This window comes from Protopterus annectens, chromosome 13.part0 (assembly GCF_019279795.1).
Source record: "Protopterus annectens isolate FY-2018-M chromosome 13.part0, PAN1.0, whole genome shotgun sequence".
Lineage (NCBI taxonomy): Eukaryota > Metazoa > Chordata > Ceratodontiformes > Protopteridae > Protopterus > Protopterus annectens.
This window is the reverse complement of record NC_056747.1, coordinates 605,264,279-605,336,367: the sequence shown is the minus strand read 5'-3', so window position 1 is coordinate 605,336,367 and position 72,089 is coordinate 605,264,279.

The following is a 72,089-nucleotide window of genomic DNA, read 5'->3' as shown; positions in this document are numbered from 1 at the left end:
CTGGAGTGGCTTGTCTAGCTTCCTTTATCAAAAGGTGATATATTTTGTAAGTAACTTTGAGTTATTTGAGTAGTTTATGTGGCTTAATTTCAACATGTGATAGATATGCAAGGCATTGATTAAGAGTTAGACCAAGGAAACTTTGCTGAGTCACAACTGGTAGCGGCTGCAGATCAGGATCCAGGATTTTTAATGCTAGTATTGATGCTATTTCTAAATAACATCACATTCCTTTTTGCACTTAGAGTTAATTTATTGATATGCATCCAGTTCCATAGTGATTTAAATTCACTTTCCATGGACTCATCAGTTTCATATTGTGATGATGGCGCTCTGGTGACAAAAGTGTCTGACAATGACATGCATCATTAAGTCTAGTGTTTTTTGCAGCGAAAACAGAAATTATGAGAAAATGGAAACATATATTAAATTAAATAAAAAAGATGTATTTAATATTGAAAAAAATAAGAGTTGGAGATGGGATCTTTAAAACTGTAAAGAAATAAATTGCAGAAAAATAAATGGTATCTGAGGGATCAATACATACATAATATTGTTCAAAATGATGAGTGATGTAATAAAACTGTCAGGAACTCAACAATTTGAAGATACAATTAAAGGAAAAAAAATGAAGTATGAGGAAGATGCATATTACATGAAGATGATAGTGGAAATGTCTCTGAAATTTTTATTATTTATTAATGCATTGAACTTGTGCTGCAATTCATATTGTGCTGAATAAATAAAGTTGTTTTAAAAATTAATCAAAACTTATCCCTAGCTAGATGGGGATGATAAAATGAGGTATCTAGATGAAAAAAGAAGTAATAATGGCTGTTAAAGAAACTTGGGAAGAAATTAAACAGAAGATAATTAAAAAGTTAAAGATGTGGAAAACAATGACAATGGATTTTGATAGGAAAGCGAAAGCAGTTGAAATGTTTCTGATTCCCCTAATATTGTTTAGAGGTTGGGCCCATTTCTATCAGCCAGAGAATATATAGATAATAATAAGCAATCAAATGAATTGATAAGGGAGGCGGAAAAGCAAAGGGTGTTAGAAATGCCAGGTTTAAAGGGATAATTCAAAACCACAAACTTGAGACTAGTGTATATTACCCAGGCTTATGGCTGCAGAACTAAATGGAAAAATACAGTATTTATGGGGGCGCAATTAGAAATACAGGAGACTGACATTCTGGACCCAGGCACTAAGGGAGTATGCTAATATATATATATATATATATATATATATATATATATATGTTCATAGGTTCATAACTAGGCTATCTGCCCTAGGGCATTTATAAGCCTAGCCAGAGTGTGTTTGGCTTTCGCCACCCATTTTAAATTAATTTTGCTATGCCCTTTTTTGAGGTTAGTATACTGTGCCTCTGTCTAACAATGACACAGAAGTGATACCCGGAGTAAACCTATGATCTCCCATCCACTCATCAAGATTCCTCTTGAAGAGAGTCAATGAGGGACTCTGCCTAACCTGGACTGGGATTTTATTCCAGAGTGAGGGGAGCCTCTGGGTTATGAATCTGTCCCTCCAGCATGTCCTATTTATTTCAGTGCTGAGGTTCAAGTCTCTCAAGCGCGTAGCTCAATGGGATTTGGATTTTCTGAGGTGCAGCATGTCTATTAATTCTGGGTTGGACATGGCTTTATACATCAGGCACAGATCGCCTCTGAGCAGGCAGTATGCCACTGAGTAGAGCTGGAGTTTCTTTAACCGGGCAGCATATGGCATCTGTTTGAGCCCTTTGATCCTCTCGGTGAGGTACGTTTGGGGTCTTTCCAGTTGCTGCAGGTATCTGGTAAGGTACATCCCAAAAGGGGCATTGTACTCAATTATGGGCCTGATGAGGGATGAGTAAAGAAGCACGGTGACCTCCCCTGATCTAGATGTGAATCCCTTCATGATTAGGTGGGCTATATAAAATGTTTTTCTAACCAGTTTGGCCACGTGGTTTTCAAATGAGAGATTGCTATCAACTTGGGTCCCCAGGTCCCTAATTACTTCTTCGTACTTAATGGATTACCACCTGTGTGGTAATTTGTGGGCACTTTGTTTTTGCCAAAGGGGATGACTATACACTTTTTGGCGTTTAGCTTGAGGCCATGCCTCTGGCACCAGTTGTCTGTTTCTATGAGGCCCTTTTGTAGGATGCTTGTGTCGGCTGGAGAGTCGATTATGGCGCCTAGTTTGCAGTCATCTGCGAACTTGGTCAGCCACAGTCCTTCTGTGTTGGCCTGTACCTCCGAGAAATATATACCGAACAAGAGTGGTCCTAGGACTGAGCCTTGTGGGACGCCACTTGTAACTGGTTTGGAGTCTGACATGGCTCCAGCAATTCTAACCATGTGGGTTCTGTCCTTGGGACAGTTTGCAACCCATCTAGTGACATAGGGGTTTATATTTAAGCTGGTGAGCTTATCTATAATGCCCGAGTGGGGTATTGTATCGAAGGCTTTTGCGAGGTCCAGGTAGGCTGTGTGGACCACCTTCCCCTCGTCAATGGCCTTGGTGACTGTTTCAAAGAAATTGACCAGGTTTAAGAGGCAGGATCTGCCCTTAACAAAGCCAAACTGGGTAGGATCCAGTGTCTGTAGGTCCCCAATATCTTTATTTATGAGGTCCATGCTGATCTTTTTCATAGCTTTGCAGACCAAGCTAGTCAGGCTTATGGGGCGATAGTTTCCAGGATCCGTTGAGGCACCACCTTTGTGGAGAGGGACTACTGTTGCTGTACGCTACTCTTTGGGTACATATCCTGCAGTAAGGCTGAGATTGAACAGTAGTTTTATGTTTGGGTTTAGCTCTTCTTGGAGTTCATGTAGGACGCAGCCCGGGACACCGTCTAGTCCCATTGACGCTGTGTTTTTTGCTTTGGAGAGGGCGGCTCTTACCTGAGCATCTGAGATGTCAGGGGGGCAGCACTCTGCTGGGATAGATATTTGCCCTTTGGTGGGGGGGGGAGTTTGCGCTGAACCTGTCAGCTAGGATGTTGGCAATGTCTGTGGGTTTGGTGTATTTTTTGTCATTTTGGACTAATTCTGAGCATGTCTGGGAATTCCCACCCAGGTTCCTAACATAACTAAAGATTATTTATTTATATTTATATATATATGTATATATATATATATATATATATATATATATATATATATATATATATATATATATATATATATATATATATATATATATATATGTATGTGTGTGTGTGTGTGTGTGTCTACTTTCATTCATCAAATTTACGGTTCACTGAACCACAAATATATATATGGGTCTACTTTCATTCATCAAATTTACGGTTCACTGAACTACAGATAACCGACATCACTCAGCTGAAACTTTATTACTATGAAAGTGCACTATACCGAAGTCCATTTTTAATCAATGTAGTTACTGTGTTGTTGGCAGTGCGAGAAATACAAGTATACAGCCTTTATGTAACTTCTTATACACCGTATCAGTTCCAAGGCATGACGGATGTGACAGTAGTGTCAGCAATCTTCAGTATATGGTATGTTATTTTTACAATGCATGCAGCTTTCAAATGGAGATTGCACTCCAGTAAGGATAGGGAAATCTACCCTTACTGTCACTGTAGTGCAATCTCGGAGTTGGTGTATATAATTACAATTTGCAAGGGGTGTGGAGGGTGCAGTCCCACACATGAGGGGTGCAGGGGGGCTTGCCCCCCAGCAGAGATATCCGAGAATGTGTGTGAATATATTTTTTTCTTATTTTAAATGATTGTTGTTTCAGGAATATGTAATTCAGCATAGTGCACTTTCGTAATAATGAGGTTTTGGCTGAGTGGTGTCAGTTATTTGAGGTTCGGTGAACTGTAAATTCAATGAATGAAAGTAGACCCATATATATATATATATATATATATATATATATATATATATACATATATATATATATATATATATATATATATATATATACATAATTACACACATGCACACACACACACACACACACACACACACACACACACACACACACACACACACTGACTGTTACTTATGTAAAGTGGGAGATGATACCCTGAAAACAAAGCAAGTAAGTGAGTGGAGAAAAGAGATCCTGACAATAGGTATGCTTGTAGTTATGGATAGAGTAGACAGGCAAGTAGTTATTATTGATAATTGTAGAAGGATGGCTAAAAATCCAAGATACTCAGAGCAGATTAGTTGGTAGGAAGACTTCCTATACTCTGGAACAAGCTACCCATCTATGTCAAGCAAAGTTCTTCATTAGCACTCTTCAAGAAAAATCTTGATGAGTGGATGGGAAATAGGAAATACACCTCGGGGATCACCTCTGTGTCTCTGCTGGACAGTGGCACAGGAAAATAACTTTCTTGAGTGGCGTAAACTATGGTACCTTGCTGGCTAGGCTTACGTAGGCCCTTGGGCTGATAGCCGAGTAACCTATACCTATGAACCTATGAAAGGTAGCGGAATGGGAAAGAGCTAAAACATTATTTGATTTAAACTGACAAGCATATACCCACATCATGTCATTAATGTTTGGAAGTACACTAAAAGGAAAGAAAAAAGTAACTGTAAGCAAAACTATTTTTGTTCTTAACAGTATTTGTATAAAACATTTCATGATAAAAATTGCATGTTTTATAGTAAACCATTTTCAGTTATTGTTGTATGTGAAAAAGATACTAAAGTAAATAAGTACCTTTTTTCTTCTTTTTTAGTTTCAAGAAATGTAGGCATTAAGATGTAAAAAGAGAAGAAAAAGCTGGACAAAAGCATTTTTAAGTTAATATGCTGTAATCTTGGGTTGTTGAGGTGGGGATTGGGTATAAAAGTGTACAGACTATATTATATTTATTATACATTTGTTAACCGGGGGTGTCTGACTGAGCCAAAAAGGCCCTTTTTCAGCAGAGGCCCAGGGAGAAAATCTCCACATAGAAAAATTACTGATACATTTAGATATTTAGACATAATCAGTATACAAGCAAATTACAACAGACATTTTTTTACAGTGGTATGCATCACATTAACAGTTACAGTGGAGAGAACAAACAAGAAAATATTAATTTAAAAATAAAGGTAATTAATAGATTTGTTGTGTACAGCTGAAATTTGGAACATAGGTAGAATACATACATAGTACACAGGTACAGTACATACACTGTACATTAGCCAGTGTTTGTGAGTAAGAGTGAAAACTAATATCAAGTACTCTACGTTTAGTATGTGTACCTTGCCCGCTTTCACAAGCCTGGGGAGCAGTCATGGCACTGCCAAGTTTGCTTGAGATGTTGCCTAATGAGGTTTTTAAAGGAGGCTTTGGATGATGTGTTTTGTATGCTAGTGGGGAGAGAGTTCCATTTTTTAGCCACTGAACTACTATATAGTGTGTCTCCAAAGCTATTGTAGCTGTTGGTGACTTCTAGTAGTAGTTTGCTTGATGATCTAAGAGGCGTTTTGGCTGAATGATGTTGTACTAGGTTTTTGAGGGCAGGACACTTATTGGGGAGGTAATAGATAGAATGACAGAGGCAGAGCTGATTGTAGGTTAGGAGGTTGGGCAGTTCAAGCCAGCGGAGCTATCTCAGAACAGTACAGTGATGAGTTCTATATGAGCAATTTGCAGCAAAGTGGGCAATTCTATTATAGCAGGCTCCCATTTTGCTTAGTTCAATTTTGTTGAGATTAGTCAGAATGGGAGATGCATAGAGTAGGGTGGATAGAAGATGAGAGCGAGCAATGGCTGATCTTATGTTGTTGGTAAGAAATGGTTTGATACGGTAGAGTGATCGCAGTTTGGCATGCACTTTTTTAATAGTTAAGTTGAGATGACTATCACATTTTAGGTGGGAGTCTATGGTTACTCCCAATAGCTTAGCCTGTGCCTAAGCGACTGGAGTAGCATTTGTGGAGTAGATAGTGAACTGACTGTTATCAGTGTTTTTGTTAGAACTGGTTATAATCATAAGCTGAGTTTTCTTTGGATTGAAGATAAGTTGGGCTTTGGTAAGGTAGTTTTCAACGTCAGAGAATTAGAAGTTATGTACCTACCATAGCGTTCCATGTTAATTGTCTTCTCTCGCCTTCTTTCTTGCTGGATGGGTTCGGAGCCGATCCTCGGCTCCGACTCGGCACTTGCTAAGCTTGAGAGCTAATTTTACCAGCTCGAAGCAACCCTATATCCCATGATGCAAGGCGGAGATTACTCAGATCTCGTTTGGTAGCTAAAGAAATAGCAGTATTTTCTTCCAACTTAGGAGGAAGAAAATAAGAAATACTAAATAACATCATAACCCTTTAGAAAGGATCCACATAATCTAGTGACACTAGGAGTTGAACAGCTAGAAAAAGGTAATAACCTCTTAATAGAAGATGTATAATCTTCTCGGTCTGACCAGGCTAGGGGGAAGGAGGGACGCAAGAAAGAAGGCGAGAGAAGACAACTAACATGGAACGTTATGGTAGGTACATAACTTCTAAATGTTAAGTTGTCAATCTCGCCTTCATTCTTGCTGGATGGGACCACGTCCCTAGCACCTCTATCCTGGGTGGCTCAATGGAACAGACTCTTGAGAACGGTGGAACCAAAATTTGCTCTGTCTCTGGAGACCAAATCTAATTTGTAATGTGAAACAAAGGTATGAGGAGAGGCCCATGTGGCTGCTGCACAAATAGTGTCTATTGGAAGTCTAGCTTGAAAAGCTGTAGATGTAGCTAGAGCTCTGGTAGAATGGGCTTTTGGGTTAGAAACCAACTCTTTGCCTCTGAGCTGATAAATGTAAGTGATCACGGAAGACAGCCACCTAGATAAAATTACCTTAGAAACTGGAAGGCCTTTCCTGTTCTCTGCATAGGATAGAAAAAGTTGATCAGATTTTCTAAAAATTTTTGTCTTATCCAGATAATATCTGAGCTGACGGTGAACATCGAGATAATGTAACTTTTGTTCAGCTCTATCAGAATAATTCGGGAAAAATACTGGAAGATCAATGGACTGATTTAGGTTAGTCTGAGATGCCACCTTTGGTAAAAAAGATGGATTAGTTCTTAGGGATACCCTATCTTTGTGGAATATTAGATAGGGAGGGTGAACACAGAGAGCATGAAGCTCAGATACTCTCTTGGCAGATGTAATGGCAACTAGAAAAAGTGTCTTCCAAGAAAGCAATTTCAAAGAACAGGCAGCTGCAGGTTCGAACGGGGGAAGAATCAAGGATGTTAAAATTAAATTTAGATCCCACTGTGGTGGGGGGTCTCTAATTGGAGGTTTCAATAAAAAGATACCTCGAAGGAATGCCTTGCAAAGTTTATGTGACATAATGTTGTGGTCCAAAAAGCCTATATGAAAATTTGAAATGGCTGCCAGTTGAACTTTCACTGTGGAAGAAGAGGATCCTGAATTAAAAATGTCAGCTAGGAAGTCTAATACCGAATGAATTGGAGCAGTATAGGGGTCTATGTTCCTAGCTTTTGCCCAGAAAGAGAAACGTTGCCATTTACTAGTGTATATCTTTCTGGTAGAAGATTTTAGGGAAGCTACTATGATATCTCGTACAGGATTAGAAATCATAGGAAGCCTGGCTAAGGATGGAAGTGGAGCAACCAAGCAGTGAGGTTGAGAGAAGGTATGGATTGGTGCAGTTGACCCGACTGGTGGGTCAGAAGATATGGAACCAGGTCCAGATGCCATGGCTGTACCAAGAAGTAATGATGTAGGAACAGAAACCATATCTGTCGAGGCCAATAAGGGGCAATGAAAATCAACTTGGCTCTCAAGGCGGTTGCTTTCTGAATTAGCTGAGGTATCAGCGGAAAAAGAGGAAAAGCATAAAGAAGTCCCCAGGGCCAATCTTGGGTTAGAGTGTCTCTGGGGGGATGGCCTGGAAGGGGGAAGAGAGAGAAGAAGTCTGGGCATTTGCTGTTTTGAGGTGTAGCGAAAAGGTCGCAGCAAGGAAGGCCCCACTTCTGAAAAATCTCTTCCGTCACTGACTGTTTGAGAGACCACTCGTGAGGCATGAGAATAGCTCTGCTCAATCTGTCCGCTATGATGTTGGATTTCCCGGGGATGTGCATTGCTATCAGAAACCGGTGAGAGGAGATTGCCCATTGCCAAAGTCTGATAGCCTCTCGACACAGTGGATAGGACTTGGTTCCACCCTGTTTGTTTATGTACCACACTACGGACATATTGTCCGTTTGGACTGCAATAGTTCCCAGGGGAAGAGAGTCGTTGAGGGCTTGCAACGTTAAAAGCACTGCTCTCATCTCCAGAACATTTATGTGCAGATGGTACTCGAAAGGTTGCCAAGTGCCATGGACCATTCTGCCCTGATAATGCCCCCCCACCCGATCAGGGAGGCGTCCGATGTAACCGTGGCAACCGGGGCAAGAGGAACAAATGGTCTGCCTTGATGGATTTGAGGGGACGATATCCACCAAGTCAGATGTCTTTTGCAAGTTGGAGTTACTATGATCTCGTGACGCATGGGAAGTTGTTGAAAGGACCATTGGGTGAATAGCATCCATTGTAGAAGCCGCATGTAAAAGCGGGCGAGGGGAAGAAGTGTTATGGCGGCTGCCATAAGACCTAGTACTTTCAGTGCAAATCTGGCCTGAATTTTGTTGCTGAATAGAATCACTTGGACGTGTCTTTGAATGTCCAAGATCCTTTGGTCTGTCAACCTTGCTAAAAGTTTTACGGTGTCCAATTTTGCACCTATAAAAGTAATATATTGACAAGGCGACAAGGCAGATTTTTCGAAATTTATAGAAATTCCTAGCCCTCTGCAAGTGTGAATGGTGTAATTTCTGGCTTGGAGAAGCTGATGCCTGGTAGTGGCAGTGAGGAGCCAGTCGTCTAGATATGGAAACACCTGGAATCCTTGATGTCTCAGGTGAGCCGTAACCACTGCCATGCATTTGGTGAACACTCTGGGGGCTGTAGTGAGTCCAAAGGGCAGGGCTCTGAATTGGAAGTGACTGGTCCCCAGCCGAAAGCGAAGAAATCTTCTGGAGCATCTGTGAATTTTTATGTGATAGTACGCATCCTGAAGATCTATCGAGCACATCCAATTGTCCTTGCCCAGAAAGGGCAGAATGGACTGAAGCGTGACCATCCGGAATCTTGATTTCTTTACAAACTTGTTGAGTTTGCTCAGATCTAATATTGGTCTCCAGTCCCCTGTCTTTTTTGGAACTAAAAAGAACCTTGAGTAGATTCCGGATCCTATTTGGTTCGCTGGGACTGGCTGGATGGCTCTTTTTACTAGCAGTTTTGATATTTCTAGTATTGCTAGTTCCCTTAGACCGGGTGGAATGTCTGGAAGGGTTCCCTTTTGTTGAATTGGGGTTTGAATAAAGGGAATTTTGTAACCCTCGGATATAATTGACTGTACACATTTGTCTTGAGAAAGGGAAAGCCAGGCTATTGGGTACAGCGATAATTTTCCCCCGACTGCCTCCGAAGGCAGACAATCGGGCAACATCTCAGGGATGCTGGAAGGGTTTGTCAGAAAGAGGCTCTCTGCTACCCTGATTCTGCGGACCACCTCTGCCCCTAGGGCGGCGTCTATTTTTGTTACCCCCTCTGCCTCTGGGGGTAAACTGACTTCGTGCATCAGGTGTGACTCCTTGAGATTTGCGGAACCACATTTTCCCTCCCTTCTGTCCTTTGGGGTAAGGTCTAGAAGGGGTGAAGAAACGGACTCCTATGGCAGAAAGAGTCTTGCCATCTTGTTCGCATCTAGTCAAAGTGTCTTTCACTTGAGGACCGAACAAGGTCGAGCCATCAAAAGGGGAGTTTGTGAAAGACGCCTTGAAGGGGTCTTCAAAATTACATAGCCGCATCCAGGACTGATGCCTTAAAGCCACTCCTGTGCCTGCGGCCCTACTCGCTCCATCGGCTGCATAAGAAATGAGCCGTATGGAGGAGTTAGCAATGGAGTTAAGGATTCCTAGCTGTGAGCTAATCTTATCCTGAGACCCAGCAGCTGATGGATCCTGTAAAACTTCTCCCAACTCTTTAAGAACATCTCTTTGAAGGTGGGTGAAGTGGCATAAGTAGTTCAGCGATCTCATGGCAAAAGTCGCTGAAGAAAAAATCCACTTACCGTACCTGTCCATAGTCCTAGAATCCTTATTAGGAGGATGGACAGGTACTGAAGGATTAGCTAATTCCTTCTTGGTGGCAGCAGCCACCACCATGGCATCAACTGGGACACCCTTTGTTAAATATTGTCTATCTTGTGGGGCAGTAATAAATTTTGAAGGTCTCCTGGGGATAGGTTCCACCGAATCTGGAGCCATCCATGCCTTCCGAGCCACTACCTCCATGAGAGGGTCGAAAGGCGGAGACACCCAGGAGGTGGAGGGTCGAGATCCGAACGCCTCCAGGTATACTGACTCGTCCTCGGAGGGATTAAGGGAGGGCCAGTTCTCCCTCTGTTTAAGGATTTCAAGGATGTCTAAAAATGAGACATCTTCAGAGGAGTACCTTGGGGATCCCTCCGACTCATCCAAGTCAGTATCTGATGTAGTAGACTCAGGGGAGTCTAAATGTTTCCTCTTACATGTCCACTTACGGGGGGGGGGTTCTCCTGACGGATCAGGAGAAGCCTCGGAAGAGGAAGATATTCCCAATGGGGAAACCTGAGGCGTTGGATCTCTGGGTCCGGGAGCAAGAGAGTGGGAAGAGACGTCAGCAGGCACTGTAGTGGGAGGAGCTGATGGAACTGTCCATTGACTAAGCCCAGGGGCTAGTACACTCCTCATCACCTCAAAGGCTCCCCCGTCAGAGAGACCAGAAAGTTCCCGCTCCGAAGAGATAGGAACCCCAGGCCTCACTGAGAGTGAAGGCTCCGAGGCAGATGTCGGGGCCGAGCTCACCAACGCCGAAGCTCCAAGAGGGAGAACAGATGCCACTCACCCCCTTGGAGCTGACGAGAGAGACTAGACGCCCGGATCCCTCCAATGAAGGTCTCAAAGAGGAAATTGGAGCCGAGGACGATGGAGCAGAAAGGGGTGGTATCGGCTCCGAAGTCACAACGGTACCGGTTCCGAGGAGCTCCGGCTCCGAGTTCTGTAAGAGAGTCGAAGGAGGAATGTTCGGTGGATGTGATATAGCTACCGTCTGTTGAGATGGGCTATGGAGTATTTGGGCCAATGCTTGAGACTTTAATAGTCTACTCACCACTCTCTCAAGGTCGATCAGATAGCCTGGATGACCGAGAAGATCGGCTCTGATGGCTCCGCTCTGAGAGCAAGGGTGATCTCAGAGCTGAATGAATAGATTCCACAGAAGGGGATCGAGATCTCTTTTTTGAGATCAATGGAGCCATCGGAGCCGAAGGTACATCGGCTCCAGCCGGAGCCGACACTGAGTGTCTGGACTTGACAGTATCGGCGCCGGATGGAGCCGATACTGAGACTGGCATGGAAAGATCGGCTCCGGCCAGAGCCGATCTCGAGCCTGGTGAGGAAGAACCTGAAGCCGATGGCTTGGAAGCCTGAGCCGAAGGCTTAACAGGTTTCGAGGGCTTCCCCGGCGCCGACTTAGTTGGGGAGCTCTCGGGCTTTAATAAGCCCCTTAATATGAACTTATTTTTTCGTTCCTGCAGGACTCTTGGGCTGAAAGCATGACAGATAGCACAAGAGTCCTGCAGGTGCAAAGGTCCCAGGCAATAAACACAACAAAATGACCATCTGTCAGAGACATCTTCTGACAGCACGAGTCACACTTCTTGAAGCCTGAGACCTTAGTGTCCTTCGACATAACTGTGTCGATGAAACACCAGTAACACACTCACACACAAAAACACTCAGTCCAACAAATTAAATTAAATTAAACAGGGATAACAGACAGTCACACACAAAAAATCCCTGACAGGAAAAATTTAGGGAGGGGAAGGCCTAAGGCCTAACTAGGGGTAAGGGAATATTTACTAAAAAAGAAGGGAACACTGACAGGAATAGGGTTAAAGTGAGTCGGTAATTAACAAAATATAATATTTATATATAAAAAGTTAAAGGGGGTAGACAAAAAGTCTCTAAAAAGTTCACTTACCTAGAGCTGGTAAAAGAAGGCACCTTGTTAGCAAAGCGGCAAACGAGATCTGAGTAATCTCTGCCTTGCATCATGGGATATAGGGTTGCCTCGAGCTGGTAAAATTAGCTCTCAAGCTTAGCAAGTGCCGAGTCGGAGCCGAGGATCGGCTCCAAACCCATCCAGCAAGAACGAAGGCAAGATTGACAACTTAACATTGCTAGTTTTGTTGTTTACAGGAAGGTGGGAATGTTTTGTGCAGCACAGATTAAGGTAGTATCATCTGTGTACTGAATGATAGATGCATGCTGTATGGAGGTATGGATGTCGTTTGTGAAGATTATGAATAGTAGTGGTCCTAAGAAAGGACCCTGTGGGACTACTATAGTTATGGGCAGCTGAGGAGAGAGAGAATTTTCCATTTCACAGCTTGGTACCTGTCAGTTAAGTAGCTTTGGAACCAGGTAAGAGTGGAATATGATAGGTGATATTGGTTTAGTTTGATTAGCAGGATTTGGTGTGAGAGTGTGTCAAATGCTTTGGACATATCCAAAAAAAGAGTTGACACCTGTAGGCCTTCATTTTGAGATGGTTTACTGTGTCTGTGAAGCAGAGGAGGGCTGTAGTGGTACTATGGGCAGGTCTGAAACCATGTTGAGTAGGTGACAGGATGTTGCTGTCTAGGAGATATCTTAGCACCTGGGTATGGATGCATTTTTCTAGGATTTTGGCCAGGGGGGAGAGTAAAGCAATGGGTCTGCAGTTATTAAGTTCAGTGGAGGTCCTGCCTTTATGTATGGGTGTAACACAAGACATTTTCCAGAGTTTGGGCACATAGTTTTCAACAATTGATCTGTTTATGAGAGTGGAGATTGGGATGGCAATAGCATCTGCTGTGAGTTTCAAGAAATAGCCTGGGAGTAGGTCGGCTGCTGTTGATGAGGTTTTTTGTTTGGAGAGCATGCTTTTGATAGAAGTGGTAGAAACTGTTTTGAGGGTAAAGCTTGTATTAGTGTTATTTGTGTTAGCAGGGATAGTGAGGTAGGAACTGTCCTGTGATATTAAGGATAGAATTGACTTCAAAAAGTGGGAGTTGGATTGTGTTTCGATGGGAACTTTAGTGTCAGGGGTGGTTGGTTTGGGGGTAGCCTTTTGGGTGGATTTTAGTAGCTGGTTTACATTTTTCCAAAATTTAGGGGTTGTGTTGGTACTTAGTTTGTAATGTCGTGTAGTAGGATTTTTTGTCCAGCCTAATGTATTTTTTTGCACGGTTGCACAGTTCATGGTACTTAGTTAGGCTTTGTGTTTCTTTGTTTTTTTGATAGTAAAGCCAGGCAGTATCTCTGGACTTGAGTCTTTGTTTGTTTTTCTTTACTGAGCCAAGCGTTTGTAGAGGTTTTAACCTTGATTTTGCGCAATGGAGCAACAGTGTCTAGGTGTTGTAGAAATGTTTTGTTGAAATATGCTACAGCATGGTCAAGTGGGAGGGTTTTTAGGGGGGTCCAGTCACAGATACAGAGTAAAGTATTGAGGACCTCAGGAGAGAAATTTTTTGTGTTTCTAGTGGATTTGTAGTTAGTGGTTTTGCATGTACTTGTTTTGCTATGTATACGGTATATTATGTTGTGGTCACTTAAGGTGTCTGGGAGACTGCCTGTGTGGGGGTATAATGTGGGGTTGTTAGTTAGGACCCAGTCAAGGATGGATTCCCTTTTAGATTTTTTATTGAATCTAGTTGGAATTTGGACTAGCTGCTGGTAGCCAAGGAGATTTATTAGAGTCATTGGTGGTTCTGATATACAGGTGAGCCAATCTAGGTTGAAATCCCCCAGAATAAGGGTTTCTTGTGAGTATGAGGAAGAACACCAGGATACGAAGTCTTCAAGGCTAGCAGGTATATTACCAGATGGAATTTAGATCACAATTGTGGTGATGACCTTTTTAGGGTGAAGATGAAGTTGTGAGATAAGTATGTCCCAATTATTGGGGGAGGGGTAGGAGTTTGGTAATTGATGTACAATTAAGTTGGACTTATGCAGTAAGGCAGTTCCACCCCCTTAATGAAGTGGTCTGTCTTGTCTAATGATATTGTAGCCAGTAGGGAGAGCTTCTGAGTTAACTATGTTTTTATTTAGCCAGGATTCTATTAAAGCAACTATGTCTGAGGAGTAGTGTGCTATTGTGGCCTGGAGTTCAGGTATTTTATTTTTGATACTTCTAATATTAATATTTAGCATTAAAATATGGTTGGTTGTGCTGCTGTTGTTGATTTGCCCAAGGATGAAGATAGTGGTGGTGTTATGTTCTGACATTTGTGTTGGAGCAGTTTGTGTTGGACAGGATGGATTTGGGCCTGGGTTGAGGTGGATGTCCCCACTTATGGTGAGCCCGGTGTTAAAATGGTGATACAGATGTTGGAGTTTGGTGATGAGTGTGAGAAAGTATTGTGTTTTTTTTTGGAGTAGGAATGAGAGCATATGTGTTTAGCTCTGAATTGGTCTTTTATGTAGTTCTTGAACAATTGTGGGCAGATATTATTATAATGTGCGGTATCTGTATATGACAGTGCATAATATGGTGTTGTGCTACTAAGTTTAGAGATATTGCTAGAGTGATAACTTGTGGAGTTATAAAGAATTATGAGAAGACAGACTAGACTTAGTTGTGTGATAGTCATGGTTATAAAGTTTAAGTTGGTTCTAGGTGGAGGTGTGGATAGGAATTATAGGGTTGCACTATATGTGGATGGGTAAGTAGTGTGGGGTGACGTAATAATGCTTAGCAGGAATGAGAGTGGTTGGGATTATTTTGTGGTGGAGCAAGTGGGTGTGGTGTAATGTGATCTGACTTGAGGAGTTATGATTGGTGGAGGTGATGTGAGGTTCAGCTGTGGGTGTGGTTGCGATTACTATAAATGTAGAGGTAGTGGGGGTGGGAGGGAATTGGCGGCAGGGGAGTGGAGCAGATAGAGCCGAGCGTTAGTGAGGGTGAATGGACTGGGGCAGATCCCACCGAGACAAGAGTAATGGGCAGCAAAAAGTAAGTGTGACTTTACAAATCTGAACACTTTAAACAAATTCCTGAGGTCTAATGGCTTACCAGCAAGCATAATTCAATTGCTTAAGAGCACTTGTGTCCTGGTGGGAGACTAGTAATTTAAAGATGGCTCCATGCTCAGCAGGATTCTAATATAGACTTAGTATTGGGGGAGGGGGATAGCACAAGGGTTGTAAACCAGGTGGAATGCAAAGAAGCCAGTGAAACCAGAGAGGGAATCAGTGGAAATCTATCAGTGAAGGCCTCAGAGGGGGTGAGTAATAATTCAAACTCTACCTGTAAAGCGAAGGAGAGAGGAGACAGCAAAGTTTATTATGGTTGGGAGTGTGTCTTCACATTGACTTGCTTATTAGTAGCCACTTTGTGCACAGAGTAGAGTAGGGAGATACATTAGCAATGAAGGGGAATGTATAGAGATGCAAATAAACAGATGGGGCTCAAGTGATACAAACTAAGGCAGAACGCACTGAGAGGGCTGCTTGATTGTTAATTTAATCACAGAGATCAGAAATAAATGTATACTGTCTATTGGACAGTTAGGATTACTGCACTAGCTGGGGGGGGGGCACAAGGCTACAACAGTCAGTTTTATTAGCATGCTGAGAACTACTAAGAAACACTGCTAATGGTATAGCTTCACTCTCATAACACATACAAGTAGAATGCCTGGGTGGACTGACCCTGCTCTTGAGGCTCAAAATGTGTATCCTTGTTTAGTTCTGTAGTACTGATTCCTTCTTAGACTGTATGGGTGGGATGGTAGCCACAGACTGTAGATTTGCTTGAGTGTGCTCAGCAAGCAGAATTCAATTGCTGAAGAGCACTTGTGTCCTGTAATTTATGTGGATTTGATAGGATTTATCTTATTTTTCAGAGGTTAATGCCTGGATTAAGGTCCTTGGCTTAATCTAATAACATTTTTATATAAGAAAGTAAGTAACAGAACACTGAATGTAATGAAAAGTTTTCCTTTAGCAAATAAATGTTCAGTGTGAGTTGAAAAGTCTGCAACGCAGCTGTACATTTTCATCTTATATTTCCATGGAGACAAGCTGACTACAGGGGTAGGCAATAAAAGTCAGAGCACTTTTTTATTCTGGGTTTTCTGAAAACATACAAGTTGTTTTTCACATTTGGAAGGGGAATAAAGACAAGACAAGAATAGGCAGCAATTAGTGTAGGAGCACAGGGTGTAAAATGAGCTTTAGCATGAATAACCCTAATTTTAGTTTAGGTAATTTCTCTGGGTACAGCTGTTGATTTGGGACAATTGTTCTTATCAGGAACGTTAAACTTCATTATCTGAAGATGTACATATTTTGTGTGTTTAGTTTGAGTTAATAGCTTCTGTGGGTGTTTTTTTTTTTTTTTGTTTAAGAGCTTTTCATCAAAATAAAGTCTTCTAAAATATGAGATAGGCTCATAGGGAGGTGACAAGAAGCAACTGAATGAAAGATGAGCCTGCCTAACATTAGTATGTGCGTGCAAGACAAAATCTGGAGATAGACATTTAAAAAACCTGATATATATATATATATATATATATATATATATATATATATATATATATATATAATAGGTGGGAATAATAACTTCTTATCATAATGGCTACACTATATGTATTGTTTTGGAATATGAATGGCCTTATAGGTAAAGATATAAAGGTAAGAGTATTGAATTATAATAAATACAGAACGCAAACAGCAGTACTACAGGAGACATGTGGAAAATTGTGAACATGTAAATTTGATAAAGAATGATATCAGGGTGGATATTCAGCAGAGTGTCACAGACAAAGGAAAGGGGATTACTTATACTAATTGCTGGAGGAGCTTCAGTAGTGATAGAAAAGAAAAAATGTACTAGTGGTAGATCTGTGGTAGTAAGGGGCTACTGGCAAGGAAGGATTACACTGGCATATATTTGTAAGGCAGGCTTATGGAGTGTAAGAAAATCTGGGTAGAAATAATCCACTTTCAACAGGGTGTATTACTTCTAGGCAGTGACTGGAACTTGATTTGCAGCAGCGAGGATGTATCTGGGAGACATAGAAGGGAAAATAGAGGGTAGATTTCTGAAGAAATTTTTGAAAATATTTGGTATGGAAGAAGTGAATTCAGTAATAGGAACTCTGAGAGAATTTGCATATTATTCTCCAAGGTATAATAACTGGGCTAGAGTTATTATATTTCACAGAAGCATGTATATTTAATTGAAAACATCAACACACATTCCATAACTATTTCAGATCATGTGCCAATAACAACCAAGATAAAAATGCATGGTAATGAAGTGCAAATGAGACACTGGAGCTTCCCCTCCCACCTGTTAAAAAGATAGAAATTTAATGAATGGATAGTAGAAATTATTTGAGAATTATTAGGGAAGATAGAAATTTCTTAAGAAGTTACAGCTAGTGAGTGGGATAAACTGAAAGAGTTTAAAAACAGGGGTAGAAATAAAAGAAAAAGAGATATGTTTAAGTCGTAACATGAATTATTCAGAGGGGCTGAGAAAGTTTAAAGTATTGCAGAATAAGAATCTCACACAACAAGAAGAGGCACAACTGCAGAATGCTAAAGAGAAAATAATGGAGTACCTGGATAATATGCATGAGTTTAGAAAGATTGCTATTAATAAACTGTTTTTTGATAATATCTCCAGAGCACATAATGTTTTAGCACAACAACTTAGGCAACAGACATTAGAAATGCTTGCTGCCAAACTTAGGGAACCTATAACAAGAAAAATAAACAGAGATCCTGTAGATGTATTAGAGATATTTCAGAAATTTTATGAAAATTTGAATAAAGCAGAGAAATGTAGAAATAAAGAAAGAGTTCAAATAGAAATATTTATAAAATATTTATAGAAGACTTAAGTATGCCAAGGTTAGAGGTAGATGAGACTCAACAATTAACTGTTAAGACTGGAGGAGGTGAGATAAAAATGGTGGCGTACAATCAATCTGCAGGAAAGTCTTCAGGAATAGATGATATTCCTGTGGAAGTTTGGAAACTAGGAGGGAAGAAAATGATAAACATGGGGAAAGTTTTGTTTAACAATATTTTAAATGTAGAAGAAGCACCAACATCCTGAAAGAAAGCTGTGATTGCTGTAATACCTGAAGATGGTAAGGACCCATCAGATACAGCTTCATATAGGCACATTTAAATTCTAAACCATGATTATAAAGTGTTTATGTCTGCAATGGGTAAAGGAATGATGAAGGTGTTGTCAAAACTGATAATTATAGATCAATGTAGTTTTGTGGAGGGGAAGCAAACATATGACAACATTAATAGAACAGTAATGATCCAGAGGGAAGCAGAGTCTAAGACAATATGGCTGCTGTTGGTGGGTCTTGATGCAGAGAAAGCTAGGATTTTATGAGTAGAACAATGGAAATATTTGAATTCCATATTACAGTAATAAAGTTAATTAGAAGGATATGTGAGTGATTGGAGGCAAAAATTAAAGTAGGAGGGTTCCTCTCTGACAAGTTGTGTCTGAGCAGATAAGCCAGGCAGGGGTCTCCTCTTTCCCCTTTGTTATTTGCATTATATTTAGAGCAATTGGCAAGCAAATAAGGGACTGAAAAATTCAATGATATAATTGATATGGTAATCAAGAAAAGTTGGCTTTATATGCAGACAGTATTATTTTGTACCTTATCCAACAAGGAAAGTTCATCTTACTGTTGTGGAACATTCTGAGACAATTACATGTTTTTTCAGGATATAAAATGAATGCAAACAAAACAAAGGTTATAGCTGCATGTACCTATAAATGAATTGGTTCAGCAATACACATATTTATGGGCACACAATAAAATAAAGCTGGGAAGCCTTCTGTGCAGAGTCTACATGTCCTTCCAGTGTTTGTTGGGTTTCCTCTGGGTGCTCTGATTTCCTCCCACATGCAGTAGATGAATTGGACACTCTAAATTGGCTGTAGGTATGAGTGTGCATAGGAGTGTGTGGTATGGGAGAACAACCGCAACAGGGTTAGCCACCTTGCGGTGTGAACCTTGGCACTAGGTGATTGTTACTGTTGAAGTGACACCTCAACCCCATATGAAAAAAATGGGAAAAGGGGTTATGGATGGATGGATTTAAGAGTATGAGTTAAAAAGGATTCTATAATGGCAGCTAAGGATGTGTGGAAGAGACAGACTAAACAAAAGACAATACAAAGACTAATGAACTAGAAGCTATTGTTTATAGATATTAATAGCAAGATACAAGCAATGAAAATGTTTTTAGTCCCTTTAGTTTTTATGTACAGATCAGGCATATTTTTATCAATCCAAGTAGAAGTTGTGGACAGTAATTAATAAAGAGTTTTAGGATTTTATCTGGGAGGTTTGCATATGTTTTAAGTGATAATCCAATAAAGGTGTTAAATCCCAGAGACTTTTTATCATATTAAGGACTAAAAACAAAATGGAAAGGAGGTACTCCATAACTTGCCAAACTTAGTAAAATTCCTCATAAAGCCAAGAGCAGAGGAGGCATAGGGATAACATTTTAAGGAAAAACGTGTAATTTGAAGCTGGAAAGAACATGGTAATTTAGTGAGACTGAAAATAAGAAATGCATGCATCTGTTGACTATACTCATAAATTCAAGACTGACTGTGAAATAATAATGGCTGTTAAATGATGTCAAGATACACAAACTGTATGTTGGACTTTAATAAAAGTTATAATAAAGTTTCATTTTAAAGCACTGGCTATAACACTGGCAGTTTGGCTTTGATTAATGTCTTGCACTTCTGTTGGTGTTATTGTTGAGAGGATGAGCACCCCTACCTTGGGAAGACATGTGGAGCAAGGGGTTGGTTGTCACTATCCGTTGAAGGAAGAGTGCTGGTTGAAAATGTATCCTGAGGACATTTACTGTCTTCACCAAGCCACTACTTGGTAGCCTTCTATGCTGTGCACAGAAGTTTGTATTTGTTTGGACAAAGTGTAGTGGCCCCTACAGTGACGCAGAACACAGGCCTCCACTGCCCATGGATTAGTGCAGTGCCATCACAAAAACTCCATGGCTGCTTGTAGACTCCTCTTGCAGACAGCGCTGACCCTGATTTATTTTATTTATTATTTGTTTACCAAATTACAGCATTAATCTCAGTGGACCATTTTCTGGCTCAACCTGGGATTTACAACCAGGAGTACAATCCTAAGAAAAATATTCAGAGATGTATGCACATTATATGGATATTACAGTGGGTCAATAATTTAGAGTAGGGCGTAGCTTATACGTTTTTAAGAACTCTTTTATCCATGAATGTGGGATACTGTCAAAATCCTTTTTTTATAGTCTAGCCATGCCATACTTAGATTCTTTGCCTTTTTTAGAGTTTCCCATTATGACTTTGTTTAACAGCAACTGATCATTTGTTCCATATGACTTTCTTTTGTTACCCTTTTGTTCTACTGCTATGATTGAGTTTTCTTCTCAGTGACTATAAACTCTGTCTGCATCAGTTCCAGTGTATAGTTTATACATTGTCATAAGGCAGGTTATTGGTCTGTAGTGTTTAGGATAGGTTGCAGGCATACCTCTCAACCTGGAAACATCAAAAATCTGGACAAGGCCCATGAAAAATAGGTACAAATCTGTACGCTGATTAACATCTAATTTGCATACATAGTTGCATAACCCCACCCACTCCAATGGAATTGTGGGATACCAACTCAAACGCAAAATGAAGAACAGAAAACCAAAATATAGCACCAGTGTTCCCCTGCAGCCATTCCAATGTTCCATTACCTGGCTATTTCATGCCATTTACCATAAACACTAATGTGTGCATACTGCTTTACTTCTACAATGATTATATGGATTTTATTTTTACATTTTATAGCACAATGCAAACACTAATAAACATCTGGTTGCTAAACAAAGCAATACTGTCTCACAATGAAAATAGACTTGGCATTAAAACTTCTGTGCCCTTGAAACTCACATTCATTGAAACAGCATTATAACCCACACCACAACCAAAGTCACCTACCATAACGTACATCAAGTACAGGGAGTGGTACTTGCTAGGCCAACTTATGTTCTCCTTGCAAACACCTGAACTTCTCAATAGACTACTCCTTTCGCAACTCAGTACAAATCTGTATTTTTCTGAGACAGAACCCATGCTCCCCATGCCTGCAACATGTTCATCTGTATGCAGTAACCTGTATTAAGGCCTATTTACCAACACTGAACATCTACTCAAAAACTTTAGTTTAATATACATGGCACTCTTCCCAAAAATGGATTATCTTTAAATAGCCCAGAGAATGTTGATATCCTTGCAATATGTGCCAAATTGTAATTTATTCCCAAAAATAAATCTCTGTAATAAAACTTCCTTCGTTTACATGCTTTCCCATTTGGTCCAACAAACACAGAATTAATTTGCCATTACATTTTGAGGTTAATATACATATGTAACCCAAAAATAACTCTTACTAGATCATTGTCAAATGCTTTAAAGGTCAGGCAGAGCTTGTTTCTAAAACAGCTAAAGTTTAAACTACGAAATTTCAAATACTGTAGCTTGGAAGAGTAATCCTCCATTTCCCTTTAAGATTGTGTCGCCCAAACACCAAGATAGACAGACACACACATTTTAAATTATTTTTCAAATCAGAAAAGTTTTCTACATCTTACCGAATGTAGCCTTAAGTCAGAAAGCCTGCTTTCACTAATCCCACTTTGTTAAAGTAATCTCCCTTTGACAAGGAGACAGAGTACAGATAAAATACACATTCATATTAGGCTCCAACCCATTCAACAGTAATGCTATAACAATATTTTTTTTCCCAAGGTGACTCCAAATCATGGTATCAGAGCTGTTTGCCCACACCTATAAGTACACTTTGGCACATGCTGTCTCTATTCCATTTCTGCCCCTACAGTTGTCATACAGCATACCCCATAGCATTCCCTTCAACTATATAAAATAAAACTATGTTACCCTTGAGTTCACAGGTCTGCAAGTTTTGGGGACAGATGGATAGTAGGGTATGGAAAATGTCATTGTTATTGATAAGCTCTTGCTACAAGAACTAAGGACATATGGGTGGCATCTGTTGTGTAGAAGGGGTCCTTTGTGGTAAATTGTTCTCATCTGCCTCTATATGTGTTTCTTACATTCTATTACCTCTTGTGAGAGGCCACATTTCTTACTCTCCATTTCATGTGCACCTCATCCAGGTCACAGTCACTTAATATCCCTTTCAGTGAAGATGATTAATCCGAGTGCAACAAGCAAACACAGTAGTCACATATCATGGTTATCTAGTAGCAAAATATCACAGGTGAAAATTATGTTTGAAACCCTCAAAATAACCACCTCTGCATCAAGCCACAGTTACACAGTGGCACTTTCACCCCTTTACAAGAAAAAATAGTATATGTCATGGCATACCTATCACCTCGAGAGTCGCATCTCAGACACTTGTCATACGCCTCCCCCCGGCCCCCAAGAATGTGTGTATGTGTGTGTATGTGAGTGTGTGTGCGTATGTGTATGTATGTGTGACATCTGGCACCTAGCAATTCTCTGTACATACTCAAACATCCACAGACTCATCACATATATGCATATGTGCACACACACACACACACACACACACACACACACACACACATACACACACACACACACACACACACACACACACACACACACACACACACACACACACACACACACACACACAAACACACACACACCTTACCTCTAATTACATCCAGCGAGCGTCCGTCTTATTCTAAATAAAATCCCAGCTCGCAAACATCTTCTAAATAAATAATCCAGCCAGTGTCTTCAAACTCCTTTCCTCGAGCATCTTCTCTGCTAAATAAATAGATCCAGCCAACAAAATCCTTTCCGGCTCTTCTTTGCTATCTAAATAGATCCACCATCCAGGCAGCGAAAACATTTCCGGCTCTGGTGATTGCCGCTCGCAAAAGCATTTGAACCAGAGCCGGAAATATGTGGTACGTGACAAGTACGAGTGCGAGCTGAAGTCCAACAGGCTGGTGGAGCTGACATCATCACGCAGGTGATGACGTCAGCTCACAAAGCACGAAAATTTAAAAAAATAAAAAAACAGCGCAAATAAATTGGAATTGAAGTGGTGCCACTCGGGAATCGTGGCACCCCATTATCTGGACCCCAAAACTCGGTAAAAAATGAGTAATTCGGGACAGTTGAGCGGTCTGGTTGCAGGTTCGCTGTTAAGTAGGAGTATTCTTTTTCTTGCTCATATAAATAGTTCTTAATCATGGCTAAATCTTCATATAAAGATGTTACTATATTAGCCAGATGCTTGGTACTGCATCTGGGCCTAGGGTTTTCCAGTTAGGGGCTTTTCTTAACTTTATTTCAATTTCTCTGGCTGTTACTTCATCCCATTTCATGTCCTGTACATTTGAACATTTTATTCTTTCTTTTACGTCTTCTATCCATTTAGCATATTTGTTACATTCCACAGGATCTTCATAGATATTGCTCCAAAATGTATCTATTTCTTCTTTTTTTGGTGGTGTTTCAATTCCTTTTACATTGTTTCCCAGTTCTATATAAAACTTTTTGGTTCATCAATGAATTGCTTATTTTGTAGTTTTTCTTTATATTTATCTTCATATCTTCTAAGTTTTTCTGCCTGTGCTGATATATTTAGTGTAATATTTGCGATAGTGCACAATAGATCCTGATCTGTTCTAATATAGTGCATTGCTTTTATCACATCTATCTTTCTGAGTTTGAACCTTTATGTCCTGAAAGTTTAGTTCTGACATCACTGTGTGATTTTCTTAATATAAAAGTACATGGACCTGTAATCATAGTTCTTAGGGTGCTGTGTGATTTCTTGTTATGAAGTTGCCTGAGTATTTGTGCCCCCCACACCCCCTGAAAATTATATATTCCAACTCTTAGTTCGCACTACATTGAGGAAATAGGTTAATTCCCTGTTCATCACTGAACCGCAATCTCCACTCAAAATCTCAAGCTCAAATACTTGAACTACACTACCCATTCAGTGTTGTGCAGTTGATGTATTTTGGTTCGCAAAACTGGCTACTTGCAAACTGCACTTTGAAAATCTTACGCTCGACCGACTGCTGTTCGCAAACGTGATAGTAAACTAAAAAATACAGACTGGCAGTTAATTTTTGCTTGGAAGTGTTTGCATAGATATTTTCAGACCCCAAGCAAGACTTCAAGAATTTTTCCTCAGGTAGATGGCAAATGTTGGAGGTGTAATGGGAAAGAAAGAGATATCTGGGGACATATGTTTTGGGAGTATAATGAATTGGAAGATTTAAAAAATTCCCTACAGAGTACTCTGTCAGAAATATTGGGTGAGCAAATGGGTGCAACTAAGGAAATTATACTTTTGAGTTGAGACACACACTCTGAATTGCCTTGTTAAATTTAATTCTGCTGGCTGCCAAAATAAAGCAGTTACCAGAAAATGAAAATCAAAGCAACTGTATTTGACGTATTGAAAGAACTGGAAGTGGAATCTTTAGAAAAGGGAAAGAGCAAATTACATAGAAATAAATGGAAATTGTGTCAACAACACATGCAGAATAATGTTGAGGAAGAAGAGTGGGGTTTAAGGGAATGCAGGAACTGAGCAATTTATGTAATATTGGACTGATGATAGTTATAAAAAAGAATATATGTAATGTATAATGTAACTGGAAACATGTTAATGTGGTTTGGTTTCTTTGATATTGATATATGTTTGCATATGTCTTTAGTGATAATTTAATAAAGGTGTTAAAAAGAATATTAGAACCTCCAGTCTTGCATTTTGTATTAGTTAAATGTTCATTCATGTTGAATAACACTGTCTGTAATACCCTGCTACCCCTCCTTATTGTTTGTCCAACTGCTGGATCTCTGTTTGGTATACAGAAGCCTTCTGGAAGGCCATTAATCTGTTACAGATTTTTCAGACAGCTCTATGATATGCAGTGATCCCTTTACCAACACCAGCCTTTTAACTGTTGCACAATATAGTCTTGCATTCTGGAGCCTTCTTTAAATTCTTGCCACCACAGATACTGGTAGAGGGTAACTTGCCATAATTTTTCTCCCTTCTAAGATTTAAACCCTTCTGCTCTATAAAACTGTGTACCCCTTGCCCAGTTACCTATAGATTTAAATGAAAAATTATTCTAATATAGGGACTGATATAGTGAACAAACACCACATCTACTACTGTAAAATACAAGAAACTACAGTAATAGAAGCTATATAGGAGGTAGTGGGTTCACTGTGGCTTAAAAACATAGATCTGTAGTGTATATCTAACTGGAACCATCATAGGATTAGAATTTGTATGGCCTGCTTTAAAAATGAAAACAAACAAAAACATGGATACTTTTCTAGTGCAAGTAGATTTCCAAACCAACTTTAATCCACTTTAAGGACACCCAGGTCATTAGTTCCTTAAACCATTGCATCACTGAAAGACTTGAAGTGGTTGTAAAACAATTATTGCCTCTGTTCTAACACTTCAAGCATCCCAGAAGGAAACAGATGGAGAACCCGGAAAATATATTATGATGAAGCCAGATAATGGAGTATGAGGAAGACATTAAAATAGGATGGGCGAAACAATCTCTGTCAAAAAAAGACATAAAGTCAAAAGAACTGTGACAGATTTCAAGATGGTATGAATCAAGGTGGGGGAGCAGGACTTGGTCACCAAAGAAAATTATTTACCCTTTAAAAGGCATCTGAAGTGATGACCAATTTAGCCTGTATATCACAATTATTATGACACTTGTGCTCATGTTGATGGATGCAGAGGTTTTTAACAGTGTCAGTCTCTTTTTGTAATAAATGTTACTTGGAAGCAAAGTTACAGAATGTATTATTTGTTTCTACAGTTTATAGAAATTGACAGATACAATTTCTACCTAGCCTACTGTGGGAAAACTTGCAGCTTGATCCTGTAATATTGGTCTATCTTATCTGACTGTGTATCTGTACCTGTATCGCCCCGCCCACCTTATTAATATGTGTTAACCTAGCCCTGCCCCTAAACCCAACCTTACACCTTACCTTAGAAAAACATTTCCCATAACACTACCACTATTCTAATGATGTATGGCTAGAAGGCTTAGTGGTAGGGTTAAATGATCATTAGAGGAAATCTTGTTCCTCTTTTGGTCTGTCAATTTTTGGTATTTTAGGTGTTCAATGTACTGAGTTCCTTCTTTTGCAGTTTGAACTTTCAGTACTTTGATTATTTAAAGGCGAGTTATATATATATATATATATATATATATATATATATATATATATATATATATATATATATATATATTTAGAGAGAGAGAGCGAGCATAAATAGGGTATACCATCTGCATAACCCTAAGAAAAAGGCATTTATGTGAATCTATGGGACTAATGTCTTCCATTGTTAACAAGTACAACAAAACAATGATTTTGTTGTACTCATCCTGTCTTCAGATAGCGATCCACTTAACAGATATGGTGATGCTGGTAACTCCCTCAGAATACAAACTGAACTGCAGTAAACTACGTTGAGTAAACAGATACTCCAAAAGAACACACCAACTAGTAGAAATGTTCAATTTTATTCCAACAAAGCTTTCAGGAAAACTCCCTTCATCGGTGTTTGACTAACATTTAAAATCACATGATGTTATACTTCATTTCAAACAACACATGACACAGCAAACAAATACATTCATAAGAACAATTAATTATGCAAATGAAATATGCAAATAAAATATTAAAAAGGTTTCATGCTAAAAAAATCTTCCTTAAGAGGCATCTTCCATGAAAAATATATACATATAGCTTTCATATTTCCATGAAATGACATAAGTGAATAAACCTATTGATTTATTTATATTGCTTCTGTTTTTTAGCCGGGACAGGTTTTATTGTGTTATTATTGTTCAGCCCTGGATACTTATTGGCCTCAATTAAAGTAATCCATTTATACTCAGCCACATCCAGTCTATTTATCATATCCCCACCTCTAATATTCTTATATATTACTTCTAACTCTTTAAACCCAAAAATATGCATTTCATTATTATCAATAATGTGCTTAGCTAAAGCATTAGTTTCTATCTTCCTTTTAATTTCTGACTTATGTTCAATTATCCGATCTCTTAGACGTCTGGAACATTTCCAACATAGAAGCATCTACATCTTTCACATGTTCATAAGTAAACTATAAATGTAGTGTTGCAGTTTGCTTGATATCTAATTTCATATCTAATGTCTGTGATGGGGTTCTTCACAAATATCCTTACAACAACTACACCCTTTACATGAAATGGTCCCATACCTAGTCATCTTAAGGATAGTTACATTCATATTAAAATCTTTATAACATAATTGTCTTTTCAAATTTAGACAATTCCTATAGGTGAACCTAGGTATATGCCCCAAGATTGGGATGAGCTCCTGCATGGTCATTAAAATTCGCCAGTGCTTACGGATAATACTTTCTACTTGCATATCTCTATTTGTATATGTAGTAACATACCTTACTGCTACTGTTTCTACATTCTTCTCATCAGACGTCATATCCATAACTGTCTTTTTTCCAAATATAGGGCTAGCCCGATGCACTGTATCTTTTAACATATTATTCATGATGTTTTTTATTAGTTCAGCATCATAGTCCTTATTTACAAAATCACTAAATAATTGTTCCATTTGCTCTTTACATCTCTTTTCATCAGTATTAGGTTTACTAATGCTTAAAAATTGCCCCTTTAATATACCTTTAAACATATGCCTACTATGCATGCTCTTAGCATGTGTATATCTGTTAACTTGTACTTCCTTCCTGTGAACAGTAGTAGCAAGTTGACCATGTTCCTTAAGTAAATGCACATCTAAAAATACAATATCAATGTTAGTTTGTTTGTTGGATTTATTCCCCATACTTTTATCAATAATCATAAATCTAAAAGAGGCTGTAGGGTGATTTAGTGAATGTTTAGAAAGTGCACTACTGATCTTCTTGTGTTTCATATCACTGAGATGCTCAGAAATCCGCAATCTAAGTGGACTTGTTTTTTAACACTAATGAAGGCTATGTAATTATTCTGTCCAAAACCGGTCTGTTTTTTTGTTCTTTTGATACTATGTGAGCTTTATTGAATATACTTTGCTATATATTTACAGCACCCAGTTTGCTGGCTCATTTTTTCTTGATTCACTTGTTTTGGGGCCGTGCAGTTGCCTACGCGCAGGGACCCCATTTGTAGTTAAAAACAAGTCTGCCAAGCAGAATAATTCCAAGCCCATTATTGCATACCAGGTCATGTATTTCACCAGGAATGAGTTTTAAGAATCGTATGTTAAGGATAGTACACATTCCATTTTTTTTTCATCATTTAAGGCATCGGAATTTCTGTTTGCCTGTCGGCTGGATTACAGACTATTTATCTAAAAAGTGTTTAGGCTGAAGATGAGGTATTCTTTTTTTAGGCCTCATCTATCAATTTTGCTGTCCTGTGGTGTATTGGGATCCCAAAGTGAATTTGACACTGCATAGAGTATTAACTGAAACAGAGCAGTGCGACAGTGGTCTATTTAAAACACTAATGTTGAATTATTACATGTCAACAGTTTTTAGCTAACAAATTTTATTTTTAGCTACTAACATAATGACTTAAAGTTATAACTAGTCATTTCTATTACTATACAAACCATTTTAACATCATTTTGACTTAGTTTTCTTCTGAATTGAATGATATGAGCTAATACCAAATCATTTGGAATTCATGGTAGTGGACATGAATCACCCTATAGCAAAGCCTTCCTGAAGTCCACTGCAGATTAAGTACATCCAAAGCCAAGGAACAGTACATCGCAAAGTAGTGAGCTTAATCAGATGTTTGAAGTTGGCTGCGAGAAATCAGAACATTATATTTTGTTAAAATGTTAAAAATAAAGTATCCCTACCTCTTTAGCAAATGACTTATTTGCTTCTGATGCAGCCTTTCTTGTTTTAGCATTCTAACTACGTATATGAATACAGCAAGTGTTTGCATTTTAGAAAACGTATCAACTGTAATATACAATCTGATGTTGCCAGTCTTCATGTAATCCTTGACTGTGGGCTTGGTTCTAAGCCTCGGAACTGACACGGCCGTTTATTTCAGCTTGCACCTTCCAAACTCTCAAGCTAGGCTTTACTCATAATGTTCCTCTCTAAATAACCACAGATCTCGTTTGCTGCTTCATGTGTCAGATGCGTATGACTGCTCATGAGCTTTGGCTTATAATTAAAGTAAGTTTTTCTTTGGAAATTTCTTTTTTTCCTTCTTATAAATCTTCCTTCAACTTCTGAAGACTTTTTTCTCTACCCACCCTTCTCATTTAATATTTGTAGCATATATGTCTCCCTCACTCTCTTTTTACTACCATTGGTAGCTCTTTCCTCCATACCATTGTTGGTACTTCTTTTTACCTATTTAGATATTCCCTTAAATACCATTGCTGATATTTCCCTTCCTTTTCTCTGTTCAAAAAAAAAATCTTTCTCTGTTTCTTCTTTTGAGGGTTGAGTGTGTGTTATTACCTTATCATGACTGACAAATCTGAATCCCCAGCTAAGTCAGCTAAGGGCACCTCGGGGTTTAAAACGTGTAAAAAAATGAGAGAGAAAAATGCCCAACTCAGACGGGCATTTGTTGTGTGTTTATTACCTGGGTAAAGTTCAACTGCAGGAGGATTCTTCAGTGTGCCATGGTTTCTCTGTCAGGACATTCACTTTAACAGAAAAATAAGCTTATTCTTAAAGGACTGCTAAAAGGTGACTTTGAAGAGGCCATTTCTGGGTCCAAGATGGAAGCCAGTTCATCATCCTCTTCATTATCTTCTTCCAAGAAGGAATCTTCCTCAGTTCCTAGTACTTTGGAACTGACTAAAAAAATGTCTAAACAGCCTTCAGTGTCACAGGTTCCTCAGCACTGAATGGCAAAAAAGATTCGGCACCTACAAACACTTTCGGAGTTGACTTCAACTGCCTTGCTACCAAGAGACTCATCAGTACCAGAGCAGTCAGTGGTTATTTTTGTTCCAAGATCTGGATATTCTCCTTTTATAGATCCATTCAAGGATAGAACAGTGAGCCCGTTTATAGATCTGAGATCCCCTAGATCTCCTTTGACTTCATCTGTTTGATCCACTAAGAGTCTCTTGGAATCAGACATTATGAGACTGGTGGATCAGATCCTCACAGTGAGGGGATTGTCTTTGGTTCCTAGCCAAGCCAGTACCGGGACTGACCCTATTATGACACCATCCTTTCTTCCTCCTCTAACTCTTATTGGGTCATTGGAGCCCACGATTCTGACAGACCCAGCTCTGACTGCCTCGGTTTTGATAAGAACTTCTTTTCCGGAACCAAGGGATGGCTTGAGTTCCTCCAGGCTTTTGGGACTGGAGACCTCCTTGGGCGAGACTTCCTGGCCGGTTCAAAGGTGCATGAATCGACATCATTAATTTTGGAGCCTTCCCATGCCCCTTGGTGCCTTGGCCTTCATTGGAGCAACCCAGGCTTTGGTTTCGGGGGTCGCCTCCTCAGTGCGGGGTAGGACCTTGGTTCCAAAGGAGTTTATTTCAGTTCCGGGCTCCCATCCCTTTATGGGGGGGGGGCTGGCCTTCCAAATCATGGAGAAGGCCCTGTCCATTGGGGCCTCTCAGTCTCTGCCATGCTTGTCGGGCCAGACTTCTACCTGTCCTTGGCCAGAGCTTCCATCAGTCTCTTCCCCAGGACAGAGGGCACAAAAGCCCCAGGAAAGACCCCCTTTGGTGGTTTTCTCTTCAAACACTTCCCCAAAACATCCCCCTGAGGAAGTACCTGTGAAGAAAAAGTGCAAGAGGAAACAGACACCCTGGAGTCCTTCACCGAAGATACCAACTTTGATGATGGGGAAGGTTCCCCCATGTCACCCCCTGATGATGTTTCCTTCAGCGACATCCTAGAGATCCTGAAACAGGGGTGGCTGGACTTCCCTCTAACCTTCCTCAGAGGAGTTAGTGTACCTGTAGGCTTTTCGTACCCACCCTTCTACTTCTTGAACCTCTCTGCCCGCTGATGAGCTCATTAAACTGATCGTGCAGCAGGCATGGAAGATGCCTGAGTCCATTGAACCAATCCTCAAGAGACTTGACCGGATCCTTTCCACCCCCAAGGAAGAGCAACATTGGTCCAAAGGCATACCCATAGATGCCATAGCGATAGCGGCAGCCACTAAGAAGGAATTGCTGGGGAAAGTCCAACTATCCATCCTCCTAACAAGGAGTCTAGGACTATAAATACATTTAGAAAGTGTGTTTATGCTTCATAAAACTTTGCTGTCAGGTCCTTGAACTACATGGCACACTTTACAAGGTTACAGAGGGATGTAGTCAAAAAGCTCTTGCATACTCTCTCAGGAGCAGTAGCTGAAGGGGTATGGGACAAAGTTACTTCTTAGCTCGCCACCCTCAAAGCAATTTTTAACTCGTCCATGTGGCTGATTGCCCATGCAGCTGAAGAGACAACAAGAGTGGTGGGTTCAGGCATAGCCATAAGAAGGCACACCTGGATGCGCTTGTGTGACTTTGCGGAGCCATTTGAAGCATCATTCGTCAATGCCCCATTTGACGGATTGTCCCTATTTGGTCCAAATGTAAAAGACACTCTGGCCAGATGGGAGAAAGTCAGAAAGACTCTTTCTGCCATAGGCATATGTTTCTCCACTCCTCAATGGCCCTACTCTAGGAACCAGAGAAGTGGGAACTATGGTTTAAGAAATCCCAAGGGCCTTTCCAGGACTCACATGGCAAAGACTTTCACTGGGGCAGAGGGGGAACTAATGGAAGATGCCACCCTAGAGGCAGGAGTGACCCACAGAACCAGGGGTCCAGAGATTCCTTCTCTGGTACTTTCTACCAACACTCCTGAATGGAGGCCTGAATGCCTTCCTCTGGGCAGTCAGGGAATGGTTATCCCTGCACCAACCAGCCTGGCAACTGATAACTTCGGACAAATGGGTGCAAGATATCATATCCAGAGGTTACACAATTCTACGTTTTATAAGTCCAAGACCACAAAAAAGACTCCCGGATGTTCCATCCAGTCAAAGGGAAGCAGCAGTAGCAGAAATTCAAAAACTGCTCGACAAAAGAACCATCCAAAAAGTTCCATCAGACCAAATAGGATCCGGGTTTTACTCAAGGTTCTTTTTAGTGCGCAAAAAAAAAATGGGACTGGAGACTCCTTTTGAATCTCAGCCAGTTCAAAAGGGCAGTTCAGCAAACCAAATTTCAGATGGTATCGGTACAGTCTATACTTCCATTCATGGAAAAAGAAGGTTGGATATGCTGTACAGACCTCCAGGACACGTATTACTACATAAAAATGGACAAATGCTCCAGGAGGTTCCTGTGCTTCTGGCTGGGAGCCAGTCATTTACAATTCAGAGCACTGTCCTTTGGACTCACCTCAGACTCCAGGGTGTTTACCAAATGCATGGCGGTGGTAGCAGCTCATCTCAGACTGCAAGGATTTTGAATTTTTCCATACCTTGATGACTGGCTCTTCACCGCTACCAACACCATGGTTCTTTTGCTCATTTTTTCTAGTAAATTCCAGATCTGTTTTATATACCCCTACTTGCAGTCACCCCTGTTGATAAAATCTCATTTGCTCATTAGTGTATCTTAGTTCTCAGAATACTTTTTACTGCTTAATGAATATAATATTATATATGGTTGTTTTTGTTTTTCTTAAGGGCCTGCATCCAAAATCCTGCTGTTTCCTTATTTCTTAACCCCCTTTCACTTTGATTTGTAGTCTTCGTGTTATGTATATGTTCCTTAACTGTATAGCTCTAAAGTAGTCCTTCAAGTCAGGTAATCCTAAACCTCCTTGTTTTATATGGAAAGTCAACTTAACCCAATCTTGCCTGCTTCCCTTCCCAAATAAATTCCTTCAGCTCTTTCTTAATTATCATCCACAATACCTTCTGTGGTTGATAAAATAAACCTGGTATGTATTTAAAACTAAAGGGACTAAAATATTTTAGACTTTAGGAATGACAGTATGGTGTGACATCCAGGGATCTTTTCTATCTTAGTTGCTCTAGGGGCAGATCTGTGGGTAATAGGATGAAACTATATCTAAATACTTTTTTGAAGCGTATCCAGTTCAGAATCAACAAAAGACCTGATGCAATTGTAAAATTTAATGTCTGTACTGCACACAACATTAGTAATAAAATTAATAAATGACATAGCTTAATTTGCTGTAAAGATCCATTTGTAAACACAATTATTGAATTGTGCCACTTTGTGATGTAGACTGTCCCTGGCTGTTCAAAATATGAATGTTTGAGAAATTATTATAATAGTGGAGAATTATTGTTACTTGTTCATAATTCATGTTATATACTGAACTTATTGGTATGAATATACAAGAACAGCCTATGGTCATAGACTTTAAAGGAAATTCTGTAAAGGATGATATAAAGCTGATGTTATCATACAGGAATGCTTTCACGAACATTATTATTCATTCTGTTTGTCTAATTTAAACTCATTGTTTGGCTAATAAATAAATAAATAAATAAATCCTAGTTGAGAACTTAAATTATCATAAGATTAATTGGCTGAACTATTCTTCTGAACTCAAAAATGAAAGTAGAATTCCTTGACATTATATTGATGCATGGATTAATGCAACTAATTAATGAATTGACCAGGGATTGTATCACAGTGGATATGGTTGATACAAATTGTATGAACTTAGTATGTAATATAAAGTATGGTCTTTCTCTGGGTCTTCATTACTGTTTGAGGTTTCATTTTCTAAAACTAAGAATAATGTAGTTAACAAGAAATGTGATTATCATTTACTGAATTATGATGAAATAGTCTGCTGTACATCACAATTTAACTGGTACGTTGAAACCTCTGTTGACAAATACTCTGGTTTACACTTTTAGAAAATATTTTGACTAGTTTCATTAATGAAACATAATTTACCTCTAGTTTTAGTAGTAGGCATAGAAAAATCCTTTCTGGTGGAATAGTAAGTTCATTAGGTTCTATAAGAAAGATATATGTTTATTTAAATGACATAAGAAATATATTAAATTAAGAACAAGCATATTAATATCAGCTTCAATAAAAAGTTCAAATCCTCTTTATTGTGTGAAAAAACAAACTTTGAATCTAAATTGGCCGAGGATTTGGTGAACAAAAACTATATTATAAATACATTAATTCGGTTACATACGTTAATAACCATATTTCTTACATACTTCACAGTGACATTCCCATTACTGATCCTGTGAGGTAATTTAACAAGTACTTCATTAACAGTATAATACTCGTAATCCAGTTTCCCTAGTGGTCTTACTACTAGTCAAGTTTTTCCCATTTCTAAACTATCCATCTTAAAAGTATTTTGGAAGAGTTAGTTCTTGTCATTCATTCAGTATTTAATGGTTTGTTATATAACATAGGTTCATAGCTTAGTACTTGGCTAACCGTCTTTGTGGGCCATTTTTAAGCCTAGCCAGTTATTCCATATGAGAATCAAACCCTGCACCTTCTGTCTGTAAGATAAACACCTTAACCATTATGACAACCTCCCAACAGGACAGCACCAGAAGCATGGATAAAGTTATCTGTAACTCTAACACTGAAAAGGGTCTGTAAATATGACATCAAGAACTATTGACTAATAACTCTCACTTTCTTTGTTATGTAAATGTAGATGTCTTGAAATATTTCTTGTTAAACTTCTGCAGGATCCCGCACATAATTCATCCTATGTTGATTTATAGCAACATGGATTCATAGCAGGCAAGTCTATCCTTACCAACCTGGTAGAATTCTATGATCAGATTAGTACTGCTTCGGGACTTGGACTTAAAGGCAGATGTTGTTGATCTTGATCTTATTAAGGCATTCAGCACCTTGTCTCATTACTCTATGTATAAAAACTTACTGAAATATAACTTCAATCCATTCTTAATTAAATGTATTAATAAATGGTTGACTAAATGTACCCACTGCATTTCCATTCATGGTACTAATACTGCATTTTTGCATACTTCTCATGAGCTCCTGCAATGGATCTGTACTGGTTCCTTTTCTTTTCAATTTAGTGTTTTTTACCACTCCTCTGCATCTATCGTGTTGGGTTAATAAATATGCCAATGACTGCAAAACTGTATTTATAATCATAACTAATAAACCGAGCTGTATCATTTCCTTTCTGGATGATGTTTACATATGGGAAAAAGATTATAGTCTCTATTTCAGTCCCAACAAGTGTAAAGTTCTGTATTTTGGTAAACATCCCACAAAATCATTAATTTTGGAAGGAACAATCTTAGAAATCTACCCTATTTTGTTATATTTCCCTTCTCAGACCCCCAGTACATCTCCACTACTGCAAATCAGGTTCCACTCACCACACACAAATAGTATTCCCTGCTGAAAGCTTATTATTTCTCCAAAAATGCTCTTATGTGGTTGTCTTTTTACTAACGAAGCCCTTCTAGCAATCTGTATTATTACTGCCATTTTCTTTGTCCATGATATTCTGCTGAATGTCCGACTTGAAATCCTTTCTTTCTTTCTTTGTCAAACCGATATGTTCATTTCTTTCCAAATGTGACTCCTGCAGCATTGCTATTTCACCCTACACTTCTTAATAACATTGAATACTCTCCCACTGAAACTCTTTGCTAATGGAAAAAATAGCTAATGACCCATGAATGCAAGAAGGAATTACCATTGTCCATGCTTTTTATCATTTATCTTCTTTTCCAGGTCTGTTTTATTTAAATGTCTGTAGCCATTAACAGTAATCTAGATATCCGGCTTTGTACAACCAGGGAAAGTTATTATTTCAATTTCATATGTAATGCGATCAGTAAAGTTTTATGACCCCCCCCCCCCCTGCAGCCTAAGATAACAAATTTCTATTAACTTATACTTGCTTCTGTCCAGCCTTTCTTATCTTGTTACAGTGTTATTCTTGGATACCTTACAAGTAGGACATACTCTCTTGCTTTCAGAAGTGTAGCTAAGGTGGAGCAAAGGGAGCAACTGTCCCAGGTGTTAGGTGTCAGGGGGCACAACTTGTCATATCCATTTTCTTTTCAAGCTCCTCATGTAAACATGAGGCCAGAAAGGAGAAGGAATCCTTTTTTTCCTCTCATGCAGAATATGAGAGTGTAGGGCATTAGGACCTTTTACTCCTCCTTAGGAAAGCAGGGAGGAGCACCAGATTGGAGAATGTAATTTTTTTTTTTTTTTGCTTCTCACCATAGCATTGAAGATAACCAGACTGGGAAGTGACACGGGGTGCCAATTCAGCCAGCTATGACTCTGCTTGCTTTTTAATGTCTTAAAAAAACAACAACAAAAAAAAAAAAACAAAAACAAAAGCAAACCCACACAAGCTGGTATAATTTCTTCACAAGAAAAAAAAAACAGAAACCAAAAAAAAGGAAAGTGAAACAGGTTCTTCCCACACTGCTAATTTAAGTGCAGGAAGAACCTGTTTTGCTTTCCTTGTTTTTATTATGTTTAGCATATAAAGCAGTCACATTTAAGACTCCACTCACCCCACATTTAAAATATCCCTGGCTACACACTACACAAAACTGCTTTACAATATAACTGCAATGTACATCGTGAATTTATTTACAAATTTTACAGGAACAAAATCTGTTTTATTTACAGTTCCTTCTTCAGTCCCTCTAGTGTCCTTCTAAACATTAATGACATAAAATGGGGTATATATTTTACAGTTCAACCACCAGTTTAACACAGCCGGCAAACATCTCAGGCACTTACTCCCAACTTCTTATGTTTGATGCACCAAGAAGGGTATTGTAGCACTTATCTAACAAGACAAGTGATATATTTTTGTGTGTGTCATCCTGTATAACATGTTTGTGAAGAAGGAGGCTGCCCTGGCTATGGCCAGATAGCTGGTAACACTACTGCCACCAGTACCATATCCAAAATCACTTCATTAGGGGATTATCATGAGACCAGTGAAATGACAGTGGAGATAGACAGGCAACCTCCACAAAGCCCAGTAGAGTACAACAGGCCAGATTACAGGGTACCAAAGTATAGATATATGCGCTAGAACAGTACAAAAGTGGCACTGTCACATAGAACAAAGTGATACATATCTATATAGGTTGCCTTGCTGAAACCAGTACAGACTAATTATATCAGTGCATGGGCTATTTACACTGTGAATCAGGAGTTGCTACTGAACAACACATGCAGGAAAGTACCAAGTAGGGCTAGCTATCATCATCATCACCTGTATAGATGAGATAGGTCACACTAAAAAATTACAGGGAAAATATATGCAGTGTAGGGCATAGGACAAAACACATATATGCTTGGGCACACGTTTTGCATAGATCATACCTTATAGCTGCTCGGGGGGGGTATCCATGGAGTCTTCCAGAGTGTGTCCTTTGGAGTGTGCCATGGGTTTTGGCGTGCAGAATTCTGCAGACTATCCCCTGTGGTGTATTGTGGGCTGTCCTTTGGGTGCCCTATAATGTATCCCCATGGTGCTTTACCATAAGGCAGTGCAGTGCAGAATCATGTCAGTTGCTGGAAGGTTGACAGCTATGGCAAGAACTGAATTCACTGAATATGTTTGAGGGCAGTATTCTCTCATTACTGGGTTTGTCCAGGTGTTTTGTGCTAAGAGGTTCAAGGTTGACAGCTATGGTGAGAACTGAATTCATTAAATGATAGCCATTTAAGTTTCAGTCTTACGCTCTTTCACAAAGCAGCTGATTTGGCGTAGTGGTATGTTGCTCTGACTGTTTTGCACAGGGACCTTGGCAGTAAAATGTATGGTGGTAACACAGCATTTTTCTTTCACAAAGCAGGTGATTTGGCATAGTGGTATGTTGCTCTGACTCTTTTGCACAGGGACATTGGTAGTAAAATGTATGGTGGTAACACAGCATTTTTCTTTCACAAAGCAGCTGATTTGGCATAGTGGTATGTTGCTCTGACTCTTTTGCACAGGGACCTTGACAGTAAAATGTATGGTGGTAACACAGCATTTTATTCTAGCAAATTTCCAAGATTATACAAGCAATGTTTAATGTGTCCCTGATTTTGGGGCTTTTGACCACCCCCCCCCCAATAAATTTGGCTTTTTCCAGATTTCTTGTGCTGCGAAGTTGAGATGCAGTTGAGTATTGAGTGGAATTTACAAGGAGCTGAGAGCTGCAGGGGAAGAGAAGTTTAGTGCTGCTTATGCTAAGTCAGCTTGCATTGTTAATAGCACAACAGGTTGTGTACTTGCATTTGATGCAGAAGGTTGTTGGTTCTACTACCACAAGGGGTGAATGCTGCCATATTGAAAAATTTAAGATACTAACTATGAGCCTGTTATCAGTTTACCATCCATTTCCTATTGCAATATTACTAGCTTATCATTTTTAATGTAATATAGGCAATTTATTCCTCAGGGCATCAGACACTTTATTTTTCGATGAAACCATGAAATATAAAGGTGTTTGCTAGCAGCAACCTCTTCATTTGTTACAGATTTATTTAATGTGGAATTATTTAGATGACTTTTTTACTTCTTCAGAGATTGTGCATATTTACTGATAATGGTGGACTGTAGAATTGTGCATATTTACTGATAATGGTGGACTGTAGAATTGTGCATATTTACTGATAATGGTGGACTGTAGAATTGTGCATATTTACTGATAATGGTGGACTGTAGAAGTTTGAGTAGACTTTTATGATGGAAATGTTCTCAACTGGACAGTTTTGTCATTATGGGTGCTTGCATTTTGTTTCATTGTTTACTGGAAAGATGTTCTGAACCGGGCAGTTTTGTCATTATTGGTGCATGCGTTTTGTCATAGTTTACTGGAAAAATGTTCAAAATAATAGGAAAGTGTATCAAAGAGCACATGTATGTTTCATATGCAAGGGGCCTATGATTTGAAAACAGCCCAGAATTAATTTTTATCTGCCACTGGTAAAATGTATTTTCTTTGAATGTGGGTTTCAATGCTGTTTCAATTAATGTGAGTTTCAAGGGCAGAGAAGTTTTAATGCTAAGTTTGTTTAGCAGATGTCTTAGTGTTTGTGCTGTAAAATGCAAAATAAAACTTTCAAATGAAGTCCAAATCATCATAGAAGTAAATCAGTATGCACATTAGTGTTTATGGTAAATGGAGTGAAATACCCAAGTATGAATCATTGGAATGGCTGCAGGGGGAGGCTCCATTCGACCATGATTTTGTGAGGGGGAAGGGCGGCAAACTTAAAGACAGCCCCAGCTGAACTATACCTCCCAACTGTCCAGATTTTCAAAGAATTAATAGATTTTTGCTTCTTATTTTTGGTTTGTTCCTCATAAAATTTGTGGTTTTCTGGCAAATCATTTAGGAATTAAGTCACTAAATAATGGCACACTGAGTTTCAGACTTCATAACCTTCAGAAAAATGCATGCTAAAGTAAGACCTGTTGTTCTATCACCTGTCTCAGTTTATACAAGAGCAATTTTTAGTACTGTTTATATGTTCCCCCAATATATTTGGCCTTGTCCAGATTTATTGCATTAACAGGTTGAGAGGTACATGCAAATAAATTGCTTTATAGAATTAGGCATAGCCAAACCTCTCAACTGTCCCTGATTTTGGCGCAAAATGTTGCTCTTCCCCCTAATAATACCTCCGCAAAATAGCAATTTTGGAAGAAAACATGGTGGGTTTACAATTAAGAAATAACTGTAATAATCAGAGTTAAAGATTACTTTTATTTCAGAAATGCATGTAGATTCTGTTTTTTGTCAGCTGCTCAAGTTAGCAGTACTAATATTAAAGTGTCCCTTCTTTGACAGGTTCCCAGCTGTATTGTGTGGCTATTTTATATTTTTACATCACATTTTTGGTCCATTTTTTATAAAATTGTGGTTTTTTTTGGCAAATTAGTGACAAATCATTAAAGACTGAAGTTAGAAAATAATGACAGACATTTGAGTTTCAGATTTCATATCATTCAGAAAATTCATACTAATGCAAGACCTATTCCATTATCTTTCTAAGTTTATAAGAACAATATTTAAAATGTGTCCTTATTTTTGGGCCTTTGTCCCACTTCTTTGTATGGCTTTGTCCAGATTTCTTGCTCAGAGGTTGAGAGGTATGACATGTGTCAGGGCCATCACAGTCAGCCAGAGACATTTCAAATTGTGACATACTTGTTGCACACCACTCCCCATGTAGTGACTCTGGATGTGTCCAAGCAAGGCAAGGAGTAGTTATGTAGTGTAAATGTGCAGAGTATCCCCCCATCCAAGGTAGACACAAGTACTAGAGTGGCTTTTCATCTGTCCTTGATTTTTGCAGAATGGTCTGTTTTCTGTCATATTTTTTGTACTGTTGATTTATGCTTATTACTCAAAGTGCCTGTTGCTCTGTGTTTAAGTAGCAATACTTTAATGACCATCAGGTAAGCTTGGCTGAAATTGTAAGATTCAAGTAAGCTTTAATAAGCATACTGTTAAAGAATTGCCAACATTGAAAGCCTTTCTGTTGTTGAAATGTAGAGAATACTTAACTAGATAATGTATAAGCCTTGGGTATTGAAATGCATATGACAGTATTTGTAATAAAGGACAGGATTACATTATTTTAAGAAGCTCATTACACTTGGAGACTTCCAGTCATCTCTGCAGGCTTTACCCGTAAACTAAACAGAATGCCAGTCGTGTGGTCCATAACCTGTACAGTAATCCTTTTAAGCAATTTATCTTGAGCTTATTTCTTGTTTGCTTTTCATTTTTTACTTTGACCATGTTTTCCCCATGAAACAAGTAGATAGATGTCAGGCAGCAGGTCTTTTTTTTGGATAAGAAACATTTTTACAAGTGGGGGCATCAGAGATTTCTACCTTCAGGATGTTACTTGGTACTTTAATAAAGCTGAATATAAATTATAATTAGAACTGCAGTGCAAGAAGTGGTTTGAGTTGAGTGCTGCTTGTTTTTTTTTATACTTGATTTTGACTGGCATTCCATTAATGCATTTAAAAAGTAATTTATTTTTTCATGCCTCACAACCTTTTTGTTTCCATCTAGATATTAAGTAAGCTGTTATGCAGCCAATGCATTGAAATTTTTTTTTATTCTTCTACACTTCATTTTGTCTTGATTGGACTCTCACAACGATGGCTTGGCACCCAGGGCAGTGTATGTAGTTAGTTTTTGTGGTTTTGAGCATAGCTCCTCCCCTTTCTAGTTGACCCCACCCATTCAGCTGTCTCCTGCAGCTCCCCTTTGATTTGAAGTCACCAGCCACCACTGCAGGGGTGTGTACACTTTTTATATCCACTGTAAAACTAAAGGGAGTAAAAACATTTTCACTGCATGTATCTTGCTGTCCATATCCATAGAACAGAACTTCCAGTTTCTCAGCTTTTGTATTATCTTTTGTTTAATCTCTTCCCATATATCCTTAGCTGCCACACAAGAATCATTCTTTTTAACCCATACTCCTAAGCACTTCATGTTATAATGACCCCATAAATATGAATATTGCTGAACCAATTCATGTGTAGATACATAATTTACAGCTATTTCCTTTGTTTTATCTTCACTGATTTTGTATCCTAAAAGGACTTGAAACTATCTCAAAATGTCCCACAACACTGAAATGTCTTTTTCTCTTCAAACAGAACTTATCAAACAGGAAACCCCTCCATCACTTTAATTTTTGCCCTGATCCATCATATATACTCCAAATTAACCTCATTATTGTATCAGGGAATGCAAATGCTTCCATTGCACTACTCATAAAATTACAGTTTATTTTGTTAAATGCTTTCTCTACATCAAGACCTACCAACAACAGTGGTACTTTCTTACATTCTGCTTCCCTCTGGATTATCATTGTTCTGTTAATGTCAAATGTTTGCCTCCCCTTCACAAAACCACATTGATCCATATCTATCAGTTTTGGCATCACTTTTGTCATTCGTTTAGCCATTATAGACATAAACACTTCATAATCATGGTTTAGTATTGAAATGGGCCTGTATGAAGCTGGATCTGATGGGTCTTTACCCTCTTCAGGTTTTACCATTACCACCGCTTTCTTCCAGGATGTTGATACTTTTCCTCCTCTTAAAATACTGTTAAACAAAACCTTCCAGATCTTTATCAGTTTCTTTCCTGATAACTACCAATCTTCCACATGAATACCGTCTATTCCTGGAGACTTTCCCATAGATTAGTTGTTTCTTGAGCTATATCACATTACTAGGGGAATTAGTACTAAGTGGTCACTGTCACAGCTATCATTTAGTTTGGCCATGTGTGCTGGGGCAGCTGTTGGATGCATGCCATGACCTGTAGTCAGCAGTATTAATTTTAGCGATAATGGAGAACACTGGACTACACTACTGTTTCTGAGTCGTTTTCAGAATATTATGGCAGTTGCATAACATCTAGGAGTTGCTGCATATCATCTTGTCCACAGGTCTCAACTTCTTTGCTCAAGAAACAGGGGCTAAGCTGAAATTAATGGGTAGAAAACCCATTATTGTTACTCATACCTCTCTAGTGTATCTCATTATGAGGAATGTTCCTCATTTTAACTGTTTTAAAAGTCCATGTTCCTCACTGTTCCACATTTGAAGGGCATGTTACATATTCGGTGTTAAGAATTTTTCTAAATAATGTCATGGACAGCTGAGAGGTATGCAAAGTGATAACGGAAAACATTTTACTTTTATCATATTTAGTGGTAGTAACAGTTTCAGGTGATAATGGAGAATACTGGACTTATGTAACCAAGTCACTCAGTATTCTGTATTTGTACTTACACATGGTCCAGTGTTTTCCATTATCTCCCTGATGTTTTTTTTTGGGGGGGGGGCACACACACAACTGGGGTATGCTGTATCCTCATGTGACATGGCACACATGCACCACTATGGTTGCTGCTTGCACATAACTATAGTTAGTAGGACTTATGTTGCCATATTGGGTGAGGGGACTGTTTACAAGCATTTTGTGGTATCACAGCACAACTGTTAATCTTCATCACATTTTAACTGGTGCATATTAACACTTAACAACAATGGTTATGTTGCAACACTGTGTTGTGGCATTTACTTGAACACTTTTCATTAATACCTTGAAGGCTATATAAGTTGGCTTGTATGTACTTACATCTATCTTCTTAGACTGAAGTGCTTATATCTGCATATGTAAACTGGGAGGTATATTTTTTATGGATTTGTAATTAAGATCCAGATTAATTTGCATCACATGCAGAGTGAGCAGAGAACAGGACATTCCACAGGAGGAGGGGAGAAAGGGTCTATATCACGCTGTTGAACTCTTAAAAGTTCGAACGTCATATGGTCGACACAATATGACTGAACTTTTAAAAGTTCAAACGTTTCAACGGAGTTCTCAGTACAGTGCGAAATGGGAAGATTTCCCTTTTCTGCACTGTAGTGCGATCTAGGAGTTGGTATATTTAAAGAGCGGGGGTTGTGGGTGGTGCAGCCCCCCACATGGGGGGTGCAGGGGGGCTTGCCCCCCTACTTAAACCATTCAGGTAGGTTTTTCTTTGGTTTATTTTTTTTTATTACATTTTTGAACTTATAAAAGTTCGATCATATGGTGTCGACCATATGATGTTCGAACTTTTAAAAGTTTGATTATGTAATATAGACGCAGGAGAAAGGTTAGCATGTCAGCATTCTAGGTAAGCCTGTTGACACCAGTGGTAGCCACAGTCCCTGCAACAGTGTACCCTATATTACCAAAGTTGGTAGAAGGAAACTGTTGACTATGGTCCTGCTAACATAACTCCAGAGAATGGAGTCCTTTCTGAAACATATTGCTGATGCATTCCTGAGCAGAAGCAGCTCATGGACCAGTTAGCACAAATCAGTCATTAAGGCATGGCCATCATCAGATATATATATATATATATATATATATATATATATATATATATATATATATATAAGTGTGTGTGTGTGTGTGTAGTGTTTTTGGTTTGTAGTTGTTTGACAGTATTTTCTATTTAATAGTGTTTTCTTTTTAGTCAGCATGTCTACATGTATTCTGGTATGATATATGGGGCAGCAGCAGTAGTGTCATGTGTCATTTGCATGCATGTGCTTGATAACCTTCCAATGAGTGATGCACATCCACCTGTCATATGTAGCCACTGGTCACCATTAAGTAGTTGAACTGGTGGCATGCATATTTGTGGTCTGGGAAACCATATATGTGCGGCCTCACTCCTATACTATAATTGTTTTGTTTGTGTTATCAGTGTATGGCAACACAGTGTGTGTATCACCAGATGTGACATGGGACAACTGTATAGTCTGCTAGTCATTCTTCCATGGTCTAGTTATTTATACAGAACTTGTCACTGGGTGTTCCTATTGCCTTCTGTGTAATTTCTCATCTTGATTGTCATGATATTTTCCATAATTCTTTTAATGCAGGAAGTCTTGCGCCAGCTATCATGTATAGGTGGTGCTTGTAGGCAGCAGGAGTATAAATACTACGTAAACAGCTCCTTCACAGTAATCTCTGCCTCTCTGCTGTATTTACATGAATTCTGGCCCGGCACCCTGTCACTGTTGCACTCTTTCCTTTTTTATTGTATGATTTTTTCTTCCCGTTACATTCTGACCATCTGAACTCTCCATGATCTGATCATTCTATTTATTCCTTCATTTGGCCAGAGCTGGTCACAAGAGGCAATATCCAGATAGCCATCAGAAATTTTTCTTATATAACCTAATGACTCCCCTGGCCAGGGGTTGTACAACCTGCATCACTGGGAAGGCACACTGGACCTTCCCATGTGGGTAAATGCTTCAGTACATCAATAGTGATGGCCCCCACAAAGCAGCTTGGTGAGTCACATGTATAGTCCAGGGGTGTTTCTGTGTCTGCCACATCTCATCTGAGGGACATCATGGCACTGTGTGATCCAGATTGCCCCCCCCAGGATAGGCATACCCACCCTTCCTTCACTTGTATCAACAGCACCTGAACTATTAATTCTTCTGTAACATGATGTCAGTGAGTCCTTTCTCTGTGCCCTTATACTTGACTGGGCTTGTTGCACTGCTCAGTTTCATTATGATATGTTGTCTGGGAAAATGCATCCCTACTTACTACATTATAAGGGAAGATTTGGCATACAGCACATTTGACTCTTTACCCCACAAGGCTCAGACTGCAGTACGTCTTCTGGCCATTATCAGAATCTGTAGAATTGCTGTTGTTTACTATCAATTCTCAATCTAGACCTGCATGTCAAGTTTTTCATTAGCTTCTTACACTACTCTTTTAAACCAGTACACTCATACTCATTATATTTCTCTGTCTCAAAATAATTAGTCAACTTTACTTTAAAATTAGAATATTTATCTTGTTCTGTTGGCAAGACCTCACGCAGGTTATGCACCTTTTCAACTGGCGTGTGTGTGAAATCACAGTTTCCTCTAGTATTCTGAGTAACATTTATTGTGGTCACATACTTTTCAAAATGCTGCACTACTTTGTGCATTCTTGATCAAGTACAATCTGTTTACTATCAAGATCAAACGATTGTAAGGCTGGCTACTGTACTGACATTTTACAGCACTGTTTTTATATTTTTCTGAATGTCCCTTTATAGCAGCTGTGTGAGTTTACTTGGCTAGATTTGAATGCCGCAGTGTTCAATAATCTGATACACTGTGTACCTTCACTGACTGGCAGACTGAAATAGTTACTTTGTGCCATTTCCTGTCTAGCCGGCCTGTCTTAATTGTTTTTATTCTATGCAACATTAATTCTTGCTCTGAATAACTGAACATTTTCCAAGTAAAAATCAATTTAGTTTTTGATGTTTTCAAACTCTTACAAGGACCTGGAGTCCCTTTCTGTGCTGGTGTCTAATGGTATCGTTGGTTTTCCTTATCATCGTGATGAAAATTATGTGGCATATGGGGCACTCCAGAGTGAATGACATGCCAGGCATAGTACTTAATGAAACACAGTCCTGCAGCAAATGAAACTTTTCAGGAGGAAATAGCACTTTCTATGCCTTAAAATCGTAAATTAAGTAGAATTATGGTATAACACCGACATCATTTCAAAGAGTAGTATTGAACTGATAAGGCATAGCCACCTTTTTTTAGGTTTCACACTTTTTTAATAGCTAAAACACTGGTTATCATCCGAATAAAATTAACACCTGTTATTACTTTTAAAAAATCTTCCAGTCATTCTTTTAAGAACACTTTTTCCCCTTGATGGAATGCTGTGAACCAATAGTCATTCAGCGTTCAGAATTTAAGAAACTGGATCTGGATCAAACCGCAATGAATCCTGTCTGAAATCTAATGCAGTTAAACATGTTCAAAGCTGAGAAAATGGCAGGGAAGCTGATTAATGCATTTTGTCCCAGAAGTTTTAAGTTAAGGATTGGATGCTGACTAGTTAAAGTAAACATTACACATCTCCCAAGCCTGTATCCTAAAACCCTAGCTACTTTATTACTTGTTTATTTGTAATTGGGTATTTAATGCAAAAGAACATCCTTTTACTATTGTCAATTATACAATGACCACCCCCCCATTAATATTCCAAAACTTGCACGCTGATTGGTCAGGGTGCACGTTGTAAATCAGACTTATACTAATGGAAAAAGGTCCGGTCGCCCGGACTTTTTCCATTAGTATAAGTCTTTTTTTACAGAAATGGAGAACGCAAGATCTCCGTTGCTTTTTAGACACTGTCTCCCTATGTTAAAGGAGTTTAACATAGTGAGACATCTTTAAAAAAAGTAACAGAGATCTTCCTTTCTCCGTTGCTTTTTTTTAAAGCTGTCCTGCTATGTTAAACTCCTTTAACATACCGAGACACTTTGTAAAAAGCAAAGGAGATCTTGCTTTCTCCGTTGCTTCCACCCACACCTCTGATGTACTGCATAAGCATATGCATGTGCAGTACATCAGAACTGCCGCAGAATACCAGACAGCTGCAGAAGGGCAGCAAGGAGGCATTATACAATGCCATTATTTAAGAAAAGTAAGTATTTTTTTTCTTAAATAATGTCATTGTATAATAGCAATAACCCACTTCTGGGTGTGGGTAATGCTGGATTTACCCACGGTTGTCGTTGTTTGGCCACTCGGGCTTCGCCCTCATGACCAAACCACACCAACCATGGGTAAATCCAGCATTACCCACACCCAGGCATGGGTTATTGCTATAATAATACATGGAGACAGTGCTATTTCACTGCTTCCAGTTTCAGCTGCCCAGATGGGACAGTGGAGTGTCCACATTAATAATGAATTATTAATTAAACCATTCATCCATAATCCCCTTTTTCCCATTTTTTACGCATGGGTCTTTGTGTCACATCAACTGTGACCATCATTTAGAGCCAATAATAAAATAATCATGGGCAGTCACACTCACATGACAAGTATGTACACACTACCACATGTCCTCCCACCCTGGTTATACAACTGGAAAGAATAAATTGAACAAACCAACAAAAAACTGCTGAAAACAAAAAACAATGCAAAGTGGAAAACTGGATATAAACAGACCCCAATTTTATTAGTGCTTTTGTTTAAACATTGCCAAACTTCTTCAGTTCTAACTCAAAACTGTATGGATCCACTTTCAAAACTTTTCCTCTTCACATGATTCACCAGTCCACACTAGAGTCACTAGATCTTAAAGATACCATGACCAAATATTCCATTAAAAACAATAAACTACCTTGAAGCTGCTTTTTAAATAGCAGAAGACATTACAAGCAGTACAACAAAAGAAGGTGCCTGACATTCATTCAATACATGTCACGTTATGATTATTTCCAGCAATTAAATTATTACTTTATTATAAAAGCTTAATAATCATTGTAGCTGTTTTTAGCATTTCATTATAAAATTACTGTTAAGATACTACAGAAAACTGCCACTTTTAATAATTTATATAAATAAATATATAGCCCAATGTATAAATGACAAACATATAGAAGCCATATGAAAAGAACATAAAAAATATAAAAAAACATATTTTATAATTTTTTTTAAATATTTTTTATGTTCTTTTCATATAGCTTCTATATGTTTTTATTTATACATCGGGCTATATATTGATTTATTTATATAAATTATTAAAAGTGGCAGTTTTCTGTAGTATTTTAACAGTAATTTTATAATGAAAGGGTAAAAACAGCTACAATGATTATTAAACTTTTAGAATAAAGTAATCATTTAATTGCTGGAAATAGTCATAAAATGCCATGTATTGAATGAATGCCAGACACCTTATTTAGTAGTACTACTTTTGTAATGTCTTCTGCTATTTAAAAATAAGCTTCAAGGTAGTTTATTGTTTTTAATGGAATATTTGGTCATGGTATCTTTAAGATCTAGTGACTCTAGTGTGGACTGGTGAGTCATGTGAAGAGGAAAAGTTTTGATAGTGGATGCATGCAGTTTTGAGTTAGATCTGAAGAAGTTTGGCAATGTTTAAACGAAAGCGCTAATAATAAAATTGGGGTCTGTATATATCCAGTTTTCTGCTTTGTCTTGTTTTCAACAACTGGAAAGAAAACTGGTACTGATGAATTTCCACTTTGTGCCAATTGGTAACAGCAAATTTTTGTGGGGGATGCAAGTTTACACATATGTAGCCCTGAGGGATTGCCTCAGTTATTCAAGATGGCATTTCTATAGCCCCACTAAACTTGGAACAGTGGCTTCCTGAGGCATGTGATGTGATCTGGACTTCTTCTCAGTGTTCTTCATATGGATTCTTGTAGCCTTGACTTCAAGACCATCTGATAATAAGGAATGCATTGGTCATTTGTCCTCCTCTGGGTATAGCAATGGTCACTCATTCCTCTTGAGATGTGAAACTCATCCATCCTGCTCTAAACTGGACATGGTAGTATTCAGTCATCTCTCAATTTGAGCATGACATTAGTCCTCCATTGTTCTCTTGTATGGCACTGGTCATGCCTCTTTGGGTATAGTGTTAGGCATCGATCCTTCTAGGGGTACAGTTTTGGTTAGTCATTCATCCTTCTAGGCATCAGTCATGGGCAAGCATCCTTCCAGTGATCTAGACCTATTAATCTGGTGATTCATAGAAGCTTAATAGTATGGTATTAAGCCTTAGACTTTTAAAATTGCACTGCATTTGTGGTTTGGGCAAAGTATCTTCAAGTGCTTTCTCTCACGTCAACTGTGTATACAAAAGGTACACTTGTTGTTCAGAACTGAAGCTTTTCAGAAGCTTCTTACTCATATCCAGAAGTGTACCTCCTTCATGAAATTGGGTTTCAGTAGGTTTAGAAGGGACTTTAAGGAACAACATTGCACGTGTTCATTGGTGGTGAAGTGCAATGAGTTTTGTTATAGCATGTCTTTGGGATGTGGGAGGAAACCGGAGCACCCAGAGGAAACCCACGCGACCACAGGGAGGACATGCAGACTCCGCACAGAGATTATTGTTTTTAAATTCTTTGTAATACAGCAGGTTTGTGAAGATCAGCAGGGCAGGATAATTCCTGAGAATTTAGATGCTAGTGAGCTTCGTTGGGAATTAAAATTTAATGCCACAGAATACCCTGGACTGAATGAATGTATTAGTATTAGTAGTATCTTAAAATTGAAAAAAATATGGTTATTTTTTGTAATACCAATAGTTTGGTTGATAGGTATATTTTAAGTCTCTTTTGTAGTACTCATATGTTTATTTATATATATATATATATATATATATATATATATATATATATATATATATATATATACACACATTTTAGTTGAGACCACATGGTTCCTTTTTATGGTTAATTAGGTTGAATTTCTTAATTGTTTAATTGCATTCCTTAAGTGTATTTAAGTGGAAGTGACGGCATTACTAATTGTTCTGAAGAAGTCCTGCAATAGTGTATACGGACAAGAGCACTCAACTGTTAATAATGTTTTTTTAAGTTCTGATTACAACAGGAGTCCTTCTCTTCTTACTACTCTACATTTTTCATAAAGCTGTTGCACTAATGAACACAAATTTTTATTTGAAGCTTCTGACAGTTTTTCCTTGTGGATACATTTTCTTTCCTCTAATTTCTCTCTTAATCTTTTTGCATATCTTCTGTTTGGAAATTCTGCATAACAGTAACAATACATAATCTCTTTCTTATCCTCAATAGTCCACTCTATCGTCTTTAAAGCTCTTTTTTGGCCTATCAGTTTTTGTGATTTTTGTGGACTACTGCTTCCTTCTCCTGAGCCTGGCCTATCTCCATTATAGGGATGTTTCCATGTCCTGAGGATTCTATACTGTCATTTTTTCCAGTCCTGGCACCAGTGCACCTACCAGGATTCAGCACTTTTTTATCCTGCATCTTCTGCACCCAGCTATTTTTTTTTTTATTTTTAACGTACATCTGTCTATGATATATGTTATATAAAATACGGCTACATATCAGTGTCATCTTGGTGAGATTTTGTTAAAGACAGGGTCCACCTCATGAAGGTACTCACCGACACTTGAGGATGAATTCATTTCCAGCAATACTACTTTCCTTTGCTTGAGGACTTATCTCTCCATTCAGACCTTATCCCTTCTTATACTTCTCCCTTGTCAATGTGATCAGTTGTAATCAAACATAGCTGTATCTTGAAGATAGGCATAGACATTACTAAAGGTAAAAAAACATTTTTTTTCAGTTATGACAGCTTTTTTTGCTGAAGCTGCTCAGAGGTGACCTGTGCCTGACGTATAAGGCCATGTCCAACCCGATTAAGGGACATGCTGCACCTCAAAAAATCCAAATCCCATTGAGCTACACGCTCGAGAGACTTGAACCTCAGCACTGAAATAAATAGGACATGCTGGAGGGACAGATTCATAACCCAGAGGCTCCCTTCACTCTGGAATAAAATCCCAGTCCAGGTTAGGCAGAGTCCCACATTGACTCTCTTCAAGAGGAATCTTGATGAGTGGATGGGAGATCGTAGGTTTACCCCGGGTATCACTTCTGTGTCACTGTTAGACAGAGGCACAGTATACTAACCTCGAAAAAGGGCATAGCAAAATTAATTTAAAATGGGTGGCGAAAGCCAAACATACTCTGGCTAGGCTTATAAATGCCCTAGGCAGATAGCCTAGTATGAACCTATGAACCTATGAACCTATGAAGCCACATGCACATATTTGCCACGTCTTTAACTGACCATAAGAAACCGTTTCCAGAGATGCCACTGGAAACTTAAGACAGGAAAGAAAGTGGTTTCTGAAAGAGAAGTAAATGTGCCAATAACATATAATGGTAAAACATAAATGTTATGCTTATACACATAAAAGAAGAGGACCAGAATGCTTTGGCAAAGAGTAGAGATGAAATGTTGAACTCACCAGGTACTTCATTAAGTCAGTGCAAGTGGTAGAACAAAATCAAGGCAATAATGCTGCAGCTGAAGAATTATTTATGCTGCTGGCAAACTGAAAATTTATTGACACTGAAATGGAAGCAATGAAAGGCTTCAATGCAAGAATTCAGCTTATATTAAAGCCAGAAAATAATGCCAACCAAAATTTCTACAAAACTCAGAGTGCCATATGCACTTTGTGCTAGATGGAGTTGGGTTACAGAAGCTTGGCACTGTTGGTATATTATCTAAGGTGGAATTGAGTGAATTGTCTATAACCATAACTCCTGAATGAAAGCAAGGCAAAGCAGGGGAGAAGATGCATGCGACTGTGGGGATGTCATTGTGACAATTAAACTAATGATACACATACTACAGTATACCTTGCCAAGAAATTAGGAACTTAGGACATTTTCAGATCACTAATAATGGGATTCAAAAGATGTTTTTTAATTCTCTGCCCTCCTCCCAGGTTTCTGTGCAACTACCAAGACCCCTTTTTGACACTGGCTCATTTGTTCCATTTGCTTTTCAGTATCTAAGGACTCTGGCACTGGAAGCAAGATTCTGGGATCATGGGCCTTCATCCTGCGGGAAGTCAGCATATTTTCTTATGCTCCTTATCCCTTCTCTTACTGTCTGACAAAGACTATGGAAAGCCTGCTATTCTAGGCTGCATGCAGGTATGTGCTTCCACACACATACAATGCCTAGCTACAGAGTAATGCTCTCCTTAGCAGATGCACACTCTTTACAACATCTTCTTGCATACAGCATTTATCTGTGCAGTGTGACCCACAGTGTCAATCCTGCACCAGAACATGCTCTAACCCCCTCCTTCTTGGAAAAGCAAGCCAGCATCACTCATTCCAACCACTCCTCAGCAAACTCTTCTAGCTTCTAGGTGACTAATGGATTCAGGTCATGTAAGTTACAGTGATGGCATCATCTTCTTATGCCACATAACTGGCTAGCAATTCAGCAAATTGATTTTACACAAGCATACCTGCAAATGAAGCTGAAAAAATCCTCCAAATAGTTCCTGACAAGAGCATAAACCATTATGCCATTACATCCATTTTTGTCTGTAGGTTCCAGCCACCAGTTCTCCAAAAGGATGCCTAGTATGCAGTGTTACCTTTACAATAGTATCATAATAAGAAAACAATGAAAATCTTTTGAGCAACATGAGGAAAGAAAAGGTTACAAAAATGAGAGCTTAGATTCAGTTAAAACAAATGTGAGTTCTTCAAAGATAACATTTTCTATTACTGGGCACATGAATGATAAAAATGGAATTTGCAAATCAGAAAACAAATGTAAGCTGTACTAAAGGCACCTTGGCTGGCTTAAAAGTGTTGCCGAAAAAGTGATATCTGAAACTTCAAAACTGCTATCTTATCTTCTTCCAAACCTTTGAACTGTATTACTATGCATTGGATATGTCACTGCTAACTGAGGCTGCATATATGGACAGACAATTGTCAGTGGACCTTCTTGGCAACAAGTAAATGATCAAGTGCTTAACCATGGTAACCCTTCCTTTCCTATTAGAACATTGTGTGCTACTTCAGTTTATGGAGCTGGTGCTGTTTTATCACAAAATACCCAGGTGGCAAAAATAGAGCCACTGAATGCACTTCACTTTTAGTGATGAAAGCTGAATGTAATTATACCCAACAGAGAACCAATTTACCTTGTTTGTGGCCTCAAAAATTTAGTCAATATCTTTATGGAAAGAGACGTATGATGGTCACTACTTACCCACCCTTGATATTAATACTGAGTGCAAAAAGGGGTACAGCTAATGACTACAGCTCACATAAAATGCTGATCACTCTCTCTCTCTCTCTGAGAGCATCCTCCTGTGATAATGGGAAACAAATAGCACAGTCATACTTATGATGAAAGGAGGTACTGCCAGCACAGCTAGCCAGAATTTTGTAAACAATTACATATCATTTGTGAATATCAAATTGATTTATACAAGATACTTGTGTTACAAATGTATTAGAACTGTGGGTCATACAAGATGCTGGTGTTACAAATGTATTAGAACTGTGTGCCATGTGTATATCACACTGATTTGTACAGAAGTTTGTGTTGAAAAGGTAGTTGTAAACTGCTGTGTTTGAAATGTAACCACAGTATGCCTGCTGCAGAGAACAGATGTATATGCACTATAGTAACTGTTTAAATGTATATTTTTTAACAGAGGAAACTGGAGGGTTAGCCTTAGTCCAGCAAACTTTAGAAAATATCTGAAATTAAATCACTTTATAGGCTAGGCCACAAAGATGCTATCTCACAGGTTTCAGGGCAGCCAGAGACACAAAGTCTGTACTAGGAAGCTTTCTGTATTGTCTTTGGAGTGAACTAATTACTGGTCTGGAAGGGTGTGGAGGTATGCAATTGTTTTATGACTTTCAGCACCTGCCAAAGTTCTGAGCAAAAGCCCTTGTGTGTGTATTTTTACAGGTAGGTGCTAAGTGCTGTCAGCTTCCAGCAATGGGTATTTTGCATGGGAACTAGGAGTCAGATGACCAGAAATTATGTAATTCTGCAAGCTATGTCAGAAGTAATATTTTAGATATTATTTTGAGAAGTCTCTTAGTGAGACAGAGCATTCTGTATTCTGTTTTGGGTCTGACAATAACAAGAAGGACCATTCACTACATCATCTGCCTTGCTCTATTAAGTAAGCTATTAGGGAATAGTATACATTCAGTCAGGAATATAGTGAAGTTTAGTTTAGATATTGTTTTTCTTTATTTGTCTGAGCCTGCCCTGCAACATTATTTAAAATATTTATTGTGGATTTGAACTCTGATGTCACTGTGAATATATATTTAGTATTGTCTTGTTCTTTTATTATTTATTAAAAAATATATTTAAACCTTTCATTGTGGCTGATCTTTGTAGAGTTTGTTAAGTTTTGAGAGTACTTGTATATTTATTTGGTGACACTGTGTGTGCCACACCTAATAGCCTCGCCCTTAGTCAAACTACCATTTGTATTGATATTAATTTCACTCAGTATATTGGGTACCCTTGGAAGACCCTTATGGTAGCTGGTGAGGGGTTTTGGTGGCAGTGGTAACTACCTTATAGTCTGGGCAAAAGGGGGCATAGCTAGTAAACCTGAGCCAGCTTTTCCCATGTGTGTGTGTGTGTGTGTGTGTGTGTGTGTGTGTGTGTGCGTGCGTGTGTGTGTGTGTGTGTGTGTGTGTGTGGGTGTGTGTGTGTGTGTGTGTGTGTGTGTGTGTGTGTGTGTGTGCAAATCAAATCTCAAAATAGTGTGTGTGTATCAGCTACTTGGGCAGGGACATGGAGCACTGGTTGGACAGAGAGAGTGGTGGAGGACTTGGCTTAGAACCCTGGCTAAGGACTCAACTCTACAGCTGTGCCAGTGGAGAGTCTTATTGGGGATATGCAGAAAGACAGAGGAACTAGCCCCAGACTCACTGTAGTGTGCTCTTAATGGAAATTGTTCTTTATGCAGAGAGCTGCATCTGGAAATACTGTGCATGTACCTATTTTTCTCCAAGTGAATGTCCACCCACAGGTGCCAGTGGTGAGGTTTGAAGCTCCTTGATTACTGGCCCAGAGGTGGGATATCCATGTCATGTATTAGTTGGCAGTGGTGGGTTGTCATAGTGCTGATAGACTGCCACAGTTGCCATACAAGAAAAGAGAACGGCCATGCACTCTTGACCCAATGCAAGTGTATTACATATCAACACTAAAGATTTAAGAGCAAAACATGCTGCCATTAAAAGGGAGACCATGAATGTTCCTATTATATTGTCACAAGTGTATGATCTGGTTATGAAAGTACATACAAGGGTAGGTGAATGACCATTCATAGAAGGGGGCCAACTAGTTGTCCGTATGCCACAGATCTTTACTGCATGTTTCTAAGCTACATTCTGGAGACTTGAACATTATACCTAAAGTCATCTAGGGACTCTGGTGGTAATATCTTGTGCATGTAGCTTTTTCTGGAGGCCAGAAATTGACAAATAAGTTAAAGATTTGGCAGAAAAGGTTTATTGGATGCTAGATTGTTTAAAATGACCACATCACCCTTAAACACATGAAAGTGGTTGTCACCAGCTTGGCAAAATATCTTCATTGATTTCATAAGACTGTATGGACATTCAGCATTTCTACTCATTGTAGAAGTGCATTGTAAATGCCCAGGTGTTTTTTACTTGGCATCAACCACTTTCTGAAATGACAGTATCCCTGTTATGAGGAATATTCCAAAGAAATGGTTTACCATAGCAGACTTTCACTGATAATGGGCAACACTTTACATCAGATGGGTGCAAGACTTAATTAAACTTAAAGGCATTAGCAGATCTCCTTTCTGTCCCATCATATAACCACAAACTACTAACAGAAGGATTTGTGCATACATTCAAGAAAAAAAAACTATTAGTACTATAAACCCAACTCAAAAGCATTAAAGTATAGCAGACATTTTTTTATTCATGTTTTAATTGTTATTCTAAAAATAAGGTTTATATTGCCAAATGTTTGGCCTGCCCTGCATTTTATGTAGGAAAAACCTCTAGACGTTTTAAAAACAGAATTCACGAACACATTTCTGATATTTCAAGGGAGGTTAAAACAAATGCCTTGAGTAGGCACTTGATAAAATATAGAGATCATTGTTTTAAATTCTTTGTAATACAGCAGGTTTGTGAAGATCAGCAGGGCAGGATAATTATTTTGCATTTAGATGCTAGTGAGCTTTGTTGGCAATTAAAACATATTAAGATCAATGAAAGAAATAGACTACAGAAAGTCAATAAAACCCAAAAAGTTAGAAATTTGATAAAACAAATAAACACAGTAATTAGGACTGTTCATAGAAAATCATGCAATATAAAAGAAGTAAATAGGATATATTACTGTGCAGTTAAAGTAATAACAGATAATGTCTTACCACAAAAAACACAGGACAGTAAGGGAAAGGAAGGTAAGAATTTGAATGCCATCATGGAAGTATTGAATAGAGAAAACCACAAAGCAATTAAGACATGATGTGTCACTGTTAGAAGAGTATAGAAGAGGGAACAGATCAACAAAAATACTCAAAGATAGCAATGGTAAAAGCAATGTGCAGTATCAGAACAGATCAGGATCTATTGTGCACTATCACAAATAATAAACTAAAAATATCAAAACATGCAGAAAAAAGATATGTAGACAAATATAAAGGAAAAGTACAAAATAAGCAATATATTGATGACCCAAAAAGTTTTATAGAGAAATGGGAAACAAGACAAAAGAAATTGAAACACCACCAAAAAAAGAAGAAATAGATACATTCTGGAGAAATATATATGAAGATTCTGTGGAACATAACAAAGATGCTAAATGGATGGAAGAAGTAAAAGAAAGAATAAGAAGTTCAGGTGTACAGGATATGAAATGGGATGAAGTAATGGTCAGAGAGATTGAAACAAAGTTAAGAAAAGTCTCTAATTGGAAAACCCCAGGCCCAGATGCAGTACCTAACTTCTCACTAAAAGTATTAACATCTCTACATGAAGATTTAGCCATGAGTAAGAACTATTTATATGCGCTCCCCAAACAGACACCAGCCTGGTTAACAATAGGAAAAAAATACTCCTACTTAAGAGCGAACATGCAAGGTATTCTAAAAACTATAGACCAGTAACTTGTCTTCCGAAGATGTATAAACTATACACTGGAACATTTATAAAAACTCAATAATGGCAATAGAAGAAAAGGGTAATAAAAGAAAGTCATATGGAACAAAGGATTGTTTGTTGCTAAATAAAGATATAATGGAGAACTGTAACAAGGGGAAGAATCTAAGGATGGCATGGACAGACTATAAAAAAGCATTTGACAGTATCCCACATTCATGGATAAAAGAGTGCTTACAAATGTATAAGATACATCCTACACTGATCGATTACATTACAGTGACCATGAAACAGTGGCAAACCACTTTGCAGTTAAGCCATGATAAATGACAAATTATTATTCCAGGGATAAAAATTCAGAGGAGGATATTCCAGGGTGACCCTCTCTCACTGCTGCTTTGTTGTCTTGCCCTTAACCCATTAAGCTGTCTACTTAACAGATTAGGTTGTGGCTACAATTTGGCTCCCAAAAAACAACAAAGTATAAAGAATTCTCATCTTCTTTTTGTAGATGATTTAAAATTGTATAGTTCATCAGGTGAGGAACTGAAAGCACAACTGCAAGTGGTCAAAACCTTTTTCAGGTACTATAAGAATGTCATTTGGTCTTGATAAATGTGCAAAAGCCACCTTTAAAGCAGTAAAGCTACAGCACCAAGAAAACATCAGTTTAGGAGAGGAGTGTGATATAAAACAACTTGAGCAAGAGGGAGTATATAAATATTTGAGAATTGATGAAGGATTGACAATAAAATATGAACACGTGAATAAAACTTAGTAAGGAATATTTTAGAAGACTAAAATTAATACTTAAAACAGTGTTGACATCTAGGAGCAAAATCCAAGTTATAAACAAGTTTGCTTTCCCTGTCCTCACTAACAGTTTTAGAGTGATTGACTGGCCCCAAAAGGTGTTGGATAGGTTGGAAAGGAAGACAAGAAGTATGCTTATTGCCCATTAAATGATTTATAAAAAATCAATGTATACCAAGACTATATATTCCCCATTCTGAAGGTGGTATGGGCCTCCTCAAAATTGATTACGTGTAAAGATCTGCAGTCATGGGACTGCATACATATCTGCTGACCTGACAAGACCCATAAGTAGGGAAAGTTTTGAAACATGAGGATAATAATTCTAAGATGACTTCCCTGCTTAGTTTAGCAGAAGCATATTGGTGTCAAGCGGGAATGGAAATCAAACCAGAAGTAGATAAAAATCAGGCAGCAACTTAATGTGCCAAAAAACAAAATAAACAATATAAGTTGAATGGTCAGATGAGAATGCAAGAAATGTGGAAAATGCATAAATATAGTTGCAAATATAGAAAACTCTTGGAACAGTCCATATTTATCAGGCTTGAACACAGGAATGGTTAAGGACAGGTGAATTTAAACCAAAAGACGAAAGGATAATGTTGGCAGCCCAAGATAGTGGACTACATATGTGTTGGTTTACAAAGTCCATTGAACATGTGGTAGAAACAGACGAATGTAGGTTTTGTAAAACAGAACTAGAAACAGTCATACATCTTGTTGCTGGTTGTGATGTACTAATGACAGAAGGACTGTTTACTGAAAGGCATAATAATGTGGTAAGACTGTTGCATTGGGGATTGTGCAAATATTATATTGAAATAATTGGAGAACACTGGAAGCATGACCCACAAAACATTATAGAAAATTATGAAGTTTATATCACATCGGATCTCCCATTATCAACAGTTTAAAAAAATAGATGCGAGAAAACCAGATATAGTAGTCCGTGAAAAGAAAACAAAAATAGCATTAATCATTTGAATTGCTACATCCAGTGAATCCAATGTCTTATATACAGAGAAACACAAAGTCATAAAGTACCAGGATTTGCAGACAGAAATGAGAGCAATGTGGTACCCAGACAATTCCAATAGTAGTAGGAGCAACGGGCTTTATAAAAAATAATTTACATTCATATTTGGATGTTACCAATACATGTAAATATGTACAAATTATAGAAGGAGTCATTACTCGGCAGATTGTGGGTGCTGTAAAGAGCACTTCTAGCTAACATCAAAGATTGAAACAATACTAATTTCATGAACTTTAATCATACTTTTACTTAGGAATGTGGTCCATTCCCTTCATGGTATTAGAAATGCAAAATACTTAGAGAAATTAAAAAAGGGAGAAATGTTCATTGTTTTGTATAATAATTTTTCTTTAGAAGTAGAATCCATCTTGTTTCAAGGTGGATCCTGACAGTTTAGGCCTGTCCTGAGTTTTTATCCACTGTCTCGGCATTTTTTTTTAAGTGTCAACATGAATAGTGTTAACGTGGAAGATTGGAAGTTGTGCCTAATAAGGAAAGGCACAGATAAGGGGACTGCAGAGTCTTAGTAAGCAAACCAGTAGAGAGGTGTTTGGTTGTAACTGGTCAGTTGCTACAGTCTGATAGATAACAAAATGCCTGTGTTAGTAAGGAGTGATTGATAAGATCATAGGTTCATAGGTTCATAGATTAGTACTAAGCTAACTGCCCTTGCGAGCCATTTTAAGCCTAGCCAATTACCACTTGTGAGACTCAAACCCTGCACCTTGTGTTTGCAAGGCAAACACCTTAACCATTAGGCCACTCTCCCAACCCCTTCAAAATCTAGATTCAGGACCGGAGCCCCAGCAAAGTTGCGTCTATCTATGCTATGTTTTGTAAAATATCATCTGTGGGCATCCATAAAATAATTCATGATACTTATACCTGACCAGAATCCATGCTGCTTATTGGAGAATAGGTGATATTGCAGTATGTTGGAAGTGTACTGATTACAGATGAGTTTTTCAAGAACTGTTCCCAGGGTGGGAAGAATAGGGTTTGGTTTGAAATGTGCAGTGAAGGAGATTTTTGGGAGCTAGAATAACTAAAATGATTCCATATGGTAGGTATGGTGTTTGAGGTAAGGCAAAGCATGCAGATGTGTAGTAGTGGGTTTATTATAATCTATAGTGATATATAAACTGGGTCAGACACTGTCAGAGGCAGTGTGAGAATTGAGTGGAATTTGTTCAAGAAGTTTTGAAATATCTTTTGATGTAAATTTTCTGAAGTAAAAGGGTGAGAATAAGTTGTGGAGTGCTTGGAGTATGGTAGTGACAACAGGATAATAAATTCTAAGTGGAAGTCAGCAGGTGTGAGATTAAACTGATGACATTGGATGGTCTCTTTGTTCGGAAAATTGCTAGGGGATCTGTGATCTGTATGTAGACAGAGTTCATGCCAGATGCATTTGGGAGAGTGCAAGAGTCAGCTCTGATTAGGGTAAAGCAATTAGGTTTGTGTCTTCTGATGCTTGTTTGGTAATGTTGCATAGGGGAGTGGATTGTTCTCTATTAGAATTTCCATATTTGCCATTCCTCATCACAAAGTTGTATAAAAGCTTTCAGTTCTTTGGTGAGCCAATTTGGCTTGTTGTGTTTGAAAAACTGAGTTAACTATGGGAAAGTAGATGTTTTGTATAAGCTGAGAAGAAGTTCAGTGATATGATCTGTAGCAGATATTGCATCTTGGGAGGACAGAATGAGGACCAATCTTTTCTGGGTAGGTATACCTTAATACAGATATATTCTGGAAATATATTATATTCACCACCATGAAGAAAAGTAATATAACCAGACCTTACAGAAGGCAAGCATAGTGTAATTGGAGACATTGCACATTCTAATAATTATGTAGGCCTTTTGGAGGGTTCTATCATACAAGATAACAGCCCTGAAAAAAAAGTCTGTCATTTTCCAGTAAACCTTTCAGGATAAAATATTTGTACATATGGTTAGTAACTGTACTTATGTTGTACTTGAGGTTTAAAAATAATGGACCAAATCGTCATGAGGAAAAATAATATTTATGTTTGTTCTGACCTAATGCTAATGAACACTGATGAAAATCATGATAGGTATACTACATAACTATGAGAATAAATTGGTAACCCTGAATGATAAAACATGTTTTAATTCTTCATTTCATGCACAAATAACAAAATCAACAGTTGTAACTCCTTTCAGATATGGACTGAACCCCTAGAGTAAGTCTCTTCTTTTAGGCTGCACCTCCTGTGAAGTTTATGAAATCATGTAAGTTATCTACAAAAAGAAGTTGTAATGATTTTACTTATAATCTGAAATATTTCAACTTTCAAACACAGACTGTCCTCCTGTTTACAGCTTGATGTATACACACAGACAGACAGATGGACAGCCACACTCAAAGAAAAATGCACCCAAAAAAATGGCAATCCAGTTCCATGTTCATTTAACAGTGATCAAGTAACAGTTAATGTCAGTGGCCTTCACAAAGAATGACCCCATATTCCTGCTAGTTACCAATTTTTACTTGGGGCATCTCAACTGTTTGACAGTGGTCAAGTGAAAAAAGTCCACTCTCTACAATCTGTTCTGCTTGTTTCATACACACGCACACACACGCACATGCGCGCACACACACACACACACACACACACACACACACACACACACACACACACACACACACACACACACACACACACACACACACACACACACACACACACACACACACACACACACACACACACAGTCATTCCATGACTATTTAACTGTGCTAAAATAAAAAGTCAGCTGCTTTCTAACACACACTAACCCCCTCTCCTGTCAGTACCATTTCACAAGTGCTATAGTCAGATGAAAGAAATTCTGCTCATAGTAACATATTCAGCTTATATATGCATAACTGTTCACCCACAATAATATAGATTATAATGAGATGACAGTACATTCAGGCTACTCCTCAATGCAAGCAGATGCAGGCTGTCAGAAGTTCATCTACTTTGTCGGTCAGGTCAGAAACTCTACTATTCAATGTTTGTTTCAGCAAATATGTAATATTTATTATGCAAACAGAAGGAAAGTTCACTTTAAATGATGTTAACACTTCAACATGTCACATCCAACTGACTATGCCTCAGAAATCCCATGCATTTTGATTTTAGGGTACTTAAAAAGACTGCACCATACATTTATATCAAAAGGACAATGACAGTGTACACATATGCACAATATATGCAAACATTTCAGCAACTTCAACTACTTATCATTATGCAGGCTAGCCCCTTTCTGTCAGGATACATCTGTGAGAGTTGACTGTAATCAAGTGAAAGATGTTCTTCCAGCATAAGTTATACAGCGTGTTTTCCATACATTACATTTTCCAACCCTGTGGCCAATTGTCTTTGACCATGTGATAGTAGATCAAGTCCTTTCAAGCACAAACTAATCTCTTCTCCCAAACTACCACCTTTTGACTGTGCAATCTGTAGATGCTCAGCATATTGATCAGACTGCAGTAGCCTTAGCTACATGGTTTATATTCTGTCAGGGATGTAGCAACCGGACAGCTTCCAAGGCTTCAAGGCATTTTCCATGCACCCAGACCATTACTAAGTTGAGATGAGCTGACTGAAAAGATATGATTGGGTGTCAAGCCCCTTAGAGCTTTCCTGTCATTAAAGAGAGCACTCCTCTGTGGGCTTCTGAGGATGGACAGTCAGCTTGTGTTGTTTCTTTGCTTGGCAGATAAGTTCCCTTTGGGAAAAAACCTTCCACATTAAAAAAAATGTTGTTTCATTGTACTTTTATCTTTGGGAAATGTATTTTTAAGCTAGGAGCTTGTGTTTTAATGGACTGTCATGAGACTTAACTGTACTTTCAAATGGGAGGGCACTTTTTTTCCTATTAGTTTAAAAATTGTTTAAAGTAATTCAAAACCATTTTTTTCTGAGGAGAAATTGTGTTTATTTTACTTTTTGTGGCTGTCAAAGTGTGTTAAAGTGCTTTTTTACTGTGCTTTTTTTTGTGAAAAAGTGACTTTTAAAAACTTTATTTTTTTGCTTGCTTTTGCTACTTGTTTTCCCTGGGAAAGAGGCAGCATTTTCAATTTGAAATTGAGCAAACTACTAGTAACATGGTCAGTTTTTCTTCCAGCCACAAAAAGAAAAAGTTGAGCTAACAGCCTTTGCCACCACAGCAGGATAACAATTTGCCTCAGCCGCAGATGGGTGATTGCTGTGGCCACAGCTTGTCCCTCAGACTGCTCATCTTTTACCCCAGATCTCTCTTGTGCAGCGCCTACAGCCATTGTGGACTGGGGGTTAGACATGCATTCTGTGGCTGCTGGGGTCCCCTCAGTGAGCAAGGGAAACCTACTCTTGTTGGTCCTGGAAGAGAGAACAGGAAATACTTCTTTATTTGGTCAGAATGCTTTTCCCATCTCCGGGGATGCTGCTGCCATTAATAACACTGTTGGTCCCATTTTTCCTGTCAAAAAAGAAACAAAAAACTTAACATGTATCTACTCCTTCTCAAAGTTCCTTAGACATGAGTAGTTTACCAGGTCTGTCTCAGGGTTTAATTTGGGCTGTTGATCCTTCTTATAAGGTGATTTCTGGTAAAAAAAAAAAAAACTAGAGAGATATATATATATTTTCCTGAAAAGATTCAAGATTCTGAATCTGGAGAGGAAGGCAAAAGGACAGATACAGGATTTTCTCCTACGTTTTCTGATTCAGACATAGAAGAGATCTCAGTTTCTAATTCGCCCTATGGGGTGTTCTCTTTCTCTGAGACCATTTCCAGAATATGCCACTGTTTTCAGTGGTAGAGCACTGAGGTTTCTCAGTCCCTCAGAAAATACTATGAGCTTGGGGGGCGTGGCCAAGGATGAACACAGGATAGCAGCAGATTTCTTCAGCTCCACCAATTTCATTACATTGACAGGAATTAATTACTTAAAAAATTAATTCTTGAAGTAATTTTCTTTCTAAATATGTTTGTTTTATATAGTTCTTGAACTATATCTAAAAAAGAAAGGAAATCTTAATAATATTCCTGTCAGAAATTACTTTGGAAATTTTCCTGTCAGTTTATCAGTCTGAAATGAGTTCCAGTAAGACAAATTCTCAAGACTCCAGCATCAAGAAAGAACTTCAGTCTCTGATAATTATAGTCCAGCAACTTACTGCTAAGATGGATAAAATGGATACTAAAATAGACACTTTCATAGAAAAACTACAAAACAAATAGACTTGTTACATATGGACCTGCAACAACAGAAGATCCAGATGACAGGCATAGAAGAAGCTGTGAATGACATGGAAAATAAAATACAAGAACAGGAAATCAACATTGAGTTTCTGCTGAAACAAAATACACATTTACAAACAAAGCTGGATGACCTGGAAAATAGATCTAGGCGCAATAACATTAGGATTTTTGGACTGCCAGAAAATATTGAAGGTAACAATATTACTTCTTTTTAACAACATGGCTCCCTAAAACTTTAGATTTACCAGAAGCATTCTCTTTTGGTATCGAAGAGCACATAGATCTATAGCTAATACTAACTCTAACAAAACTATCCAAGATCAGTTATAGTTAGATTTCTATCATCTTTTGATAAAGAGATGGTTCTTAAATCTGCTTGGGCTAAAGCTCCTGTTAAGTTTAATGAGACAACTGTGCGTTTTGACAATGACTATTCTTCCATGGTAATTGCTAAAAGAAAAGTTTTTCTGCCACTAATAAGGGAGCCTTAAAAGCACAGTTTAAAACATACCTTCTGTTTCCTGCCAAGCTTAAAATCTTCCTTCCTGATGGTCCTAAGGTCTTCCATGATTTAGACTCTGCTTTACTGTTTGTCAAAGAAAAAAGGATTTTGGATAAAATAGAAGAAATGGAATGGGCTAGTTCTTCATTAAAGAGATTGGCAACTGAAGCGTCCTGGAAGACGTCAGAGAAGAAGAAGAGACTAAATAACAAATGATTTGTTATATGTTTTTTATCTCTCATCATTTTAGTTCATTATTAATCTTTTGAATATAGTTCCTGCATTTCCAGAAAGCCACAAATATTTTGGAAAAGATTTAATCAAAGTTATTCTCTATGTGCAAAGAAATGTTTTGTTTCATAACCAGTCAAAATGCCTGAGGATTTAATGGCAGGCTGTGACTCGATTTGTTTTTCTTTCTGTAAAAAGTAAGGTTAGTAATTTGATACATTTTTTATCTTTACCTTTTTTTCCTTCTTCTTTTATTATTTTCTTTGTTTAAAGAATGACATTCTATTTAGATTATGTAGTGGGTAAAGGGTGGGGGAGGGCAGGGAGAGAACAGTAATGAAAATATCATTAATAGAATAATAACATATTTATTTCTTGTAAAAGTTTATAAGTTCTTCAAATGCTATTTCTAATTATACTTTCTTGATTATACTGCTTATGCTTGTTTGTAAATAATCTGTCATGCTTTAACTAATAATAATCAGAACTAAATAAGAGTAAATAATATGTTTTATTTTTAACTCTATTAATATAAACAGTAAGTAACATTCCATTGTATATACTTCTTACAGCTTTATCTTACATTTTTTTATTTCTGCCTCACTCCCTTTTATTTTCTACTCTCTTTTTCTTTTCTTTATTAATATATAGAAATGCTTTAGACTGTGTGGGCACAGTGAATAATAGAATTTGTATGAAAATTGAGTTGGGAGAAGAATGCTGAGTTTTATTGCTTGTTGGTAATTTTGAGTTTAATTTCACTTGCATAGAGGCTGTGATGATCTGTGGAATACATTGTGGAGGTTCTGTCATGTTTAGATGCATTTACACTGCTAAATGAATGTTTGTCACTAGTTTTTAATAAGTTTCCCGCCAAAATGTTAAGAGAGACAATCTGGGATGTGGGCTGTCTTATGCACAATGTCCTTGAGTTACCTCAGAATCTTCAAATCACAGAATTCTCACAGAGAAACTGAAAGCAGTTAGTATAAACATTGACAAGGTTATCACACTGACACACCACAGATTCAGGAAAAATACTCTGTTCATAAAATATGTCAGTTATAATGAGTTTAAATGATGTAGTTTCTTGTAGTAAGTAAATGTCTTATTTTAGAAGGCATAAAAATGAAACATTTATTTAAATGTTTTTGAAAATCTACTTAACAGCAGCATAATAATCTGTGTTAAAATTTGTGTTCCAAACATATACTTTACTATAACTCATTTAATTCATCTGATTGACAAACATAAATAATCTTATAACTCTATTCTGGAAGAAATGTCATGTGATATATTTTAAAGCAGTAGGTTAGCATGATTGTAAAATCTGGTTACCAATATGTGTTTGCTGTGCATTATTTTGTATAAAGCAGACAGATTTATTCTAGGGACAGCAAGTAGGATAGTGCTCTACTAACACACAACTCAGTGAGATCATATATATATATATATATATATATATATATATATATATATGTGTGTGTGTGTGTGTGTGTGTGTGTATGTATGTGTGTGTGTGTGTGTGAGTGTGATGGCTTTTTTTCTGAGAATCTGCATAACTATCCAATATGATTTATAATAATTTCTATGAATACAATATTTTACTCTATTGACAAAATGAATGTTTGCCACAAGTTTTAATAAGTTTCCCACCAAAATGTTAAGGGAGACAATCTGGGATGTGGGCTGTCTCATGCATAGTGTCCATGAGTTTCCTCAGAAGCTTCACTCACAGAATTTTCACAGAGAAACTGAAAGCAGTTAGTATAAACATTGACAAGGTTATCACACTGACACACCACAGATTCAGGAAAAATACTCTATTCATAAAATATGTCAGTTATGATGAGTTTGGATGATGTAGTTTCTTGTAGCAAGTAAATATCTTATTTTAGAAGGCATAGAAAATGAAACATTTATTTAAATGTTTTTGAAAATCTACTTAACAGTAGCATAATAATTTGTGTTAAAAACTTGTGTCCCAAACATATACTTTACTATAACTCATTTAATTCATCTGATTGGCAAGCATAAATAATCTTATAACTCTATTCTGGAAGAAATGTCATGTGATATATTTTAAAGCAGTAGGTTAGCATGATTGTAAAATCTGGTTACTAATATGTGTTTGCTGTGCATTATTTTGTATAAAGCAAACAGATTTATTCTAGGGACAGCAAGTAGGATAGTGCTCTACTAACACACAACTCAGTGAGATCATATATATATATATATATATGTGTGTGTGTGTGTGTGTGTGTGTGTGTGTGTGTGTGTGTATCTATGTATATATGTGTATGTGTATATGTATGTGTGTGTGTGTGTGTGTGTGTGTGTATATGTATGTGTGTGTGTCTGTGTTTATGTGTGTGATGGCTTTTTTTTTTTTTTTTTTTAGGTAATAACGCAGGTGTTTCTGAGAATCTGCATAACTATGCAATATGATTTATAATAATTTTTATGAATACAATATTTTACTCTATTGACAATAATGAGTTTAAGTAAATGCTCATATACAAACAATTCAAGAATTTTTTGGAAGCTGTTGGTAGAATTCACATGACAGAAAATAGATGCATCTTAATGCATGTAATGTCTGAATCATATTAGCCAAAGTTTTTGATTTAAATGAATGTTAGAACATAATTTTCTCTCCTCTTGATTTCTAACATTAAGATTATTTGAATGCTATTAGAATTCAAGTGTTATATATTACATAGATCTATATAATAGTATGAACAGTTTAAAAAAAAAAAAAAAAAAAAAAAAAAGTTTATTTTAGTTTATATGATGCTGTTTTACCAAATGTGTACCTAATTGTGTACCTGTAACCTAATAAATACCTAATTACATCAGCAGGATCTAATTCTTCTATGCAGTCTTTATTTGATAAAATGATGAATTTTAAAAGTATTTCTGGTTTAATATTCAATGAAGAAAAAACTAAAATACTACCTATATATACACGAAAAAATACTCTCATTAGTGATTTTACTAAATATGTACCCAACTCAGGTCAGATAACTTATTTAGGTATAATACTATCTAAAGATATTAAATCTATTATATATAATAACTATAATACCTGTTTTCTTAATATACAAAATCTTTTTAATACCTGGAATAATATGTTTTTTACTATGGAGGAGAGTCTTACAATTATTAAAATGATAATATTCCCCAAGATTTTATACTTAATACAATCAATAATACTTTCACCTACAAAAATAACTATCAAGAAACTGAATACACTAATGTTAAATTTCTTATGGGCACCTAATAGACCTAGGATTGCATTAAAGAAACATACTAATAGCTGGTCTCAAGGGGGTATTTCTTTTCCAGACTTTAATTTATATATTATCTCTTCTATTATAAAAGTTATTACTTTATTAATAGATCATTTATTAATAGATCGGTCATATGTCGCAAAATGGAAAGATTATTGGGAGCTAATTAGTATGCACTTCATGAAAATCTCCTTAACACATAAAAATATGATTATAAATAACTCCATGTTGTGGTTGCTAAAGGAATTTTGTACTTCACCTATTACACCTAAACATATGGTCTGTCACCCATTAAATATTATTATTAGTTATCGTAACTTTATATTCATGCACCCTAAGTATAGGGAATGGAATTTTATTGTATTCCCTATAATTTATACTCAGGGTATGCTTATGTCATCTACTTCTGAAGGAGCTCATTTAGCTATAGATAATAATCTAAAGTACTGGTATCAGCTGATATCTGATAATAAAGTTAAAAATCTAGATTTCTTAAAACAAGAATTTGATCTAAGAGAAACTTGCTGGTTAGAGGTTCAGATCTTTAGACAACATCTCATTGATAGAATAGATCTAATGTCTATAACAGTTAAAGAATCTATTCCAAAACTGATTGATTACTTGATAATAAATTTACAGCATAAAGTTTCTGATAAAGGTAAACTTTCATATATACATAAAATTATCAGACAAGAAACTTTTTACAATGTAGATTCAACTCAACAAGATAAACAATATATATTGGAATCTGCTTATAGAACTACATCTTCCATTGTCTGGAGACTTTATACATGGAAATTTTTACATAGATCTTTTTATACACCTTTGATGATGAATAAAATTAATAATAAAGATAATCTATGTAAGAGATGTAATGTAGAAATTAATGCTGACTGGGCTCATATGTTTTATGACTGTATGAAGTTGAAAGAATACTGGAAGTCAATTAATGAATTTTTGCAGGCTCTTTTTACAGATAATTTCATTATTTCTAAGTCTCTTATATTATTCAACACACCTGTACCTCAATGTGTTAAAAAGATTAAGCTTCCCTTGTTATGGTCTATCCTAGCAGTGGCTAGGAAAATAATAACTAGAATTGGATTTCAGATACACCTCCTTCGTTCAATGAATTTAAAAATGTTATGAATATAATGTGTCATATGGAAATAAGCACAATTAGAATGAGAACAACTAGAAAAACATCACATTTTATTGTATGGGATAATTTACAAAATTTGTTAAAAAAATTCTAATTTCAATAGCACAGTATTTTAGTTTAATTAATTGATCTGATTGTAGTGGATGTCTTTGTAAATACTTTAGTTGTTTTGTTGAATATTATAATAATACCTATTTTTAATTATTTGTATAAAATTGTTATGATATTTCTCTTATATGTTAAAACAATAAACTTGTTTTAAAAAAAAAAAAGAAAATACTATGAGCTGTTATAAAAGGAATTTCCAGAACTTTCACCCATTCCTCCAGTTCTGTTAGTTTTGATGGATTTATTTTTCACTGCCTGCAGTTTTCCTGATAGTCAGCCTGCTTCCCCAAAAAGGCAGATAGAATGTTTAAAGTTCTTAAATCTTTTAATTTTTATGCACTTTTCTCAAACTTGACCCAGCGGTATAGCTTTGATTAGTCCAATTGCTGCTAAACATTTTGGTTAGTTCCTATCCTACTCTTTCTGGCAAGGAAGGGAATATTATTGATAAGTATGGGGAAAACATGTATGCTTCTGGAACTTTGATTTCCAGAATTTTGAATTGTCAGGCTCCTTATTCTTCCTTCTTCACTTACTTCTGTCAAATTCTCTTCCTTGACTTTCTCTCTAAATATACCATAATCCTTTTTTCCCCTCACTTTATATTGCAATTTCTGTCTGTATTAGACTAACTTACCTTTAATTTCTCTACTGTCTAAAATTTCTCTAAATATTAAATGATTGTCATATAATAAGAAGTTATGTACCTTGCTTGATGGGTTCGGAGCCGATCCCTCGGCTCTGACTCGGCACTTGCTAAGCTCGAGAGTCACTTTTACCAGCTCGAGGCAGCCCCATATCCCATGATGCAAGGCGGTAAGTACCCAGATCTCGTTTGCTGACAAAGGGCAATAGCACCAAGCATAAAATACTTCCCAAAGGAAGAAAGAAAACTTACAGATGGAAAAAGGACCAGGTCTGAATGGTCTTTAGCATAACAGTTTCTTATACAAGGTCTGTCCAGGCCAGGGGGAAGGAGGGAGGGTCGCAAGAAAGAAGGCGAGAAGACAACTAACATGGAACGTTATGGTAGGTACATAACTTCTTAATGTTAAGTTGTCAATCTCGCCTTCATTCTTGCTTGATGGGACGCGTCCTAGCACCTCTATCCTGGGTGGCTCAATGGAACAAACTCTTGAGGACTGTAGAGCCAAAACTGGCTCTGTCCCTGGAGGCCAAGTCCAATTTGTAATGGGAAACAAAAGTGTGAGGAGTGGCCCAAGTGGCGCTGCACAAATAGTGTCCAAAGGAAGTCTAGCTTGAAAAGCTGTAGAAGTAGCTAAGCTCCTAGTTGAATGTGCTTTAGGTTTTGAGCACAGCTGTTTTCCCCTGAGTATAAATTTCAGAGATGACCGAAGAAAGCCATCTGGACAAGATCACTTTAGAAACAGGAAGGCCTTTTTATTATCCGCATAGGAAACAAAAAGTTGATCAGATTTTCTAAATTTTTTGTTCTGTCCAAATAATATCTAAGTTGACGGTGGACATCAAGATAATGTAGCTTTTGTTCAGCTCTATCTGAATAGTTAGGAAAAATACAGGGAGATCAATGGATTGATTCAGATTGTTCTTTGAAGCGACCTTAGGTAAAAGGTTGGATTAGTTCTCAAAGATACTCTGTCTTTGTGAAAAACCAAATAGGGGGGTCGAACCGAAAGAGCATGAAGTTCAGACACCCTCCTGGCAGATGTAATAGCCACTAGGAATAAAGTTTTCCAAGAAAGATATTTCAGGGAACAAGAAACAGCTGGCTCGAAGGGGAAGAATCAAGGATGTCAGCACTAAATTTAGATCCCACTGAGGAGGAGGATTCCTGATTGGAGGCTTTAGTAGGAAAATTCCTTTCAAGAAGGCCCTGCAGAGCCTATGGGACATAATATTATGATCTGCTATCCCAACATGAAAATTGGAAATAGCAGCCAATTGAACTCTGACTGTGGAAGAAGAGGAGCCTGCATGAAAAATCTCTGCTAAGAAGTCCAGGACTGCCTGAACAGGGGCAGTAAAAGGATCAATATTTTGGGCCTTAGCCCAATAAGAGAAACGTCTCCATTTGCTTGTGTAAATCCTCCTGGTAGAGGATTTTAGCGAAGTTACTATGATGTCTCTAACTGGGTTAGAGATCAAAGGAAGCCTGGCTAAGGAAGGAAGTGGAGCAACCATGCTGTGAGGTTGAGAGAAGGGATTGACCGGTGCAGCTGACCCGATTGGTGAATCAGAAGATCTGGCACTGGGTCCAGATGCCACGGCTGCACCAAAAGGTGATGATGGAGGAATGGGAACCAAACTTGTCGAGGCCAGTAAGGGGCAATGAGAATCAATTTGGCTCTC